General features: G+C 34.8%; 2 protein-coding genes across 2 annotated transcripts; both read right to left on the reverse strand.

Annotated features, from left to right (window-relative positions):
* Positions 1-44,384: 44,384 nt before the first annotated feature.
* LOC112018092 (protodermal factor 1) lies at positions 44,385-47,781 on the reverse strand. Its single transcript, XM_024050595.2, has 3 exons — positions 47,553-47,781; positions 46,425-46,956; positions 44,385-44,914 (listed from the first exon to the last, which is right to left on the reverse strand). The coding sequence occupies exons 1-3, from the start codon at positions 47,701-47,703 to the stop codon at positions 44,563-44,565; spliced, it is 1,035 nt and encodes a 344-aa protein (XP_023906363.2). The 5' UTR covers positions 47,704-47,781; the 3' UTR covers positions 44,385-44,562.
* Positions 47,782-54,224: 6,443 nt separating this feature from the next.
* On the reverse strand, positions 54,225-57,659 carry LOC112004192 (eukaryotic translation initiation factor 4B3). The gene is made up of 2 exons (XM_024036425.2): positions 56,445-57,659; positions 54,225-54,656 (listed from the first exon to the last, which is right to left on the reverse strand). Exons 1-2 carry the CDS (start codon positions 57,575-57,577, stop codon positions 54,581-54,583), a joined length of 1,209 nt encoding a protein of 402 aa, XP_023892193.2. The 5' UTR covers positions 57,578-57,659; the 3' UTR covers positions 54,225-54,580.
* Between the last annotated feature and the right edge of the window lie 6,046 nt (positions 57,660-63,705).

A 63,705-nucleotide genomic window follows, 5' to 3' on the forward strand; every position in this document is an offset into this window, starting at 1 on the left:
AAGGTTACGCCGAACCTTTTTCTTCTCTAGCTTACTGGATTCTGTTATAAACTATAATATCAACCAATAATCATTGGTCCCTTCCAAACTGCTTCCCTTAACACCAAAAGAACCTTCTCACAGACGTGGGTATGGTGAGAAAAGGATTTAGTCAAAAACCTTTCAAGGATGTATCAATGGAGAGGAAGAGAGTAGAGGAATTTGAAGAGTCTCTTAGGTGAAGATTGTGGATGAGACAATCTTGTTTTTCTCTAAGGCTTCTCTCTCAAAATTTTCTCTGGAAGCTCTCTATATTTCGTGGGTTTAAGGGGTATTTATACTAGGGTGAGATAGGAATGTGAAAAGTCAAGTTTTTCAAAACATGGCTGGTTGGTAGCTTGGCCTCACGACTTGACTGAGTCGCGAGTTCAAGCCACGAGCTAACGGCCTGGCCAGCCTGGGACTTTTGTCCTATAGTGCAACAGCTGGCGTAACTCTTCAGCTTCCTTGCATGCTCCACACGTGTGCCATCTTTGGCGGCTTGCCAGTCGCGAGTCATCCGCGAGTCCAACCGCAAGTCTCTACATCCTGGCACAATCTTGAGCAGTTCTTCATACTCTCTCACTCACTACCCTTACATGATTCTCACCTAAATACAAGGTTACTAATTGCTAAAATACAAGCAAATTTCACATGGAATAAAGCCAACAAGATGATTAATTAAATTCAACCTTACAACTATTTTTAAAAAAATTTAGAGAGATTAAATATAAATTTTTGGAATTTAGACTTCCAAAATATATAAACTATTTTTTTTTTTAAATGAGGGGGCCATTAGTTTAAAGGTCGTCCTTTCATTTTAGTTTAATTAAACATTAATTTATTACAAAAAGCAATTGAATCATATTTAGTGATTAATTTAATTAAAATAATCCAAGCAAAATATGCCTTTATAGTTATTGTTAGAACATAAAATATCTAATTTTTTATATGTCAACTTAAAATTCAATTTTAAAAATTGTGGTCACTCAAACTAAGGCCACATCATCCCCCATGCACTTAAGGCATATAGAGATACCATCCTATTGGCTTAAAACTAATAAACTTTATTTTAATTTAATTAAACATTAATTTATTACAAAAAGCAATTAAATTATATTAGTGATTAAATTAATCAAAACAATCCAAGCTAAATATGCCCTTATAATTATTGTTAGAAAATAAAATATCTAATTTTTTATATATCAATTTATGATACAAATTAAAATTAAACAATTTTTCCCTCCACTCAAATCGAGGCCACAATACTCTCTGTTAGGTTCTAAGGAATTAGAAACTAATGTATTAGAACTTCATTTTAAAATGTTGGCTAACTATGATCAAAACGTTTTAGTCTTGTTTAGACTTGCTCAAAGTATGTTTAAGTGTAAAGTTGGAATCGAGTGTTCTGCAAGATTTACTGTGTAAATCTACCTAGCTTGATCAATCGAAAATTAGGCTCGATCGATCGAAAGTCGTGCAAATTGTTTTTCTGCAGAATTTTCTAACTCAACCCTAGTCTATTTGACGCGCAGGGTTTTATGTTTTGTCTTAAGTATAAAAGGGAAAACCCTAGCCACGTTTTGAGGTTGCTCTTTATGCTGTGTGTGTGAATCTCTTATGAGATCTAGAGGTATTTGCCTTCACACATACTTAGGGTTTCCAATCTCAAGATTGATGTCAAGAGTTTGGTGATCAATTCAGTTGCATATTCAAGAGCTTAAAGATATACAAGCAGGAGTGCTTGTGCTTGCTGTGAATCCAAGAAAGAAGTAGTTCGTGGACTCGGAGCTGTCACATGGTTATGGTAGTAAGTTTCCTACTTGAGATAACAATAGGATGTTAGTGGTCTAAGTCACTATTGTGTAAACTTCAATTCTTTCATAGTGGATTTATTTTACCTTGAAGATAGCTAAGTTAAATCCTCCCTAAATTTTCTACCGGTTTAGTTTTCCTAGATTATCATATCGTTGTGTTCTTTATTTTCCGTACTTTACAATGATATGATTTATTTGTGTTAACCTCGATCTATTTAATTTGACTAAGTAATCACTTGGCTAATTAACTAGGTTAATCTAGTTGTGTTTTAAGGGGTCTAAAAACAAAATAGAGGTATCAAAGCATATAGCTCTTTTGTTGTAGACCCTTTGATCTAAGAGCTGATCCTTGACCCTTGTTGTCATGGATTCTTGGAAAATCTTATTGCTAATATGCCAACTTGTCTATTTGTTGTTCTTGTCTCTTGTTGCTTTTGTTAAATCTCTCCTTGAGCATTTTGGTATAATTACATGTGATGATAATTATTTGTGTTATACTGCTTTAACCACCTTAAAGGCACGTGATTCTTGTCTTTGGTATTTGGATAATGGCTGTTCTAGGCATATGACAGGAAATAAAGCTTTATTCAAGACACTCTTTGAAGGAAAGATTAGGACAGTCACGTTTAGAGATAGAAGCAAATCTGTGATTAGAGTCATTAGAACTGTGGACATTCCAGGGTTATCGGTTTTCCAAGATGTCTGGTATGTTGATGGGTTGAAGGCTAACTTACTCAGCATCAGTCAGATTTGTGATAATGGTCTGAATGTTCTCTTCACCAAGTATGAATGTGAGATACTTGATAGAATGTGTATTGGTGTGAGGACAGCTAACAACTGTTATGGTATAACACCAAGTATAAGCAACAAGTGTTTTAGTGTGAAGATCAATCAAGTTGACTTATGGCATCAACGGTTGGGACATGCAAGTTACAAGCAATTAAAGATTTCCAAGTGTGACGTAGTTATTGATTTGCCCAAGTTTGAGAAGATAGAAAAATGCATCTGTGGACCATGTCAAATGGGTAAACAAGTGAAGTCCAAACATCCGTCTGTAACTGATGTTCAAACTTCAAGGCCTCTAGAGTTGTTACACATTGATCTCATGGGTCCTACCAGAGTTCTGAGTTTAGGTGGAAAGAGGTATATTTTAGTGGTTGTGGATGATTTTACTATATATACATGGGTTGTGCTTTTGAAAGATAAAGCTGAGGCTCCTGCAAGTTGAGAAAGGAACAGTGATAGCCAAAATCAAAAGTGATCATGGAAAAGAATTTGAGAACACAAAGCTGGCTACCTTCTGTAATGATCAAGGCACACATTATGAGTTCTCTTCACCCAAGACACCACAAAAGAATGGAATAGTGGAACAGAAGAATTGGGTTGTTCAAGAGATAGCACGTGTCATGCTACACAATAAGAAGATGCCCAAATCCTTTTGGGGAGAAGCAATTAACACTGCTTTCCATTCACTCAACCAAGTGTATTTTAGACCTAATTCCAAGAAAACTCCCTATGAACTTTGGAGAGAAAAAAAGCCCATTGTCAAATATTTCAGGATTTTTGGTAGTGACTATTACATTCTGCGTGATAGAGAGAACCTAGAAAAGTTTGATGCAAGGAATAGAAAAGTATGATGCAAGGAATGACAAGGGATACTTTCTAGGATACTCTTCCACTAGTAAAGCATATAGAGTGTACAATCTGAGAACCAAAACAGTCATGGAGTCTTCCAATGTTGTGATCAATGATGAATTAAATTCAGAAATTCATTCAAAAAACACTTCTTCGGTTCAAGAAAAGATCGAGGAAGTTGATGATTCACTACCTAATGATTATGTGGGGAAGCATATTGAGGAAGAGTTGTTGTTGCTGAATGATGCGGTTTTTGTACCATCAAGTTCAGAACCATCCACACCGGTTCATGAAACTCAACAAAAACAAAGTGAGCTTAGTCCTCTATCAAAATATAAAGGTACCTCAACATCTTTGGTTAAAGGTCCATCTTCTAGAGTTAAGTTGAATCACCCTGCCACAAATATTTTGGGTAGTCTGAATGATAACATGAGATTGAGATCCAAGGCCTTGAATGTAAGTACTCACTCATGCTATCTATCCCAATTTGAACCAAAAAAGGTGGATGAAGCACTTCAAGATGCTGATTGGGTTAATTCTATGCATGAATAACTTCATCAATTCGTTTGAAATGATGTGTGAGAATTAGTTCCTAGACTAAAGGAAGTCAATGTGATTGGAACTAAGTGGATATTTAAGAACAAATCCGATGAACATGGTACTGTTATCAAAGATAAATCAAGACTTGTTGCTCAAGGTTACACACAAGTGGAAGGAATTGATTTTGATGAGACCTTTGCACTGGTAGCAAGACTGGAATCCATTAGGATACTTTTGGTCATAGCAAGTCATCTGAACTTCAAGTTGTATCAAATGGATGTTAAGAGTGCTTTCTTGAATGGTATGTTGCAAGAAGAGGTATATGTTCAACAACCAAAGGATTTTGTTAATCCTCACAAACCAGATGATGTCTACAAGTTGAAGAGAGCTCTCTATGATTTGAAACAAGCTCACAAGGTTTGGTATGATAGGTTAACTACATATCTCACTAAACATGGATTCAAAAGAGGATTTGCAGATACTACTCTCTTCATTCGAAAGGATAAGAATTATTTTGTAGTAGCTTAAATTTATGTTGATGATGAATGGTTTTAGACCCCTTAAATCAACCAGATTAACCTAGTTAATTAGCCAAGTGATTAACTTAGTCAATTTATGCAATTCTAGGTTATCATAAACATACAATCATATTAAGAATATAAAACAGCGGAAAAGTAAATAACACAATGATATGATGACCCAGGAAACCACACAGTAAAAACCTGAGAAGGATTTAACCTAGCTATCCTCAAGGTAAACCTAAATCCACTATGCGAAAGAATCAAAGTTCATACAAAAGGACTTACAAGCTCCCTGCTTGACTTCCTAATGCCACCCACCAGTAGAACTTACTGACACGACCACGTGCAAACTCCAAATCCACAGACTCCTTCTTTCTTGGATTCTCTACCAAGTACAAGCACCCACCTTGTTATTCTTTAAGCTCCAATGGCAACAACTGAGTTGATCATCAAGGTGTTGAAGTAATCTCTACCTAGAAAACCCTAAGTTTATGTGAAGGAAAGCTCCTCAAGGATCTCACAAGAGATTCACACAAACCGCAAAGTATGAGCAATAATACACTCAGAACAACTCTCAAAAACGTGGATAGGGTTTTACCTTTTATACCTAGGGTAAAATTAGAAAACCCAAAACGTTTAATGAGGTAGGGCTGAGTTGGAAAATTCTGGAGAAAAACATTCTGCCTTAGATTCGATCGATCGAGTCTAACTTTCGATCAATCGAGCCAAGCCAAAATGCACCAATGCATCTGCAGCCACTCAATTTCAACTTTACATGAATTACACAACTTTGAGCAAGTCTAAACAAGACTAAACATATTTTTTTTATCATAATTTGTCAACATTACACATTAGAGTTCTAAATACATAAATCCTAAGTCTTTAGAACCTAACAGATGATATTGTTTTTGGTGCTACTAATGACTCTCTTGCTCAATCTTTTACAGATGAAATGAAGGCAATGTTCGAGATGAGTATGGTTGGTGAACTAACTTATTTTTTGAAATTGCAAGTGAAGCAAATGGATTCTGGAATTTACATCAACCAAGAAAAGTATGCTAGAAATCTAGTCAAGAGATTTGGACTTGACAAGGCTACACGTGCTAAAACACCAATGGCTGCTAATACAAAGTTAATCAATGATCCATCAAGTGAGTCTGTTGATGTTACATTATATAGAAGCATGATTGGTTGTCTTTTGAATTTAACTACTAGTCGTCCTGATATTGCTTTCAGTGTTGGTGTTTGTTCTAGGCTTCAATATAATCCTAAGATTTCACATTTGAATGTTGTTAAAAGAATCATAAAATATGTTGGTGAAACTTGTGATTATGGATTTTTTTATAGCAAAGAGTCAAATCTGTCTCTTGCTGGATTTTGTGATTCTGATTGGGCCGGCAATGTCGATGATAGAAAAAGCACCACTAGTGGGTGTTTTTACGTAAGAGCCAATCTTGTTGCTTGGATGAGTAAAGAGAAAAATTCTGCCTCTCTGTCTACTGCAGAAGTAGAATATATTGCTGCTAAAAGTTGTTGTTCATAGCTCCTTTGGATGAAAAAACTTTTAAGTGATTATGGGATATCACAAGACACCATGGTTGTCTATTGTGATAATTCCAATGCTATCGATATCTCTAAGAATCCTATTCAACATTCTAAAACTAAGCACATAAAGATTAGATATCAATTTATTAGGGATCTGGTTGAAAGAAAGATTATGACTTTTAAGTATATTCCTACGGAACGTCAAAATGCTAACGTCGTCACCAAGCCTCTTGATAGAAATAAGTTGGAGACACTTCGTCAAGTTATTGGTGTGATTCTGTGTCCCTAGTCACCTTTGACTTTCTTGGTTCTTGTGCTTCATCACTCTACTCTTTGTGACCTTTGTTCTTTGTTGTTTTTGCTTTCTTTTCTTTTCTAAGATTTGCATTGCATAACATTCATACATTTCATTCTAGGTTGTGTTTGTTAGTTCTTTTCAAAAAAATAAAACAAAAAAAAGAAGCAAAATGTGTTTTTGCATTATTTTTCTTGGATTTGAAATCAATGTTGGCCAATTTATTTTTACATAACATGTTTATGTATCTTGTTTAGCTCGGATGAGCTTACTTATTGCACTTTACTTGTTGAAGCTTTGTAGTGCATATTGTGTGAGAAGATGTTTATAGTTTTTAATCACATGATCTTGATATTGAAGTCACATGCCTTTGATTGTCGAACTTGAACTTATTGAAAAAGTCATAAATAACCATCACACCATTATTTATTAGCCAATCATGAACACCTTAGTGCATATTGTAAGATTTTGTGCTTAAGAAAGTATAGCACATGCATAAAAAGAATATAAGGTGTAGCTTCAGTTTAAATGCTAAAATTGGTGTGTACATTATTAGGCTATAATCACTTTAAATCAAATAAAATTGGTGTGTACATTATCCCAACTATTATTAATAAGTTTTTGATCCAACAAAATTGGTATATACACTATGAGGCAAATCAAGAAACTTACATGATTGCAAGCTTGTTTTCTAGGAGATGTGAGAGTTATATGATGTCTCTTTCGAATTATATGTGATGAATTTGGTAGAAATTGTGCTTGATTTCTATTCACATATCACCTCACATGTATCTCAAGCTTTTACTAGTTTCACACACTATACAAGTTACTCTTTGCTAAACTTTGTACATGTTATTGTGTGTGATTTTGGTTTGGCCAACCAAGGTTGAAGAATTCCTTGATTTTTATGCAAAATATGTTTGAAATTTGAGAATTTAAGGATAATTGATTGCAAATTTTTTTTGGGAAATCTGAGTTTAAAACAAGTGTTTTTTGAAAAGCATTTCATCTCATACTCATGCATTTTATTTGTAATATACTATGCTTTGAGGAGTTTCTGCACAAAATTGCTTGGTTTTTCAAAAAATTGTTTTTTCCAGAATTTTGATCGATCGAACCTATTTCTTGACCGATCAAAATTGCGATTAAAATTTTGGTTTGATTCTGTCTGTTTCGATCAGTGCTCAATCGCTATTGGATCAATCAAATGCATTTTCGATTAATTGAATCTAATTTTCAATCAATCAAAAATCACATAGAGAGTATTTTAAAACTTTGAGTTTTCACGTGTTCAATCACTTTCAAACTTTTTCAAAATACTTTTCTCTCTCTCTCTCTTCAATTGGTCAAGGCTTCCAATCAAATTTTTTGTCATTTTCCCTCCAATTTTTTGCAAGGTTTTTCTCATCTAAGGCCAGTAATACCTTTTTGCTCTTCCCTTTTTATTTATTTTCATGTTTCATGCATTATTTCATACATTGTTGGGTAAATTTCGAACCTAAGGGAATTTGGGATTTCTATTGATTTAAGCCTTTTCTTTGAAAATTGATCAATGGGTTTTTGTTGTGGGACACTATAAAATTGGTCTTTCTATCTTAATTTGATCAATTTGATGATTTGGGAAAATTTTGAAATTCTAGGTCTTGTAACTACCCGAATTGGGGATTTTGTTCAACTATGCTTAATTTCATGAAATTGGCTTGTTAGATTGATTAATTTGATCATTATTTTGTGTTATCTATCCTATGTGATGATCAATTTGGCCAATTTGTTGGTTTTTTGAAAGTGGGTTTTCAAAATTTGAGGCTTTTGGTATAAACTCTATGCTCAACCCAATTTTGTGATTTTTAAGTCAAATTGAACTTATTCTCACTGCATTAGAGCATGCATCATATGTTGATATTGTTCATGCATCATAAAGAATTGTTATTTCTATATTTTTGTACTAACTTGCAGTCTGCCCTTAGCTTTTCTATTTTCTTCCTATATCTCTTCTGTCTGTCCTTGTGATCCTTAGCATCATGGTTAGGAATACTAGAGCTCATAGGACCCCCTCCTCTTCCTCTGCTCCTTCCTTTGAGAGTGATAGATTTCTGAGTGTGAAACATCAGGAGACCTATGAGAAGTTGAACCTTATTAGGAATATTTGGCTGAAAGAAAGGTAGTTCTAGATGAGCTTGATCCTGAAATTAGGAGAAACTTTAAGCGTAGGGGCTGGTTACCATTGATAGATATTTCTCATCCACCTCCAGCTACCCTGATTAGAGAGTTCTACTCGAACATCTCTATCCACTCCTATGATTCCAACACTGAGGTGAAGAGTTGGATATGGGGTGATGAGTACACCATTACTCCTTCAGTAGTAGCTGATACTCTTGGGGTGTCGCTAGTCCAGCATCCTGTCTATCCGTACGACGAGTCTCTACCCCTTGATGATATCATGTCATACATCACTGGTACTTCTATCCAATGGGATTCTGATCCTCGAATCACTTCTGCTGAGTTAACTGAGATTCATTATCTTTTCTTTCGTATTGCTTGTCATTCTTTGTGTCCTATCTTTCATTTGCACATCATCCCTATCGAGTGTTGTGAGTTTTTGTATGCCCTTGTCACAGACGCTCTTATGAGTTTTCCTCATCTTTTCATTCATTCCCTGATTGAGGTTCATAGGAGTAGTTCTACTATTTATGCTCTTTTCTTTTTGGTTTTTATTCATCAGATTCTTTTGCATTTAAGATTAGAGCAGTTTTCTGCATCTAAGCTTGTCCATATAATTGCTCCTATAGGTGCCACCTTTCTTAGGCAAAGGGCTGCTCAGATGAGAGCAAGCTCTAAACGTCCTAGGGTTGAGCCTTCCGGTGTCGCACCTCCTCCTCCCTCTTCTACAGGTGATATTTCAGCTAAGGCGTCTATAGATCCGACTGATGCTGCTGCTACTGTTCCTCCACCATCTACTTCGGATGATTCAAACATTCGTCGTATGTTGGAGACTGTTATGACCGCTCAGGCGGCTCATGGTTAGATTTTGGTGGACATGCTTGATGAACTTCGTGCTTTACAAGCAGATTTGGAGCATCTTAAACGGTCGCCTCCGCCACCTCCTTTTGATGATGAGTGAGTGCCCTTTGACAATTCGTCTCAAAAAGGAGGAGTACATATGTAGAGGAGATTTTGTTGTTAGAGGGAGTTTTTTTTTTTTTTTTTTTTGCTCAAAGTATGTTTAAGTGTAAAGTTGAATCGATGTTCTGCAAGATTTACTATTAAATCTATCTAGGCTCGATTGATCGAAAGTCGTGCAAATTTTTTCTCAGAATTTTCCAACTCAGCCCTAGCCTCATTGAGTGTAGGGTTTTATGTTTGTCTTAAGTATAAAAGGGAAAACCCTAGCCACTTTTGAGGTTGCTCTTTGTACTATGTTTGTGAATCTCTTGTAAGATCTAGAGGTGTTTGCCTTCACACATACTTAGGGTTTCCAATCTCAAGATTGATGTCAGAGTTTGATGATCAATTCAGTTGCTATTCAAGAGCTTAAAGATATACAAGCAGGAGTGCTTGTGCTTGCGTGAATCAAGAAAGAAGTAGTCCGTGGACTCGGAGCTGTCACGTGGTCGTGGTAGTAAGTTTCCTACTGAGGTAGCAATAAGGTGTTAGTGGTCTAAGTCTATTGTGTAAACTTCAATTCTTTCGTAGTGATTTAGTTTACCTTGAGGATAGCTAGGTTAAATCCTCCCCAGGTTTTTACTAGTTTGTTTTTCCTGGTTATCATATCTGTTGTTTCTTTATTTTCGCACTTTACAATGATATGATTTATTGTGTTAACTGATCTGATTTAATTTGACTAAGTAATCACTTGGCTAATTAACTAGGTTAATCTGGTGTATTTTAGGGGGTCTAAAAACAAACACTCTGCATGCACTTAAGGCATATATGGAGAGATACCATCCTACTGGCTTAAAACTAATCAACTTTATTTTAATTTAATTAAACATTAATTTATTACAAAAGCATTGATCATATATAGTGATTAAATTATTAAAATAATCCAAGCTAAATATGCCCTTATAATTATTTTTAGGAAATAAAATAATCTAATTTTTTATATATCAATTTACGATTCAATTAAACAATTTTTCCCTCCTCTCAAACCAAGACCACAACACTTGTAATGGATTAGTCTTATTGTATTATTTAGTAACATTTTTGTTAAAAGACTTATAAAATTGTCTTTATTATATTTAGGATTGTGATAATGCGGGTGACCTTTCTTTTACTACGCAAAATCAATCATTAGGGAAATCTCATTTGGAAATATGACGCTTGTGGTTTTTTTTTTTTTTCCAGTTTGAGTACTATTTAATTTATCTTGCTGCACTAAATATATTAAATGGTTTGCAACTTTGATATGGCATTCTAGACATTTTGAATGTCTTGTTTTGGGCATTACAATTATTATAGCTAGAAATTTTATTATTGTATTATATTAATTTAATAGTTTGAATATGTTTAATCATTGTGGGGTCTATATTGCGCGTGTAAACTAGATCCAATCATTTATTTAATATTGATTTTTATCTAGCTATAAACAAGCCGAGAAAACAAAATGTAGGAAAAATATTTTTGCCCAAAAAAAAAAAAGAAAAATAAAATAGGACCTATAGTTGCGCATTTAAACCATCACTAAAACATATATTCAAAAATAAAAAATAAAAAGAGTTATAGCTGAGGTTTCAAATGGCCACTAAACCTATAATAAAAATTAAAAAAACCTATAGCGGCAATTTCAAATTGCTAGGATAGTTTGCTCAGGGCTATTTTGACAATTTTTGAAACCATCGATATAGGTTCACAAAACTGCTGAGACATATTTTGGTAGTTTGAAAAAAGACGATGTAGCTCACCCCGGACTATTCTCACACTTGATGAGTAGCATACAAATGATCGTCCATCATTCACAATTCATCACTAACAGTGATGAGTAAGGGTATGGACAGGCGTGCATGCATTAACTCTAGGCAATAATTAATAATCGAGCAATGAATAGCACAAAACTATTGCCTTCATCCAATAATGCAGAATTAAGGATCGGTTATGAGCAGAAAATGTTAGAGTTAAATAGCCCATTAAGCATTGATTGTCTAGCTGCAACATAACGGTCTACTAAGTATTAACTCAGTCTAGGGCTATATAAAGCCAGAAAAAAGGGTAAAAGGGGACGAACACACACGGTAATACAAATTACAATTTTTCCAGAAACAGAATAAGCTAACTTAAGTATCGGAGGGTCTTTGGCTAGCTCCACACCGATGACCCTATCCATTGAGTGCTTTCTGTGACACAAGTTTGACAGGTCATCCATCAACTGATGAGGAACATATTGACGAGACGAATTCCTATTTCATCAACACTTATTAGCCAGCAGTTGAAATTGCCAGCGTTAAAAGCGCTGAGATAACCCAATCAAGTGTATATCGGCACTTTTTAGACCTATAACAATAGTTTAAAAACACTGGTATAAGTCAATATTTTTGTAGTGAGAGGTTTTCAACAAATATATATACATGTTTTAATAATATTTATTTTCAAATTTAATTTGCTTGGAGGAAAACGTTCTGAAATTATTGTTTGTTAAATCTATTAAAATATATTAATGAATGATTTTTTTTAGTTTTTGGTCAAAAAATGAATAGATTTTTCTTTTTCAGAACTTTAAAAAAATTATTATTATTATTATTATTATTAATTGGGCTAGTGTTTTGAGGCTTTGAACCCATGAGCCTTGAGTCTCTTCGGATCGGCTGAGTTTACCAGCTTTTGTCTTTTGGTGCCACTGTTGATCCAAATTGTTCCATTGGCTATTGATTGATTGAAGTTCAATCAATCAATAGCCAATGGAACAATTAGGTCCAGTGATTTGCAAGCTGCTCAACTTTTTTTTATTTTTTTAGCAAGATGCTCAGCTTTTGATTGGACCTCTTTGATAATATGATTTCTTGACATTAAGAACTTTGGTAATATTGTTCTAGTAATATTATTTGTATTTTTTGAAAATACGTATAAGTAAAAAAGTATGTAGAAATATATGTAATGTTGTTTAAAAACTAAAAATATGTGTTTAAACACATACCACACAGCCCTAAATGGTTTTCATTACACTTGCTATGCATCAATCAGCTTTGTCCAAACCTGGGTTTTTGTTAAGAAGTTACAAGTGCCTTAAGAGACAGGTTAATTAAGTGATAATAAATGTACATTTTTATAACGAAAAATACTTTTTTTACGTAATTGTTTGGATGACTTGTTGGAAACACCAAGATGTGTCCCCTTTTTTTTCTTTTTTTCTTTTTTCTTTTTTTTTTTTTTTTTTTTGAGAAGATCATAATGTATCGATTGAATTACAAAATTCTTGATAGAAAAATACATTTGTTTCTAATTTACTATGAATTTGTTTGTACAAGTCAATTATAATTATGTGTATTTTTATTTATATTTGTACATAGTTTGATTTAAGTTTCTGAAAAATATATAAAAATATATACTTGTGAACAAAAAAAAAATTCTTGTTTAATCTATTGTTAATTTATGCAACTCTACAAGGCTATGTAACATAGCTAGATTTTTTATGCTTTCTGCAAATATGATTAAAGTAGCTAGATTCTTTATGTTTCCTGCAAATAATATTGTTATAGCTTAACAGGCCAAAAGTAGACCAAAGGACAAGTTTCTAATTGTTTTCTATTGTTCATGAAAGGCTTTGCATAAATGAGGACATTTTTCCACATTTTAAAATGTGTATATTGTTTCGTCTAAAGATATGTTTGTGAAATAATACATATAAACGAATTTAAAGGTTATAAGTAGAAAGTACAAGGATCGTCATTATCTTACACTCCCAAATTTTTCACATTATGTAGACACCACTCGTAAAGTGTGGACATCAAGTGGAAAATACTGACACCTAATATCGACACTTTGTAAGTGATGTATAAGAATGTGGATATTGAAAGCGTGGATATTGGAAGCATGAAATAATAATTTTCCAAAGCGCAAATTAGCACAAAAGGAAAAGTAGAAAGCACAAATAAATTATCCCTTCTTTCTTTCTTTAGAAAAATTATATCCAAAGAAAACAAGATACAAACTGCAGAGACCAGTCCAACAGATTACACAGCTAAACAAGTAAAAGCCAACACAAAGAAAATTCACAATCAGCAAAAAGAGAGAAAACTGAATTTGCATTGATGTAGATCCTTAGATCCTAACTAGCTCGATCACTAGTGTCTCAGCACCATTGTGTACTCTACAATGGAATCACCAGTACTTACATTGAAAAAAATGCACTTAAGGTTAGCAAATCCTCTAGCCATCCTAAACTTTCCACGCCCACCAACCACTGCAAACTCTCTTTCAATATCTGCCACTGGATTCCTAGAAAGCACACTAATAGAGCTGCCATTGAATTCACCATTAGTGAATCCAAAATCAAGGTATGCTACAAGCATCAACTCGTCATGCCCTGCCGATACATAGACACCACGAGAATTACCAATCACCATTGAATTTGGGTCTGGACCCTCTGTCAAAGGATCATCAACAACCCAAATGGTTCCAAATGGTGTGAGTGAAGTGTTATTATTTGATGTGCCATTGGCTTGGACGACTCGGACTGCACTAGCCTTTTGCCACCAGGCCATGCAAGAAGAAGTGGAGGACTGTCTCCTTCTCTATTGTTTGGTAAAGAAGTAATAGCATTGTGTTGTATTGGCGAAGCAAGGCTATGATAACCATGCAGAGGATCAAAGCACAAAAGGAAACATAGTTTACTTGCTTGAGGTTCATGCTTTCAAGCTTCTGCGAACCTGGTCTTACATATGAGAATTTATAGGCACACCGTAAACTACCCAAGCCTATTATTGAAGAAAATTCTAATTTTAATATATAAAATTAGAAGTCTTGCAAACTGAATTAACAAAAGGAAACTGAGAATACTATCACTTTTACATACTATACAAACTTTACAAATTATAGTGACAATAAATGTAATCAATGAATTTCAACATTATAATAAATAGCAAGGGCCGTGGACATAGCTAGTCATTGACTTGGGGGCAATGATCCCCTCCAAAATTTAAATAAAAATAATAAAATAAAAATAAAATAAAACAACAACAACAACAACTAGGTATTATATTTATCAATTTAGTTCAAAAACTCCCTCCATCAAAAAAAGAAAAAAAAATAGTTCAAGAAAATTAGTTTTGGTCACCCTTCAACAAATATCATTGATCCTTATAAAGGCTATAAAAAAAATTCATAAATCTAAAATTTTAAAAAACAAAATTAACAAACCACAAAAATTAGCTCAACAACAAAATATACCAATAATAAAGCTAAAAAAAATTTAGTTTAATCAACCAATTTTATCCAAAACAAAAAACTCCAGCCCTTAAAATTTGAGTAAAAATGTAAAATAATATTTTGGTCCCTAAACTTTTCTAAAGTTTTTTTTTTGTCCCTAAACTTTAAAAAGTTTTTTTTTCGTTCCCTAAACTTTATAGAGTTTTTTCAATAGTTTAGAGACAAAAATATGGATAAAAAATTATAAAAAAAAAAACTTTTTTTAATAGTCTAGGGATGAAAAACAACATTTTGATAAAGTTTAAGAACATAAATAAAACATGTTCAATAGTTTAGGGAGAAAGATGAACTTTTCAATAGTTTAGGGAAGAAAGATGAACTTTTCAATAGTTTAGGGACAAAAAATAAACTTTTTAAAGCTTAAGGATGAAAAAAAAATTTGATAAAATTTAGGGATAAAAATAGTATTTTACCCTTAAAATTTTAAACAAAATGGTTTTGCTCATATTCAACAACAGACACACACATAAAAGATGCATCGTCGAGTTCTCTTTATATAAGTAATTACATTGTAATGTATAAATAATGATTTTTTGTATTTTTTTTGTTGACAATTTGTTAATATCATTTAAATTGATTTCAATTTTCATAATGATTTTTTTTTTTTTTTTTTATACTTCCTCCCCTTAACTTCAAAAGCTAGTTCTAGTTCTAGTTCTGTCCCTGATGATGACAAGTGTTCATCAGGGTGTTACTGACCTAATTGTTTTTTAATATACCTCAAAAAAGTTTGATTTTAAATTTATATGGGTCGTTGACCATCTTAAATAAAAATTTGAGCCCATTAAAAATAAAATTTGACATCTCCAAAACTTTGGTTCGTTGAAAGTTGAACAAAAGAATTGCAAGAAATGTTACATTCATAATATTTCACAAAATTCTCTTGACAAATCATAAGTGGCAAGTTGTTACCAGTAGACAAAAAATAATTTTCATGGTAGGTTCAAATTAGAACTAATAACAACTTGCCACCAAGACTTTATTGTAAAAATGTCATGAAAATAGCAGTTTTCAAAAATTTCCCAAACAAACAAATTAGCCTCTAAAAACTTAAATCAAATGTTTAATTTTTTTTTTTTTTTAATTGTGTTTTCAAATGGCAAATTTTAAAATCTCTATTTTTAATAATAAAAAAAATGCATATTTTCAAATAACTAGTTTGTTAGCACTTGGTTTAGTTTTAGCTAAAACTAGTTGTTAACCCATGCGATGCACGGGAATGGCTACTGGATGAGTTTCAAGGGGGGGAAAAAGCAATGTTATTTATTTATTAGTTTTTTGTGAGAAAGAATAAGAGACATAATGTAGATAGGTTGTAATATATATACAAAAAGGTACCTATTAAAATGTCTTAACCATTCAAATTGAATATATCAAAAGGTGTCTATTAAAGAAAATGTGTTTATTGATCGAAAAAAGTGTATGTTGAACGAAAATGTGCTTATTAAATGAAAATGTGTCTATTGAACAACAAGGTTCCTATTGACTGAAACTGTGCCTATTTAATGAAAATGTATCAATTGACCGAAAAGGTGCTCATTGAACAAAAATGTGCTTATTAACTGAAAATGTGTTTATTGAATGAAAAGGTTCATATTGACCAAAAATGCGCCTATTGAAAATGTGTCTATTAACTGAAAATGTGTCTATTGACCGAAAATGTGCATATTGAATGAAAATGTGCCTATTGAAGAGTCATAATCCTTTGGGTATAAATAGTGGTTCATATTCATTTGGTAACTACATCTCAACTTATTTTCTTTCATCTTTCTTAGAAACACAAGAAACCTATGGATATTCTCCGAAATTGCTATTTGTAAGTTGGGTTTTTTTTTTTTTTTTTTTTTAAAAAAATAGTGAAAGGAATCAAGCCACACTAATGGTAGCAATAATAATATTGACCAATTTCTTCATTTAGTAACTTCTCTCAGCTTTTTTTTTTTTTCTTCTTTCTTAGAAACACAAGAAACCTATGGGTGTTCTCCAAAATTGTTATTTGTAAGTCGTTTTTTTTTTTTTTTTTTTTTGGGTGGGGGGGGGGTGGGGGTGGGGGTTAAATAGTGAAAGGAATCAAGCCACACTAAGGGTAACAATAATAAAACTAAATAATTTCTTCATTTGATAACTTCTTCTCTTTCATCTTTCTTAGAAATATGAGAAACCTATGGGTCTTCTCTAAAATTGCTATTAAGTCGTTTTTTTTTTTTTTTTTGGTTAAATAGTGACAAAGTCCAGGAATCAAGCCATACTAATGGTACCAACGATAGTACTAAAAAATTTCTTTACACGCCTTACGAATGCTATTCTTCTCAGATTTTTCATTTTCTTCCCTGTGCCTTACCAATGCTTTTCTTTTCAATGACAGTTTTTTGTTTTAATATATACATCTTCTGTGAAACAGTGAGTAGATATTGAAACTTTACGAACAAAATGAAAAGGCATAACGGTTTTGTGTTTTAAATGTATACATAGCATAAGTTTGTGTAACCACATGATTCAATGAGGAGTGGTTAACAAAAAGTCAAACATTTTGCTTTTATATTATATACAAATTGTTGGATTTATGTGATATATTTTGTATATACACATATGCACTAAATAATATCTGAATACTTATTGAATATGATTAATGTAATATGGTTCAATGTCTAAGTTGAATATGTTGAATGAACTTATAGTTTATCATTTATTCTTTTGCTAAATTTCTTATAATTAAATCACTTGTGTTGGGTTCTAAGACTTTAGGTTTAAATGTATTAGAACTTCATTTTCTAATGTTGGCAAATCATGATCAAAACATTTAGTCTTGTTTTAGACTTGCTCAATGTAGGTTTATGTGTAAATTGGAATCGAGTGTACTGCAAGATTTACTGTGTAAATCTGTCTGGCTCAATCAATCGAAAATTAGACTCGATCGATCGAAACTTGTGCAGATTGTTTTTCTATAGAATTTTCCAACTCTACCCAAACCCGTTTGACGTGTAGGGTTTTATGTTTTGCCCTACGAATAAAAGGGAAAACCCTAACCACATTTTTATATTGTTGCAGTTATTGTTTATGCTGTGTATGTGAATCTCTTGTGAGACCTAGAGATGTTTGCCTTCATATATACTTAGGGTTATCAAGAATCAAGATTTATGTCAAGAGCTTGATGATCATTCAATAACTGTATTAAGAGCTTAAAGATACACAAATAGGAGTGTTTGTACTTGCTGTGGATCTGAGAAAGAAATAGTCCGTGAACTCGAAGCTATCACGTGGTTGTGGTAGNTTATCTCCAATACTATGAAGAAAAAAAAAAAGATATGAAATTTATTAGGTCTGTAGCATTATTGAATGAGGAGGTCACACAGACACATATATTTGGGTTTTAGTTAATTTAATTTGTAAAGTTTTTTCTATTTTTTAATAAGAGATTTGGATTCAAATCTTGTCTACACCAAAACCATCAAAATACAATTTTTGACCTTTTAAATTAAACTAGACTTTAACACATAAAAAGAGAACAAATAAAATATGATACTGACAATCTATCAAGTGAGAAATCTATATCATCAATTATAAGGCTTTTAATAGTAACTTGATAAAGATGATATAATTCATCACACACACAAGCATCTATACTTGTAGAATGACCACCGCACCAAAAATGTACGGTAATAATTGTGTTTATGTTCTTAGTATGCTTCACAAACTGGTTAGCCGACTTTTTTTTTCTTTCTTGAGAAGGTGGTTAGCCGACTTAATTGCATTATTATGATGATCATGAAAGGAGATTCCTTTGGCCCCAATTAAAATGAAATTTATCTTGGAAAAAAGAGACAGTTTGGTTTATTAAGCTATTCATTGAATCCATCAGAAAAAGAAGAAGATTATGTTGGTTTTACAGATATAAATTAGGCGTTGGGCGTTAAGCGTTACTAAATAATTATGGAATTTGACATTAGTTAGTTCATGATGTCATCATGAGTGTCATTTCAGATTGGGTTCAATTTTTTTTTTTTTTACCTTTTTACTTTGCCTCCAATTTTGATTGAAGTGCTCAACAAATCCAAAAAACTACTCTTATAGTCTTACATACCCTTGAAAAGTTTTTTTATTTTTTGTGAAATTAATTTAATATCCTCATAATTAATTTTTTAATTCCCCTTTTCCTTTTCTTACTATTTCCCCTTCTCTTCCCTTCCCTTCCATTCCGTCCAACCAAACATAGGGTCATTAATTGTTTATTTTCTTGTGACTAATTAAACTAATTATTTACCTTTCTAATGCAATACGCTATGTCGCTATCACAAAACGTGCTAAGAAGTAGCTTCCAGCACACATAAATCGTGTGTTGAAATCAAATTAGTTATATTAAAAAGTTTTTAAAAAAATTAAATAAAATTTTTATAATATAGAGTATTAACTAAATATTATTTAAGTAATATCAAATATAAACATGCTAATTTGAAGATGTTTACATTGCCTTAATTCTCAATCTGTTAAAATTGTACAAATATAACTATTAAGGCATTTGATGATGTTAACATTGCCTTAAGTCCCAACCTGTTAAGATCGTACAAATATAACCGTTAAAATTGTATATATTATTCAGACTATATTTAAAATTTAAATTTACGTTGGATAAAATCTAATTTATTTATATGAGTTAAACAAGTTTATATTATCTTAACACAAATAATGAACCAAATAATTTCAAATTCATTGCAAATTAAACAAGTTAACACAAAATTGACATATTTTTTAATGCAAATATGGGCGCTTAATTATCATGAAAATATAGATTGACTTATTTGATATAATCCATTTGACTATAGAAAAAAAATAAAAATAAAAATAACCTGTTTACCTCTTTTTTTACACTATATCTTAACAAGTTTGATGAAAAAATTGGCCCTTAATTATCATGACAATATAGTTGCAAATACCGTCAGCCGCCTCTTTTTTTGTTTTTAATCAGTTACCACCGTCAGCCGCCTCTTTATTTTTGTTTTCAATCGCTTAGCTGTCACGCTCATATCATAACTTTTTAAATTATGTCATTTTATATATCTACAATGAGTAATACTAGTACTACAACTCGTCATGAGTTGTGATTGGTAGAAAGGTGTCTCTATATGGATTCACAATCACCCCTTCACTAACCACAACTCGCTATATAAGCGAGTTGTAGTACAAATTGTGCCAAAAATTGTGGCACCAGCATTAGTCATCAAAAACAAACACACATTTTTTGTGTTTTTTTTTAATAAAAAAATTTAATATAAAAGTAGTTGTAATGGGCCCCGCATTAATGAAGAAGGTTAATAGCATATAGTGTATATATATATAGGAGCCTTCGAAGGGTTGCATGCAGAGCAAGTGAAGTAGTAAAGAAAGAATGGCTTCTAATCCAGGAATTCTCTCCGATTGGCCATGGAAGCATCTTGGAAGCTTTAAGGTGGTGTCTTTGTCTAATCCTTCCAAGTTACATCTCTCTCTTTGTACACACAGTCAGTCACACACACCCCCACAAAATCTTTGCTTTAAAGTTAGGGTTCTTGCCTTCTTGGTTGTCAGTGAAGCTTTCTTTATTTTGTTAGGTTTTATGACAATATTATATTTGGAGTCCTTTGTTTCTTGGATTCTTTTCTATGTATGTTGTTGTATTCTTTTTTCTCTGCCTCCTTGTAGTTGTTGGCTGTATGATGGAGTTCGGTCCATGGCTGCTACAACGTTCTCTTTGTTTCAATATATATCCTTTATTTATGATGAAAAAAAAAAGTGTTTTGGTCGTTATTTTGTTTGTGAAATGTGGCCTACTAGGGCTTAGTACCAAGGGAGTCAATACCGTATCGGAGGCTGTACCGGTTTGCCCAGCGGTACGGTATATTTCGGATACCGATCAATACTGGTGTACCATTTCGGGTTTACCACTATTTTTTATATTTTTAAATAATATATATATGTATGTGTATGTATATATATTATAATAAATATAAAAATTTACCATAAAACATTTTCTCAATTCAAAACTAATTATTTATAATTTTAGACTTTAGTATCAATTAAAAGAAAAAAAAACACACAATATAAAAAATAGAAAGCTTAAAAGTTATCATTGCATACTAAGAAAACAAATAATACTAATAAATTAATGCAAATAAGTTATCATTCTATCCTAACAAAAATTCAAAAATTACAAAACTTAAAAAAAAAAAAAAAAAAAAAACCTTTTTTCTGTACCGGCCGGTATTGCCCTAAATTGGCCGGTATGGCCGGTACATGGCCGGTACAGCCAGTATTTAAACCGGTACGAAACGTTAATGTTTCGATACCGGAATGCAACCGGTATGGTACGTACTGGTCGGTACGGCTGGTACCGGTACGGTATCGACTTCCTTGCTTAGTACTCGATTTTTTGGTTCACCTTCAAGAACGAGTTCGGATTTGGACCACTGTATAAGAAAGGAAAAATATATATACTTGGCTACCTTTAACCTCAAAAGATATACATGCATACACATACTTAAGTTTTGGGAGTATATATACATATGTATATATAGACTTGAACTAAACAAAAGCTTAATTATGCGTGCGTTAAACGCCCAGTCCATGCATTTTGTGTTTTTTTAGTAGATTTTATGGGTATTGTTTACAGACCCATAAAAGTCAGCAAAACACAGATTTTTAGGTAAATTTAAGTCCTACAGTACTATTCACACATTTAGAAATTATTTTGCTACATGATTTTCAATAATAAGTCTTCAGTTTTCAACAAATAAGTGGTATCCAAACACACCCTATTCTTCTTCTTCTTCTTCTTTTTCTTTGTTTTTGGAAAGAAACAAGTATATATGATTAACAGAATTGATAAACAATCTAAATCATAAATAATCACAATCACAGCAGTAATTAAATAGTAAAGATAAAGGGAAGAGAGATGCAAACACAAGGACAACACACGATGTGTTATCGAAGAGGAAACCAAAGCCCTCGGCATAAAACCTCTCTGCCACCTTCCAAGCGATCAATAATCTACTAGAAAATGTAGTTGGGATACATGAACAACAATAGACCCTCCAAGCCTAATCTACCCAGGTACCTAAGCCCTCCAAGCTTCTTGCTCCAACGAGGTTACGCCGAACTTTTTTCTTCTCTAATTTACCGGATTCTGCTATAAACCATAGCATCAACCAATAATTATTGGTCCCTTCCAAACTGCTTCGCTTAACACCAAAAGAACCTTCTCACAGACGTGGGTATGGTGAGAAAAGGATTTGGTCAAGAACCTTTCAAGGATGTATCAATGGAGAGGAAGAGAGTAGAGGAATTTAAAGAGTCTCTTAGGTGAAGATTGTGGATGAGGCAATCTTGTTTTTCTCTAGGGTTTCTCTCTCAAAATTTTCTCTAGAAGCTCTCTACATTTCGTGGGTTTAAGCTAGGGGTATTTATACTAAGGTGAGATAGGAATGTGAAGAGTTAGGTTTTTCAAAACAGGGCTAGTTGGCGGCTTGGCCTCGCAACTTGGCTGAGTCGCGAATTCAAGCCGCAAACTAATGGCTTGGCCAGCCTGGGACTTTTGACTTGTAGTGCAATAGCTGGCGTGACTCTTCAGCTCCCTTACATGCTCCACATGTGTGCCATCTTTGGCAGCTTGCCAGTCGCGAGTCATCCGCGAGTCCAACTGCAAGTCTCTGCATCCTGACACAATCTTGAGCAATTCTTCACACTCTCTCACTCACTACCCTTACATGATTCCCACCTAAATACAGGGTTACTAATTGCTAAAATTCAAACAAATTTGGCACAGAATAAAGCCAATAAGATAGTTGATTAAATTCAACCTTACAATCTCCCCCTTTGGCTATTCTGTGACAAAACCCTACAACAAACTCTAGACTTAACTCGTGAGTGGGGAACAGTTGAAAAATTCACTCACACCTAACTCTAGAATCTGTGAAGCTCTTGAACCATAAGACCAAAAAATCTCCTAAAACACAATTACACAATAAGTTCATTGTATACAGAAAACTTGTAATACATATGGAGTAAGCACAATGCGATCAAGTAAAATGGAATAAAGTAATAAACCATGACTTGACCAAACAAGCAATCACTGAAAGATAGTGACCCAATGCTCATTCACACTTGGAATGAACATCCGGACATTCAAGCTGATAAGCACAAAGCAAATCACTTGAATGACCAACACTCAACCAATGCATAGTACATGAAGTATATGCATCTAGGAATAAAATTCTACTAGGGCACAAGAGTGAGAGCACTTAAAGAAAATGCATAACATTTAGCTAGAAGTACAAGGCAACAAAGCATAAAGGCTGCATAAGCATGGTACAAACCATAAAAGCCTACAAATTACATAGAAACAAACCCTAAAAAATTACAAAAGCAACATGGGTACAAAACAAAACAAAGTTAAAAGAAACATAAAATAAACATAGTCCTTCTTGTTGAAATCTCCCCCTATCATTGTACTCCCCCTGCCAACATCATCTCCCCCTTTTTGTCATAGAATAGCTAGTCCTCATCATCTTTTAGCTTTCTTTGAATTTGGTCCAATTGAGTTTGGATAGATGTGAACTTCATATCTCATCGAATGTTGAGATGGTGCAAGATAGATGTAAGGCTGGACATCTTGGCACTCAATTCATGGACAGATTTCACAATGTTGTCTAGTCTCTCCTTAGATGTGGATGAGCTAAAGCGCGAACTACTATGAGAGACTGATGTTTCCGTTTTGATTCCCTTCTAACTATGACCAATGCTAGCGTTGTACGTACGCATGTTGATTGGTGCCAGTTTTGTGTAGGGTGACTCATCTATTGAAGGATGGATACCTTTGTGCTTTAGTATTCTAGAAATAAGGCAACAAAACGGAATGCATATCCGTGATTCAGTTCGAAGAACCGTTTTGCGCAAGACATGAAAGATGTGTGCACAAATGTCAATCTCAACATCAGAGATCAGATCGTGAAGAAACAAGGTACAACCAAGGTTCATGTATTTGGTGCTAGATAATGGGTACAAGTTGTGAAACATGATGATTTTAAGCACCCTCAATTTCCAAGGAAGAGAGGAAACACTGACTGAGTTCCCATTTGATGAAAATTCCAAGTCTTTTCCAAGAGCATCCCGGAGTAGTTCCTTATCTAGACATAAATCATCGTAAACCAGTGATTGTTTAAACATCAGTCGATTCATGTAAAGAATTTCAGCTAGATATGCTGAAGAGACTAAGAAACTCTTTCATCTAACCTAGCATTTAAGTTCTTCGCCTTCAACAATTGCATTTGCATAAAACTCTTTAACCAAGTTCTCATATGCTTCATCAATATCGAAGAGAAGGTAATTTCAATCTTTGTGAGCAAACCATTTAGGAATTTCAATGTCAAAAAGAGAAGATTGATCAACAACCCTTTCGAGTAACGGTGTAGCATTTTTGAAAAAAATTTCATGATTCTGAAAGGCAGCATAGGATCTGAACTTGTTGGGATCGAACACTCCAGATGATGAGTGGGTCCTTTTTGCTTTAGGTGAGAGTTCATCAACATCAATGACATGTTCTTTCCCTTTGTTGTTTCCCCCTTTTACAGTTGCTTTCTTGAATGGAGACATTTTTTGCCCTGTGTCACGTTTTATCAAAAAGAGAAAACCAAACAAGTCATCGAACAATATTAGCATTGGGAAAGTTCCAAAACATGGGTAATGAGGGAAACCCTAAAAAATTTGGATTTTAGGTTCCAAACATGAAAATGATTGTGTGCGCGCCACAAACAACACAATGTGTACTCAAGATAGAGTAAATCCATACATAACCAACAACAAAACAAAGCAATTTCACTCATGAGATCAAAGACAAGATCAAACAGGGGATATACAAAATATCAGTAAACCACATAAATCAAGAGGAAAAAGCAGAAAATGTGAACAATACTGTGTAAGAGACAGAGCCCATACCTTTTCTTAAGAATTGAATCAAAAATGATGGACAACAATGGTGATGTATGCACAAACACTGTGAGATTGAGAGAAGATCAAATGATGAAGATAATGAACAGACATAATAGATCGAGGGAAAACTGAAATGGTTTTAAAAAAAAATCTGTAAAACGCAAAACACGCGTTCTTCACGGCTGAGTCAAGTCGCCAGACAGTTGCCAGGGTAAGCTGTGAAACACTTTGAAATCAAGATTTCTGAAAAATTTTCTAAGTGTTTTTTGCAACTAAAAGGTCTACTCGCGAGACAGTCGCCAGGGGAGTTGCGAAAATCTCTGTATACCCCTCGCGATTAGACCTTCCACCCACGAACAAGTCGCCACACTGAGTCACGAAAAACATAAAAACTCAAATTTTAAAAAATTTTCTAAGTATTTTTCGTGACTGAGACCTTGACTCGCCAATGAGCCGCGAAAAATCTCGGAGTGGGCTCACAACTAGGGCATGCCACTGGACCAACCCGCGACTGAGTCGAAAAACAGGGCAACACTGTTTTTGAAATTTTTGACATTTTTGTAAAAAAAAAAAAAAAAACTTTCCAAAACAAGCTAAAACACTTAAAAATCTTTTTGTGTTTGATCAACAAAGATTAAGCTTGAGAAAAACACATTTAAACAAGTGCAATTACACAAATGAATATGACATTTATTGAACATAGACTTGTGTGTTGTGTGTTAATATAAAAAATGAGATAGTCCTTAGTCTAATATGAAGCTTCAATGATCAATTCAATCAAAGCATACACAACTAGCACTAGATAATGTGACCCATCTCAATTATAGAAATATGCATATATGACCTCTCACATAAACTTGAGTACATGTCTTTGAAGCTTTTCATTTGACTCCATATACATCATATCATCTGATCATTCTGAATCAATACATCTCACTTTGAGATCGATGCTTGAAATTTTCAATATTTCAATTTGATGAGATAGCCTTTGGCTTTTTGGGCATCATATATTTTATTTTGGTTGTTTTCCCTTTTTTCCTAGTCAAATACTAACATGTGCAACAGGCTTTTGCAGCTCAATATCTCTTTTCATTTGGAGATTTACATTTGGTGAGCTCTTTAATTAAAAGCAATAAAATAAAAGTGGGAAGATATATAGGCACAAGTCTATGCATATCTCAAGATTAACAAAACCATTCACTAATTATTCATGACAAGGTTGAAGATCTATTTACAACAATCATATAGATTTCAAGATTTCTCCCATAAAGATATGAGTGCATATGAGACAAGCTAAACTCGTAGATGCACAAAGCCATTAGTACAGAGGTACAAGGAAAAACATGCTCTGAGACAATGCTCAACAAAGTCGATCAAACTTTTTGGATTTTCTACTTTTTATGTGTTTTTAGATTTTTGACATAAAAGCAAGAAAAGATAGAAAAAAATGTAAAAACATTTTAAAACAACAAAAAAATGCTATGCAATAAACTAAAAAAGTAGTGTGTGCCCTACAACCAAGATGATACAGTATAAAAAGGTAAAGCACACAACACACATGAGATTCAAGGGATTGTACCAACGCCAATGGTCTTAGGGAGAGATTCAAACCGCGGAGCATTGAGAGGTTTGGTGCAGATGATCATTCAGTTGAAACCTCTTAGAACCCTGTTAAACACACTAAGACTAAACACATAGAGATTAGATATCAGTTTCTTAGAAATCTTGTTGAAAGAAAGATTGTGGTTCTTGAGTATATCCCTACTGAATGTCAAAATGCTGACATCTTCGCCAAACCTCTTGATAAAAGTAAGTTTGAGACACTTCATCAAGTAATTTGTGTAATTCTGTGTCCCTGATCATCTTTGGCTTTCATGGTCCTTGTACTTCATCGCTCTACTCTTTGTGACCATTGTTTTTATTGTTTTTGTTTTCTTTGCTTTTCTAGGATTTGCATTGTATAACATTCATGCATTTTATTCTAGGTCGTTTTTGTTATTTCTTTTCAAACATAATAAATAAATAAATAAATAATGGAAGAAAAATGTGTTTTGCATTATTTTTTTTGGATGTTAAATCAAGGTTAGCCATATTATCTTCACATAACATGTTTATGTACCTTATTTAGTTTTGATGAGCTTATTTATTACACTTTACTAGTTTAAGCTTTGTAGTGCATGTTGTGTGGGAAGATGTTTATATTTTTTTATCACATGATCTTGATCTTTAAATCACATACCTTTGATTGTCAGAATTGAACTTATTGAGAAAGGCATAAATAACCATCTCACAACTGTTTACTAGCCAATCATAAATACCTTAGTACATATCGTAAGATTTTGTACTCGAGAAAGTGTAGCATATACACAAAAATAACATAAGGTGTAACCTCGATTTAAATGCTAAAATTGGTGTGTACATTATTGGACTATAATTAACTCAATCAAATAAAATTGGTGTGTACATTATCTTGGCTATTTTAATAAGTTTTTTATAAATAAAATTGGTGTGTACATTATGAGGCAAATCAAGAAACTTACATAATTGTAAACTTGTTTTCTAGGAGATGTAGGAGTTATATGATGTAACTCTTTAGGTGATAGTCTCTTTCAAATTTATGTGATAAATTTTGTAGAAATTGTGATTAATAACTATTCACATATTACCTCACATGTATCTCAAGTTTTTGCTAGTTGCATACACTACACAAGTTACTCTTTGCTAAACTTTGTACATGTTATTGTATGTGATTTTGTTTTCGCCATCCAAGATTGAAACTTCCTTGAGTTTAATGCAAAATGTGTTTGAAGTTTGAGAATTTAAGGAAAATTGATTGAAAATCTTATATTTAGGAGATCTGGGTTCAATAAAAGTGCTTTTGAGAAGCATTTCATCTCATACTCATGCATTCTATTCATAAAATACTATACTTTGAGGTGTTTCTACATAACACTATTTTGTTTTTCAAAAAAAATTATTTTTCCAGATTTTCAATCAATCGAACCTGTTTTTTTACTGATCAAAATTGCGATTAAAATTTTGGTTTAAATCTGTCTGGGTTGATCGTTGCTCAATCGCTGCTAGATCGATCGAATGTAATTTTCAATCAATAAAAAATCGCATAGAGATTTTTTAAAACCTTGAGTTTTCACGTGTTCTATCACTATTCAAACTTTTCAAAAACCCTTTCTCTCTCTCTTCAATCAGTCAAGGGATTCAAAACAATTTTTTTGTCGTTTTCCCTCAAACTTTTTGCAAGATTTTTATCTTCTAAGGCCGGTAAGACTCTTTTGCCCCTCCTTTTTCTTATATTTTCATGTTTCATGCATATTTTTCATGAATTTTGGGGAAATTTTCAAACCTATAAAAAAAATTGGGGTTTTTGGAGTTTTTGATTATTTCTTTCAAAATTGATCACTTGGTTTTTGTTGTGAGGTGATTATAAAACGCACATTTGTGGTTTAATTTGATCAATTTGTTGTTTTGGGAAAATTTTAATTTTCTAGGGCTTGAAACTACCCGAATTGGGGTTTTTGTTTAATTAAGGATTAATTGATGAAATTGGCTTGTTTGATTAATTGATTTGGTCATTATAATCTGTTATCTAACTTGTGTAATGATCAATTGATCAATTTGTTGAGATTTGTGAAAATGGGTTTTCAAAATTTGGGATTTTTGATATAAACTCTATACTCAAGCCAATTTTGTGATTTTAAAGTACAATTGAACTTATTCTCACTGCATTAGAGCATGCATCATGTGTTGATATTGTTCATGCATCATATAGGTTGTGATTTTCTGTATTATTTCTGTTCTAATTTGCAGTCTGCCCTTGGGTTTTTCTTGTTTTTGTCTTTTGTCTCTTTTCTGTCTTTCCTTTCTGCTTTTTAGCATCATGGTTAGGAAGACTAGAGCTCATATGACCTCCACCTCTACTTATTCTCCTTCCTTTGATAGTGAAAGGTTCCTTAGTGAGAAAAACCAAGAAACTTATGAGAAATTGAACATTCATAGGAATGTACAGGCTGAGAGGAAGGTCGTTTTAGATGAGTTAGATGGTGAGATTTGGAGAAACTTTGAGCGTAGGGGTTGGCTTCCTTTGTTGGACATTTCACATCGTCCTCCGGCTACCTTGATCAGAGAGTTCTACTCAAACCTCTCGGTCCACTCCTATGATTCAAACACTCAGGTGAAGAGTTGGATACGGGGTGAAAAGTACACAATTACTCCTTCGGTAGTGGCTGATGCTTTTAGGATGCCACTAGTACGGAATCCTGTTTATCCTTACAATGAGTCTCCTCCCCTAGATGACATTATGTCATTTATTACTAGTACTTCTATCCAGTGAAGTTCTAATCCTCGGATCACCTTTCACAAGTTGACCAAGATTCATTATCTCTTTTTCCGGATTTCTTGCTATTCCATTTGGCCTATCTCTCACCTGCACACTATTCCTTTGGAGAGATGTGCATTTTTGTATGCCCTTGTCACAGATACTCCTATAAGCTTTCCTCATCTTTTCATTCATTCTTTAATTTGAGGTTCATAGGAGTAGTTCTACTACTCATGCTTTTTTCTTTCTTGTTTTCGTTCATAAGATTTTGTTACATTTAGGATTATAGCAATTTCTAGTGTCTGAGCTCGTTCATATCATAGCTCCTATAGGTGCCACCTTTCTTAGGCAGAGGGCTGCACAAATGCGAGCTAGCTCTAAATGCCCTAAAGTCGATTCTTCCTCTTCTGGTGCGCCTCCTCCTCCTCGTCCTCCTCCTCCTCCTCCTTTTACTTCAGGAGGTCCGACTGTCGATGCTTATGTTGATCCGACCGTTGCTGCTGCTCTTCCACCTTCTGCTTTGGATGTTGCTAGCATTCGTCGTGATTTAGACATTTTCATGACCGTTCAGGCGGCTCATGGTCAGTTGTTGGTGGACGTACTTACTAAGCTTCGGGCTTTGAGAGCAGATTTGCTGAGTTTTAGACGGTCACCTCCGCCACCTCCTTTTGATGATAAGTGATTGCCCTTTAGCAATTCATCACAAAAAGGGGGAGTACATATGGATAGGAGATTTTGTTGATAGGGGGAGATTTTTGTTGTTTTGGAGCTGTGGAGCTTTAGATTGTATCTAGGTGCTTCATCATGTATTTATATTTTTTGGCTTATGATGCATTTTGTTTTATTTGAGTTGTCTATGATAGGGGGAGATACTGTGATGTGTTTATTTTTGTTTCTTGTTTCACAGTGTGCTACATTGATTATTGATTTATATTTATGAGGTTATTCATGATATATGTCCTGTAGTTTATGTTATGTGAAATCAAGGATTTATTTTGCTTTACTTGTATTTTTCACACATGCGTTTACGTGTTTGTTAAGTGTTACAGGAACATACAGGTTGATTCAGTCGTGCTGTTGTCTACACTTGCAACTGATAGATAGTAGTTAAGTTGAATTTGTTTTTGATGGGCAATGTTTTTGTAATGGGCTATTTTTGTAACTTTGAGCATTTTATCTAGTTTTTATTTTGTCACAGATTGCCAAAGGGGGAGTTTGTTGGGTTCTAAGTCTTTAGGTTTAAATGTATTAGAACTTCATTTTGTAATGTTGGCAAACCATGATCAAAACATTTAGTCTTGTTTTAGACTTGCTCAAAGTAGGTTTATGTGTAAAGTTGGAATCGAGTGTACTGCAGGATTTACTGTGTAAATTTGCCTGGCTCGATCGATCGAAACTCGTGCAGATTGTTTTTCTGTAGAATTTTCAACTCAATCCAAGCGTGTTTGACGTGTAGGGTTTTATGTTTTGCCCTAAGTATAAAAGGGAAAATCCTAGCCACGTTTTTATGTTGTTGTAGTTGTTGTTTATGCTGTGTATGTGAATCTCTTGTGAGATCTAGAAGTGTTTGCTTTCACATATACTTAGGGTTATCAAGAATTAAGATTTATGCCAAGAGCTTGATGATCATTCAGTTGCTGCATTAAGAGCATAAAGATACATAAGCAAGAGTGCTTGTACTTGCTATGGATCTTTATACTTACTATGGATCTGAGAAAGAAGTAATCCGTGGACTCGGAGCTGTCACGTGGTCGTGGTAGTAAGTTTCCTACTCAAGGTAGCAATAGGATGTTAGTGGTCTAAGTCGCTATTGTGTAAACTTCAATTCTTTCATAGTGGATCTATTTTACCTTGAGGATAGTTAGGTTAAATCCTCTCCAGGTTTTTTACCGATTTGGTTTTCTTGGGTTATCAAATCGTTGTGTTATTTATTTTCCGCACTTTTTAATGATATGATATATTTGTGTTAACCTAGATCTGATAATTTGACTAAGTTATCACTTGGCTAATTAACTAGGTTAATCTGGTTGTGTTTTAAGGGATCTAAAAATATATAACTTGTATTGTAAAATTTATCTTCTAAGAAAAATTGTATTGAGTTGAATAATCTTCTTTCAGATCCAAGATTATAATAAAAGATCTCATCTTTTCATCCTAATGATCATGAGAAAATGAAAAAAGCATATTTACACTTGTCAACCTCTTGGTCATGATTTCCCTAAAAAATAAATTAGTGGAGCATTGCAACGATTTAATCCTGATTAGTTTAAAGAATGTAAAAATTTGTTGGAATAGATCATAAAAATAGATGATGCATTTTGTTTATATTGTTACTTATTTAGATAATATGTTGTGATAATTGAATGGGAGATCAGTAATATAATGATTGCTTGGTTTTTTATAGGTTTTTTTCTATAAAAGTTATTCCTCATATGGTTCACTAACAAATACACTAGCATCCTTTAACAAAATCCTAATAAATAGAGGGCCCTCCTATTAACTTGTTAATGGACTGTTTTAAGAAAGTTATGATACTACTTTTATGGAAAATATAAAAAAACCGTCAAAAAATTCAATTGCGTTTTTCCCATCCGATAAAAAGTTTCTAAAAATATTTTCTAAACCAATGCTCTTAGAACATCTATTAACTTTTCCTATAAATAAATATCTAAATTATTGTATTTTAATTATGGATACAGTAGTTTGTAAGATTTATGTAGTAAAACTTGTATTATTCTAACATCACTTTATTAATAATATAAAATATTGCTAAATATCCAATCATGCGATAGGACCAATTTTGTAACTGAGGCAATTGGACTGACTCAATGTTTTTTTTTTTTAATATAATTTGATAGTTGAAAAAACAAAATGTGATTTAAATTTTGAACGTCTCTATGAGAAACATCAAGAAATGTCATTTAAAACTCAAGTTCTTTGTTGGAGTGACCCACTCTAGTGATAATTTTGTAACCTAAACCTTAATATAAAATACTAATTAGGCACCTCCATTGTAGTAATAGGCAGTGCCGACTCAATGGGTGAGCGAAATAGGCAACCGCCTAAGGCCCCCAATGAAAAAAGGCTCCTAAATTTTTTCCAATAGAGATATTCTTGTACCAATAGAAGTATTAATTGAGCCCTAAATATTCACCAATAAATAAAAAGTAGTTGTTTTTTATCAAACAAAAACCAGTTAAAGAAAAATATTTTCATTGGATGGGTCAATCATTTAATCTCTCACGCATAAATGTTAAAAAAACTCATTAATCTTACACTAGTAAATAAATTTATACTCACATTCTATTTAGAAATATCAAATATATAACTTTAATACAATTTTCAATCATAATTTTTTAGTATTTGGTTACTTCATTCAATAAATAGTGTTTATTTTAGTTGTATAGTCATGGGTTCATTTTAATTTGTAATTTTTTTCTAAAGAATAGATTTTAAATGAATAAAAAAAACTCAAAAGTTAAATAAATATTCTACTAATATTCAAAGTATAAGAATAGACCTCACCTAAAATTGTCGCCTTAGGCCCCACAATACCTTGAGCCGACCTTGGTAATAGGACAAATTTTAGAGTCTCATAGCTAGAATTAATAAATCGTAATTAGATGTTTAGAACGTGCACATAAACCCTTGGAAGGACCTTCTTTTTTATATAGCAACCCTTGGAAGTAGGGGTGTTCGCAGTGCAGTGCGGTGCGGTTTTCTTACATTTTTAGCACCACACTTTGCAATGCGGTTTAACTAAAACCATAACTGCACCGCACCTTATTTTTGCGGTCACATGTGCAGTGCGATGCGGTGTGGTGCGGTTTAGAGTTTAGCGAAAACCATAACTGCACCACACCTCATTTTTGTGGTCACATGTGCATTGCTATATATAAGATGCAGTTTGAATAGTATGAAGTCAGTATATTTTTCAAATTTTGGGATTTTCCTACCCAGCCCAAAACTGTTTTTTTTCCTTTGTTTTTGGCCAAGTTTTAAACTATTGAGCTAGTTTTTTCTTTATTTTTGGTGGCTTTCCTAGTCAACACTTGATAGGATAATCAAACTATTTTTTTTTTAAATTAGGGTTATTAAACTATTAATAATATATTTAATATTAAAAATAAATAAATATATTAATATATAGAGAGGTTGCGGTGCAGTATAGTTTGTGCGGTTTTCTTATTATAAAACCGCAAACCACACTGCACCATGCGGTGTGGTGCGGTGCGGTGCATTATTACTTGCGGTGCGGTGCGATTATGCCATTTTGCTGACGGTTTTGATGTGGTTTTTGCAGTTTGTACGATTTATGCGGTTTGGTGAACACCTACTTGGAAGGACTTTGATAATACGATTTAGTTTTTAGATAATATTAAAAACTAAGTATCAAAGTTATTTGAAAATTACCTAAAGGTATTGATCAACATTTTATGAGCCCAGTATCAAAGTTATTTGAAAATTACCTAAAGATATTGATCAACATTCTAATGTATACTTACCGAAAAAAGTGCCCGCGCGCACAAAAAACAAAAAAACAAAAAAACAAACAAACTTATTGGCCATATTTAGGGCAAGAATAGACAAGCCAAAAAAGACTTTAAAATGGACTTATATTTCGGATAGAGCAATTAGTAATATTTTACATCATTCTCATGATGCAATCATGGAATGAGGAAAAGGAGAAAAGTGTGACTGACGCTGATGATTGATTGCACCCCAGCAAATTGTGATGTTTACAATTGGACTCAAAAGTTGACTAACACAAACTTGGCTTATTTAATTTACAAAATGTCCACTGCTTTCTTGCTAAAGCTGATCATCCTCTTCGCTATCACTATTTTCACTATTTTAATTTAACATAAACAGGGTGATCTTTTGGGTGTCCAATGGCCATAATTTTTAAATTAATTTCTTGCCTGGTCAGGTTTTAGCGTTTGTTGAGGGGATAATATCTTGAAAGCCTCTGATTTAATAATTTATATATCTATATATATATATATTAATTGTCAAAGTTTAGAAAAAAATCCAATTAAATTTTAATTAGATTCTTAATTTTGCGTCACGTGTCCTATTTAATTTTTAAGTTTGTACCAAGTAAATTATTGAGTATAAAAATCGAAGAGTTCAAAACCAATTAAATTCTAAATTGGATTTCAATTAAAGTCCAATTTTCCGTCACGTCTCTATCTAAGTTTTTAATTTTTGTGAGAAGTAAATTATTGGATGCAAAAATCAAAAAGTCTCAAACCAATTAAATATTAAATTATATATATATATATATATATAATGAGAAACCATTACTTATTTTAGAAATATATGGTTTTTAAAAAAAAAAAGTAAATCAAAAAGTCTCAAACCAACTAAATATTAAATTTTATATATATATATATATATATATATAATGAGAAACCATTACTTATTTTAGAAATATATGGTTTTTTAAAAAAAAAAGTGTAAGTTAATTCCTTGTATAACTTGAACCGTATAATTGTAATTATTTTTAATTGTATTCATGCATATACACGGGCCGGGCTACACACTAGTTAATATAATAAATAGGGATATAACTTAATTATATTAAGCCAAATTATATTATATTAACTAACCACTCACTCTTCTAATTATTATTTGGTGTGCAACTTCACTTACACATGTATTATAGTTAATGACATTCAATAAAAATAAAAAATAAAATTACAAGGGTAAATGTTCTATGTTACCCCAAATATGTGTAAGCTCCAAATTTCTAATCCTATCACCAATCATTGTATAATTCAAAATCTTTTTATTAGGCTAAGAATGCATACAAGAACCTCATAAAGATACAATCTTAAAGAATACACTCGAGCTATCACATCAAAGAGGTTCTCTATAGTCTATAAATAATTGCTAATTGTGATTTTAGCCACACACCAAAAAAAAAAAATGCTAACTGTGATTTAAGTGGGATTTGTTAGAATTGTATGCGAAAAAGGACCCATCAATACAACGACACCCAACGTAATTATTTTCTTCTTGCCTTATTGTGCAAATTGAATGTACTTCAAATAAATTAGTCAAGCATAATAATTAATAAAATTCAGCAACCATTCAAATAAGCCAAATAAATTAGCAAGATCAATAAGGGATTTTGACTTATTGGTTTTTTCTTTTCTTTTCTTCTTTAAATGAGGAGGGCATTATCGTGGTTAATTTAGGGTCAACGGCCTCTTTGTTTGTAACCTTATTGGTAATTTGGTACGCTTGTTATTTCCATGGTCAAAAGAAGAAAGGCTGGTGGTGATGTTGTGATGGGGTTTCGAAAGGATTGTTTGAAATATGCGTGTGTATTTTAAAAATAAGAAAAAAGTTAACTGAACAGTGAATTAACAAATGTTTTAAAAATATTCGTTAACATGACTCTAAATTAAAAAATAATGCTATAGTTATAAATTATTATATACTATTTTTACAAAATGTTAACGTGACTAACTTCTTATTAGTTTTCATTTGGACCTACTATTAATATCACTCTTTTATTTACCAATAGTTACTCACTACATCAACAGATTGTAAAAAAAAAAAAATTAAAATAGTTTTTTTTTTTTTTTGACAACCAAGATAGGAATTTCATTAAATCACTTAAGTATTACGAGTAAAACCAGCCAACGTAAACAGAGATTAACATATTGGCCTGGCATGGGTATGCATGTGATGGCCTTCCAAACTTACAAAACTATGCGTATCTTAATGCTGAAACTCAACATAATTCCAAACTTAAGGTGTTAAGAACTGACAATGGTTCTGAGTATCTTAATGCTGAATTTCAGTCTTTTTGTTCTGCTCAAGGTATTATTCATCAAACTTCCTGTCCTCATACTCCTGAGCAGAATGGAGTTTCAGAAAGGAAGCATAGACATGTTGTTGAAACAGGTCTTACTCTCCTTTATCAGTCCCATCTTCCTCTTAATTTCTGGTCTTATGCTTTCACTACAGCCACCTATCTTATAAATAGACTACCTTCATCCGTATTAAGCTTTCAATCACCTTGGGAAAGACTGTACTCTACCACTCCTTCTGTTTATGCTCTCAAATCTTTTGGATGTGCTTGCTATCCTTTTCTTAGACCTTATAATAAGAACAAGCTCCAACCTAGGTCTATCCCATGTATCTTTCTAGGTTACCCTCCTATGTCAAAAGGGTACATTTGTCTTGATCCTACTTCTAACAGAATCTATATTGCTTGCCATGTTCAATTCAATGAGAATCTCTTTCCTTTTGCAGCCAATCCCAACCTTACTAATTCTGCTATTCCTTTTTCCACATCTCTATCTAATTGGTTGTCTCCTCCTATTCCTAATCCTTCTGTTTCAGCACCCACTACTTCTCCTGATACTTCTCATGCTTATGTCTCTTCCAATTCTGACTTAATCCCCTCTCTACTTCCCTCACTTCTTTCTGCTACTTGTCCTATTCCTGTTGTCCCTACTCCTATAGATATTCCTTCCTCAATGTCTGCCATTTCTTTACCTACTTCTATGACCTCAGAACCTGTCCAACCCTCTTCTTCACTCTCCCTTCCTACTCCTTCTAATCTGGTTTCTTCCTTCACTAGTACTCATCCTATGGTCACAAGGTCTAAGCATGGAATATACAAGCCTAAGGTCATGCAGGTACAATGTGACTATACTGAGGCAGAACCTCCTTCCTTTGCCATTGCTTCCAAGCATCATCAGTGGATTGCTGCTATGGATGCTGAGTTTCAATCCTTACAGAAACAACAGACTTGGTCTTTAGTTCCTCTTCCTCCACATAAGAATGTTGTTACTTGCAAGTGGGTTTATAAACTCAAAAGGCACAGTGATGGATCTGTTGCCAGGTATAAAGCCAGACTTGTGGCTAGGGGCTATCTTCAGCAATATGGGCTAGATTATGATGAGACATTCAGTCCAGTTGTTAAGCCTACCACTGTTAGGCTCCTTCTTGCTTTAGCTGTGCAATTTGGTTGGAAATTGAGACAATTGGATGTTTCCAATGCGTTTCTACATGGCATTCTTAAGGAGGAAGTGTTTATGGCTCAACCTCAAGGTTATATTGATCCTGCCTTTCCTCAACACGTGTGCCTTCTTCACAAAGCTCTCTATGGTCTCAAACAAGCTCCTAGAGCTTGGTTTGAGAAATTTACTTCTCAGCTACTTCATGTGGGCTTCTGTGCTTCAGCTGCTGACAGTAACTTGTTCATCCTGAGGCATAACTCTTTTATTGTGTATCTGTTGCTCTATGTTGATGATATCATCATCACTGGAAATTGCTCCTCCTTTGTTTCTTCCATCATCTCTCTTTTGGGTAAAGAATTCGACCTTAAAGATCTGGGCTTACTTCATTACTTCCTTGGTTTACAGATTGATTATACCTCCACTGGCTTGTTTGTACATCAGTCCAAATATGCCTCTGATCTTCTTAAGAAATTTGGCATGACTGAGTGCAAACCTTGTAATACTCCATGTGCTCCCAATCATCATCTTCTCCCTAATGACAGCCCCCTATTAACTGACCCTAAATCCTATAGGAGTCTTGTTGGTGCTTTACAATATCTCACTTTCACCAGACCAGGCCTATCCTTTGCTGTCCAACAAGCTTGCCAACACATGAGCACTCCCACTGACAATCATCTTCAAGCAGCTAAACGTATCCTCAGATATCTCCAAGGCTCTCTCCATTTTGGGATTGCATTTACTCCAGGCCCAATCTCCTTATCTGCTTATAGTGATGCAGATTGGGCAGGGGATCCTGTGGATCGACGTTCTATCACTGGTATGGTAGTATTTTTTGGCAATTCTCCCATCACCTGGTCTGCTAAGAAGCAATGCACTGTGTCTAGATCTTCCACCGAGGCTGAATATCGTGCCTTAGCTTCCACCACTGCTGAGCTATATTGGCTTCGCATGCTCCTCAGAGACTTTGGCATTTTTCTTCCTCAACCTCCTCTTCTTTGGTGTGACAATGTCAATGCTTTAGCCATTGCCTCCAACCCTGTATTTCATGCTCGCACAAAGCACATAGAGGTTGACTACCATTTTGTACGTGAGAAGGTCCTCAGACATGACTTACTTCTTAAATTCATTTCAACCCATGATCAACTCGCTGATCTATTTACCAAGGGTATTTCCTCTCCACGGTTTAATTGGCTTACCTCCAAACTCATGTGGAAATTCCCCTTTCGTTTGAGGGGGGATGATAGTGCAAGCTCAGAATTGAAGATTGAAGAAGAAGGAGCAACTGTTCCAACGGCTAGTTCTCAAACCAAAACGGTGTCGTGTGGAAAAGTGATCAGACATAAAACACACCAAACGCATAACGGCGTCGTTTCTCATTAAACTCAACGGTGCCGTTTTGGTTTATATTAGCTATTGAAGGATTGAAGGAATCAAGCACGTGTGAGAGGTTGTTATGGAACGTGCCAGACGGTTACAAGATTCTGTTGCTCTTCTCTCTTCTTCAACCTCTGAAATATCTATATATACTTGTATCTATTCATTTGTAGTGTAAGAAAGTGTATTGAATTTTTCTCCATAATAAGAATCGTTGAGCTCTTTAGTTCATTGTTGTTTTAGTCTCTGTTTTCCATTTCTGGTTTTGGTTAACACAGTAACAGTGAGATTGAGAGTAGTTTTTCACAACGAAATAAGCACTACCACTAGTGTACGAAACAACCACTGCCACAGGTGTACCGATTCTATTCCTTAGCATAGCCTTGGTAGTCTTGTAGCAGAGTCATTGCCCCTCTGAGAGTGTCCCTGGGGTGGGCTTGTTTACTGTCAAATATGTACCTGTTTCGTGCATTCCAGATGGCCCAAGAGACTACAGCCCACACTTCATTTCTTTCTTCGTCAACACTGGCGCCAGTTCTTTCACCAAACCGTAGAAGTCCTCTGCGTATGAGTTTCTTTTCTGCAATTTCCCTTCCACCATTGCCCATACATTTCTAGCCATGGGGCATCCCCAAAGTGCATGAGCTACCGTCTCATCGTGTTGCTGACAGATTGCACATGCCGAGTCCAGTGGGATCTTCCTTCTCCATAGATTCAATCGGGTTGGGATTATGTAAGAGCACGCTCGCCAGACAAACGTTTTGACTTTGGGAGGTACGTGTAACTGCCAAATACAGTTCCACAGCCTTTTATCCCTCTGCGCCGAGGAGTGCTCCACCTGATCGTCTTGCCTCATGCGAATGGCAACTCGATAGGCCGATTTCACCGAGAATACGCCCTTTTTATTTTCCTTCCATAATAGCTTATCTCGGTCAGGTGTTGTACCCAGATTGCATTGTTGAATCTCTGCCACCGTGTTAGGCATGAATGTATGGAGAAGTAGCTGTTGATGCCACTGCCCTGTATCTGGGTTGAACAAATCACACACCCTCATGTTTTTCTCTGCCTCAGGCCTGAATTGTGGGGGATGTGGGAGCCACCTGTGGTCGTCAACCTTGATGCTCTTCCCATCTCCCACCTTCCACACCGTGGCTGTCCGTAACAATTCTCTAGCTTCAAGCAGACTTCTCCACACAAACGAGGGGTTGTACCCCAATTCAGCCTCCATGAAAGTGCAATTAGGGAAATATCGTGCTTTATATACTCTGAAAAATAGAGAGTGGCTTCCATGGATCAATCGCCATGCTTGTTTTGCTAGCATGGCAAGGTTGAAAGCATGGATGTCTCTAAAACCCATTCCCCCTCTATCCTTTGGATTACACAGTTTATTCCATTTAATCCAATAGATTTTCTTCTCATTTCGTGTTTGGCCCCACCAATATTTTGCTACTGCTGAATTAATATCATCACAAATTTTTTTTTGGGATTTTAAACATGCTCATGAAGTAAGTTGGGATTGCTTGTGCCACCATTTTGATTAGTACCTCTCTCCCCGCCTTTGAGATATTTTTTTCTTTCCATCCCATTACTCTTTTTGTGACCCGCTCCTGTACCTCCCTAAAAGTGCTTACTTTGGACTTACCCCCCACCATTGGTAATCCAAGATACCTCTCACAATTGGTCATGATTTGTGCTTCTAACATGTCTCGGATTTCTTCCTTCATCTGAGGCCTTGTGTTTGGGCTGAAGAAGAGCGTGGTTTTTTGTCTATTGATGGCTTGGCCCGATGCTTTCTCATATGACCCCAATATATCAAGCAGGTTTCAGCATTCTACAGTTGTTGCCACACAAAATAGTAGGCTATCATCCGCAAATAGTAGGTGTGAGAGCTTGACTTCGCCATTGCATGACACCACCCCTTTCAAAAGTTGGTTATCCATGGCTCTACGGATGAGTAAGGAGAGACCCTCAGCACAAAATAGGAATAAGTATGGAGACAAAGGGTCCCCTTGCTTGATGCCACAGGATGGTGTGATGAAACCTCTAGCTTCTCCATTGATTAGAGTTGAATAGGATGCCGTATGCACAGTTTCCATGGCTAGATTGACCCATTGCTCTAGTAGGCCAATTTTTAGCATTATCCTTTGGAGGAACACCCACTCTACCCTGTCATATGCTTTACTGATGTCAAGTTTTACTGCCATGTGTCCCTTTCTTCCATTTCTCTTGTTTCTCATACGATGGAGCATCTCAAAAGCCATTGTAGTATTATCTGTTATAATTCTACCAGGCACAAAAGCACTTTGTGAGTCAGAAATGATATTGGGTAAAAAGGGCTTTACCCGGTTGGCAAGAACCTTAGAGATAATTCGTGATACAACATTTCCCAGGCTAATTGGTCTGAAGTCTGTGATATTTTCTGGGTCATGTTTTTTTGGGATAAGAACAATATGTGTGTAATTCATTTTTCTTAGGTATCTTCCAAAGTGCAAAACAAATAATACAGCAATAGTGACATCATGTCCAACAATATGCCAAAATTTTTGAAAAAAGAAAGGCGACATACCATCAGGTCTTGGAGATTTCGATGGGTGCATTTGGAAAAGGGCAGTTTTCACCTCTTCCTCCGTATAAGGGCGGGTCAATGAGTGTGCCATACCCTCCGTCACGCTCCGATCCACAGATTCTATTACATATTCCATATCCAGTGAGGAGGAAGATGTGAATAACTATTTGTAGAACTCTTCTGCTATGCTGGCAATTTTGTCCTCATCAGTGTGCCACTCTCCTTCCCCATCATACAAACCCACAATGGTGTTCTTCCTTCTTTGTTGACTCGCCCTTTGGTGGAAGAATTTTGTATTTTTATCCCCTGCTAGTAGCCATATGGATCTCGACCTTTGTCTCCAAAAAACCTCCTCATGATGCAAGAGCTCATTTATCTCCTTCTTCAACCCATGTATCCTCTCCACATTTTGCCCATAGCCTGCTTCCATCAATGTGGTGAGCTCTCCTTGTTTTTCTTTGAGGCGATTTCTAGTGTTTCCAAAGGTGGCACGACTCCAAGCTATGAGATCCATTCTGCATTTTCTTATTTTCTCAAATAGGCAATACATAAGGCTACCTTGAGGTTGTGTTTGGTTCCATGACTCCTAAATGATTCTTTCACAATCGGAATGAGCCACCCATTTCTCTTCAAACCGCTGGATTTTGTGGCGTCTTCTCCGAGGTTGAGTGGGTGGTGCCATGTCCAACATAATAGGATCATGATTAGAGTAGGATACTGAAAGGTGACTCACTTTAGCTCAAGGGAATATCTCACACCATTCAGATGTTGCAACTGCCCTATCTAACCTTTCTTCAACAAAAACTTCTCCATGCCGACCATTCCTCCATGGAAAACGATATCCACTAAAACCCATATCAGCCAAGCCACAATGGAGGAGAGTGTGACGGAACTCAACCATTGGAGCCATTGGTCTTATATTGCCACTGCTCTTTTCGTCTGAGGCCAGCAATTCGTTGAAATCACTTAAACATACCCAAGGAAGAGAACCTCAGGCATGTAGGTGTCTCATGAGTCTCCAGGTGTCAGTTTTGCGTTCTTCCTCCGGGTGTTCGTATATACCTATTAGTCTCCATATAGGTGAATTCTGTGCGTGTACAGTCACATCAATATGGTTTGGTGAGTATGTTTGTGTGTCCACAGTCACCCCCTCCCTCCAAAGTAGTGCCAATCCACCCCTACATCTGTCACATGAAACAGCCAGCATGCCATTAAAACCCAATTCCGTCTTAATCGGTTTCATCTCTCTGTCATTCAATTTTGTTTACATGAGGAACAAAATTGTGAGAGCTTTTTTCCTCACCAGTTTGGAGAGGACTTCAACTGCACGACGGTTCCCAAGCCCTCGGCAGTTCCAGCTTAAAACGATCATTATGATCGGCGGGGCTGAACCTCAGCCTCTACCGTTGATATTCCTGTTTGTATTTTCCTTTCTTCCACCTAAATTGCTTTGCATCATCATACCCATGGTTGCTGCTTTCATTCTGTCTCTTTGTGCCCACTTTCAAAAGACTAGAGTATGGTGACTCGGGTTGTGTTTTGGTTGGAGAAGGTTTTGTTTTGGCTGAGGAAAGGGTGGTTTTTTTCTGCGTGTGTTTTGTTTTTGGTACTTTAAGTTGGTCACGCGAGGGTGGTGTGCGTAGGGTTTGTGGTTCATTTTGTTGTGCGCCATATGTAATTGGGACGGAGAATAAATTGTTTTCTTGATTCTTGGTGCTGTTTAATGTGGGCTTTAATTTTGGTTGGTCTAAAATTGGAATGTTTAGGTTGTCCAGGTATGGTTGTGTTAATGTGGCGTTATAGGGTTGGGTATTTATGGTGTTTGAATTCAGTGGGTTTGTAACTTAAGCATTTGTTGTGTACAGCTGTGGTGACGTGGTGGCAACGTGGATGTGATTGGGGCATTAAGTAACCTAAATGAGGTTGCGAATAATCCGGGTTGGCCTTAGTTGTTTCAGTTAACGGGTTGGCTTTTGTTGTATCGTGTATCGGCGAAATATCGGTATTGTGTTTGACAGGCGATATATCAGTATCGGGTTTGCTAGGCATAACGGTTCAGCCGGCGAAGGATGGGCGTTGTTTTGTGGTTTGGTCCATGTGGTTTGTTGGGTTCGGGTTGCATTGTACTGACTTCTTTCTACCTCCACCGATCTCCCCCTTATCCCCGCCTTGAGCCATTCTCCATAGGGTCGTCCACCTTCCTCGGCTTCCACAGGTGACGGACAGTCCTTATGATCATGGCCTATCCGACCACAATTGAAGCACCAACCCACTAAACGTTCATACCTGAACGCCACTCGTGACGTCTCTCCTTCCGAGCTAATCACAGGGTCTCCCCGCCCGAGTGGTTTATCAAGTGGGACCTCTACACATATCCGCAAGAACCTAGCTTGGTCTGAGTTGAAAGCTTTATAGTCGACTTCCACCAATTCACCAATACTCCTACCAATATCCCTTCCTGCTTCTTCATTAATTAGATAAAACGGCAAACCCCAAACTTGAATCCAAAATGGTAGCTTCGAGAAAGTGACTGAGCTGACAGACATCCCTTTTTCCCATCTTCGCAAAGCCAAGAGATGGTTATCAAAGCACCAAGGTCCGTTATTCCAAACCCATTGCAGTTGGCTTTCCATCGAGAATTTGAACTGTAAAATCCCCTCACCCACTTCAATTATCTTCATATCCTCACCCAGTTTCCACATACTCCGTAGCAAGTTTTTTGCAGCTCGTAAATTTATTTGCTTTGATGTGAGAAATCTCCCAATGAGACTTAGGGAGAATTCCTCTAAAATTTTGTCCCTCTTCACTGGTCGGATTGACATAGCCTCGTCTTCTTCCGTAGTGAGCTTCATGTTCTGTATACGTTCCAGCACCTCAGACTCCATAGTAGAGTCTAGTGTCTGCCTCTTTACTGTCTAAACAGGTTACAACTCCTACTGGACCCACTCTTGGACTTCCCTCGTGATAGGAAAGAAAGATGGAAAAAAGAGCTCACAGTATGTGAGAAGTAAGGCTCACCTGGCGTGAGAAAGTAGTACTCTTTCCAAGTAAAATTAAATATGAAGATAGAAATTGTGTTATATTTTGAAGGGAAATATGTTGGACAGACAAGATTTTTCGAGAGTTTGGATTAAAAAGAAAAGAGTTGGATCACCTGGAGGATCTTTAATCACCATCTTAAATTAAAAATATACAAACAAATATTATTATAGATTTATTAAGATAAAATCTCTTTAAAAATTGTACCATATAGACACAAAGTGGGGATCCACCATGGCTTTCTATCACGAAGCATTTACTATTTCCCCATCTCAAACATGATATATAGCTTTCTAAAACCTTATTCCTCTATTAATTAATAAAAACTATGAGAAAAAATAAATAAATAAATAAATAAAAACCCTTGACTACTCAGAATATCAAGAATTTACCAGTTCAAGAAGCACTATTACAGAAAGAAAAATAATAATAATATAAAACATATACACCCACAAATAATATAACCACATAAACCCAAGCTGAAGCTGTCCACATATAAATTCTATAATGCCAAGAAATGAATCACTTGCAAGGGGTGAACTTGCACGAGACTTGGCCATAACCAGAATTGGCTCTCCTGAACCGCAGTGCAGTGAGGAGGACATTTCGATTGGAGCCCATCAATGCCCAATTCATGCGTTGGGTCACACCAATTGCATTGTATGGAAATTGAAGGCTATTATAAGAGTTGAGAAAAGCAGTGGTCCCTTCCCTTAGAAGAGTCCTATAAGGGTCTCCTCTTCCTTGTAGGCCTTGCCACAATGTCATGTCTGTCCCATATCTTCTAGCTGCAAGCAAACCAAAAGCAACTGCTACCTTTGTGTCTGGGTTCACTGCCCTCCAGAAACACTTGTACTCAGGCATTGTCCAATTGCTGGGATATCACATAAATCAATTATGGGTCATGATCATACAATAGATTTAAGCCCTATTTTTACCTCTAACAAGAAAATGAGAAGAATAATTTGAGTCTATGTTCTTTGTGAAAGAATTAGATGATGACACTAAATTACAAGACTCTTGACATATTTAAGCATTATTTAGAGGTAACGGAATTTTCATTTTATAAAAGTAGATCTCTGTCTAAGACCAATTTTACATTCCCTCATGTAAATTGGAGTAAACCTTCAGTACCATCACATTAAAGTTGCATGAAACCTAAAAGTAACATTACTAGTAACTAGCAAGTAATAGGTTCATAAAATGGAAATGTTCAATTCAATCCGAAAGTGAATAAATTTATGGCCAGGAGCAATGCCCTAGCCAACTAACAACAAACAATTGTCCTTAATTGCTAGAAGAAAATTCATGTGACAAGTTCCTCGTGATGCTCTAAAGTGATGTTACTATGTTACTTTTTTTTTGCCGAAGATGTTACCATGTTACTAATTCACAAGTCCTCAATCCAAAAAAAAAAAAAAGAAGAAGTCACAAGTCCAATTATTTGCTTTGTGGGTTGTAGCTTCTAATGGGAGTTGCGGGATTTAGATATTTCAATCTCTTTATCACATGATTTTTACCAAAGGTAATGTTGTCCTGTGCTCACATGTACATGGTAAACACTCGTAGTTATACTCTTTGAAGCCCGGGGCATATGTAAGTTGTCATGCACACACAGAATCGGTATCTCATTTATTAGTTAGATGCAGTATCTCCCTCATATTGAATGGGCTCCACCACTTGTGAGATCCACATAATGTAAGAGAGATGTTGCATATAGCTGTACATATGATACATTTTTGTGCAACTAGATTTTACCCTTAAACCTTGATCAGCTTTCTTACAAAAATAAGGCCAATTTATGGTTTAAAAAAAAAAATTTATTTTTCTTAAATCTATATATGAGTGTACATGATATCCCAAGTGTAAAATTAGTTTTTATATATGTTATAAAAAAAATGCTAACAGATGTTCTTATGACAGTGATTAACAATATATTTTTAAAAAATTTTGATTAAAAAAAAATACACACACAATTAATGTATTTACAGTTTTTTTCATATTTAAAAGTGGTGTCAAAATTTTTCTAAAATAAATTGTTAACCATTGCCCTAAGGACACTCGTTAATATGACCCATGTTATAAAGTAATACCACATATAATTTGCATTTGTCAAAATTATATCTAAAAGGATATTTGTCCATTTTTACATGACAAAATGAAAATGACAAAGTGTCATGTTGGGCTGTACAAGCATGACGTAATAATATACTACTAATTAATGCAAGTATGTTGTAATATACTACTAGTAAAAATAAGTTTTGTCAAAAGTCTTGTAATTCAATGATAATTCACCCACAAAAACAACTAATTAAGGTTTAAATTCTTCTCCCTTATGTATTGCCAAAGATAAAAATGTAAAAGCCTTAGTGTGGTCAACTTACTCATGTAGGCATGCTGAAGCTTCTGAGAAAGGTATTGTTGGCATTGGAGGCAGTGGGGGCAAAGGAGGCATCGGAGGGAGTGGTGGCAATGGAGGCAATGATGGCAATGGAGGCATTGGAGGGAGTGGTGACAATGGAGGCAATGATGGCAATGGAGGCATTGGTGGCAGTCCGGTCATTGGGGGAAGCTTGAAAGGCGGAGGAGACACCACTGGTGTTACCGGTGCAGGTACAGGGTTAGTTGACCTTGGGCAAAATGACATAGGCTGAGCAGGCTGAGTAAGCAAAGGATCCACTGTATATATTTCCATGCCAAACATCCTAAACATGAGTCTAAGATTTTGGGCAGGTCCAGCAGCTGCACCACAACCTGTTGAACCCTGTCCACTGCCAGAAACTTGTGCATAACAACCACTCAAGTCCGGGGAACCATCAAACTTCATTACATAGGTTCCAAACCAATTTGTAGTCTCTTCCCTTGACATTGTCACTTGTCCATTACTATTGGCACAGGCAACTGTAACTTTAATTCCTGCATTTAACAAACTGTATTATTTAGTTCAAATTACAATCTTATGTTAGATGGACTCCTAGAAGTTATATTCCCCTTCTTTAATAACTACAACATAAAAGTAACACAACCACTTAAAAACAAAAACAAAAGCAAATATATATATATATATATATATATATATTATTAGGGGTTAAACTTTTAAAGTGTACTTGGAAGTCAACAAGAAATTATTCATAATGTCAAATTTAAGTACATTCCTTAAGTGTGTTGTATCAAAAGGACTTTAGAGAATACCATTTATATTGTATTGTCAATGCAACCATACCTAACTTTTATTTAAGTAAATCATGAACTATTTCTCAATTGGGAAATCTTAAACAATTGAGGACTTAGGTATGGCTCATAAGAAGTGTCCAAGCCCCAATCACCAAATGGCATTAAATGACAAGCATGCCCTCTAATACCATCCAAGATTGGTGACTTGGTTTAACTGAGTAAGGGTATAATATATGGAACTGCCAAAAAAATAAGAGATTTTATGCTACAATATTGTACAGGAGAGAATATCTCAAACATAAAAGAAGAATGTAGTAGGCAGGGGCTATGGATCTCACCATAAATGGGATAATCAAAGAGGGACCTTTGGCCATCTTTGCACTGGTCACAGAAGACGATGCCAGTGACCGTGGCATCTGACTGAGCTCCATCAATGGCTGCAGCAAGAATGAGGAAACCTATGAAAAAGAGCTTCTCTAGCAAATCCATGAAGGTTTAGAAACTGTGGAAGGAGACCATGAAGCAAGAAAGAGATAAGAAGAGAAGGTATGGTGTTATCAGAATGTGACCAATACTAAAGACTAAAGAGTACTAGTATGAGATACTTATATAGTTATATTCAACTCTCAACTGCCTACATTTAATGACGCGTGGAAATATGAAATGAAAACTACTGAAACTGGAGGAACTGTAAGTAGTACGGAACTTCATTTAAGATTGGCATTTGGGGGTAAATAGACTTGCCTTGAAGATGTTGCATGCCAGAGAAATTGGTCTGCTATTTTAAATTTTTACCCGCCAAACACTTTGATGTATATTAACTTCTTGTTATGACTTAGTCATGAAGATCATGTTGGTTTTATGTTATCGATACATGATGGGAGCTTTCAGATTATAAGGGGAAGAGACTAAAAATTCTTTAGGTTTTAAATGCAGTGATTGAATATTTGGCACCTTGTAAGGCAAATGGTTGGGAATAAGGAGGAAGTCTTGTAGAGCGAAAAAAAAGAGAGAATTTATTTTTTAGTTTTTAATTTTTTTTACAAGTGGGAGACGGTGGATTAACCGAAAGGTTAAATCTATGAGTTTAAGTCCAATTATATTAGATTAATTTCTCAATTTCTTTACCTTTCATCCATGCGGTAGTGGTACTTCCACCCATAAGTGCATAACTCACACATATATGAGCAACAATTTTCCTCTCTAGTACAAATTATTATCTCTCTATAGACTTACAAACCTCTCTCTTTTTGGGCCACAAACAAATCTTATAAATTATCCCTTTATCATGGGTTCTTTTTATTAATCACATATCAAACTTGCACGCGCTCATTCATGGAAACTCCGTAGGTACACCTCCAATATCCTATTACATGGAATCTCAAGTTGCATCATTCAATATCCTATTACAACAGTGCAATTGCAGCAGTTGGAACCACTGCTATAGCCTATATAGGTCTACATGTGCAAATTTAGGGTTTATATAGGTCTGTAGATGCAATTTTAGGGCTTTTAGTGGCAATTCAAAACCTCTGCGATAGGTCTTGTATTTTGTAGTCATTCTTCATTGATATAGCACCATTGTCAATACTAAACGGTTGGGTCTTTTTCCGAGATCATGACCTTGATAACTTTGTTATCATGTCCTTTCTCAAACCGTGATACCACTTGCTAGAGAAACAACACCTTAAAGAGACTCTAATTAAGATTTTAATACCACATATAAAAACATCATTTAATTCAAAAGTTTAAACTTGTTGGAGTATCTACACTCACTCTTATATATCCAATAGATTCAAACTCTAATTCTCTTTCACGGGATAGTTGGGCAATACCATTCAACTACCAAAAACTCTTAAAAAGATATTATAGGCATAGCTCTGTATACTTGCAAATTGATGAACTTAATTGTACTTACGTTTTCCTGGCAGGACCTTTTACCCTCTTTAGTAATGTGAACTTCATTGATGGGGCTTGCTTGTATAGCTGTATTCAACCCATTGCCTTGTATTAATGTTGGATTTTCTTGTGCAAGTCGGAAAGATGGGTCACAATGCCAATTAGTAGCAATGTAGCATGCCTTTGTGAAAACTATTGTTTCTTTCTGTTTCCACCTTGCATTAAATGTCTATGACCCGCAAGGTATTGAGAACAAGAAATACGATTTAACTTTAACCAGTCCAATATTAATATCTTAATCAATATCTCAATTCCTTTCCGATCACGAACCGACAATGGGTTTGAAAGCGATCGACAAATTTATGATCAAGGAGTGGACCACACATGGCCCTACAGATATAATTGTTAAAAAAACTCCAATGAATGCCAGCTTCTAATACCCCAAGTATATTTGTTTTCTGTCCTTGAAATTCTTTGGGGTGATCTAAAAACATAGCATAAAGTGCATCTAATATGCTAGTATTAAATATTATTTTTACTCTTTACAAAGAAAATAAAGTCAAACTATACATAAATGTCAGGAAAACACATACCACATCATTGACTCTATGCTTATTAAAATTAGGAAAAGCTAACAGATATCCTAAGACATTTATTAGTTTATGAAATATTTATAGAAACTTGAAAAAGAAAAGAGAAATGTTAACGGATGACCTTAGAACAATGATTAACAATCTATTTAAAGAAAGTTTTTATGGAAAAAAAAATTAATATTTTGACAGATTTTCTATTTTTCATAAAAATAGTGTTAAAACTTTTCTAAAAAGACTAAAATGAATTGTTAACCATTGCTCTAAGGGCACTCGTTAGCATGACCCAGAAAAAAAAGTAACCGACTTTTTTTATGTCTTCTTACATTTCCCATAAAAATTGTATTAAAAGTTTCTTAAAATGGTTATTAACAAATACCCTAAAAGCATCCATTAAGATAACTCAAATAATTTTAGGGAAAAGTTAAAGGATGTCTTAAAGACATTAGTTTAAGAAACATTTTTAGAAACATTTATGGAAAAAGAAAAAAATAATTGATTTTTAATAGATTTTTATATTTCACATAAAAGTGGTATTTAAACTTTCCTAAAATAGTCTATTAACAAATGTCCTAAGACATCTTATTACTACTTATTAACATTTATCCCCGACACATTTGTGAACAAAACTCATCTATGCTAAGAAAGCATAAATATTATTAGAGTTTGAGGCAGCATCCACAGCCTTTAATTCCATCAATTCTTGTAAAACTAGTTCTTGACACATAGGCATGCCCATCAAGTCAACAAAAAGATGTGTCTTGTGAGAGTGAAAATGGCAAGGTTTGTGAAGTGTGTCGCACCTAACTCCTTCAAGGCAGTGCTCATTTTCATAAGTTCAAGACGTGGGCAGCCCTATAGCCGTAATACTTGACACTTTAGCGGTAGCGGTATTAGTTGGCCATCAAAGTTGTAGTAAGCATTGATGAAAAGCCTAGCTAGCTAGAGAGATCAAGGATGTGCTCATGTGCTACAATCCATTCCCCAAAACCTTTCTCTTTTCAACTGCATTGCAGATGCTCAGATATAATGAGACTCATAAACTTCATTTTGGGTCCTTATAGGTTGGACCATTCTCGTGTCCTTGTGAACATAAATAGGTATCCAAGATAAATTCTAAATAAATAAATAAATAATAAATAATAAGAAAAAAGAGCCATGTTTTATGCACATTTTTTTCAAAACGTTAAGGTAGTAAGTTGTAATTGATCTAACATCACTTTCACGTATATTCACCGCAAATACAAATTTAAACACACCAATCACAACTTGCCGACAAATTATGAAATTGTGTATTTATAAGTGTTGTTAGACTTTCCATTTAAATTCTCTATCATATAAAGTAGGAGATTCATTAATGGAATGGAACCATGAAACAACTCAATAATTTATTTATTTTGGTGAAAAATATTTTTTACAATTTCCTATGACAAGTATACAGAAAATATATCCTATTGTTTAATTAATATAAGCCCAATAGAGCCAAAAAATAAAAATAAATAAATAAATAATAATAAATTGAAGGTTAGATACTTAATAGGTCACCAGACTCACCACAAATGAACTCGACACCACAAAAAAAGCTCTCCCAAATCCCAACGATAATTTATCCCTTTACGGACCGACAGATGACCATCATTGACCAATGTTAATGGCCATCAAACATATGTAGGGGAATGGGATCCAACCACAAAATTATGTCTTCTAATTGTTGTCATTTGTGATATGCCTATAATTTATGTTCTTTTATTATTTTAAAGATTGTTTTTTGTTATTAAAAGAGTTTTTATAAATATATATATATATATATATATTTATACAGAATCTTGTTATTAAGAGTTAAGTAAATGGGACAAGGGAAGGATAAATTTGGTATTTTTAGTTTATGGCAAAACATTCTTTAGGAGGTGCAAGGATATAGAGTCCATATTGATTGCTCAATTTGATCAACTTGCAGTTGTTGAGCACGTGATCAAGTTGAAAATTAATGTTCTAATGGTTAAACTAGTATTGTAGTGGGGTGAATATTGAGCAAATATTGGGTCTTATTATAATAAGGTTAGTACTGAGCTCAACTTAACTATCAACCCAAATGATGGAGATAAATTCAATATTGGCTAGCCCATTTTCTAAAAAACGCAAAACCATGGATCCTTGGTTAGACCCAATACCCTTCTAGGTCACACAGTAAGGTCATGTTCGAGGCGTGTCCGAGCTACCAATGTAAATCCCAGAGAAGCTAAACTTCTTCGAGGTAGCTTTTTAAAAGTCCCGATGATTCCACAATAGTCCCCGCATCAATATAGGTCACTTGCTTGGCACCACCGCATTTAATGCAAAAGGACAAGCCTCAATAGTTTTTTTTTTTTTTTTTTTTTAAAAAGCTCTAAAAGTCTCTATTCATTATGAAAAACCTACAAAAGAAAAGCTCGATAAGATCAGAAGTTATCCAGGTGGATGCCAAAACAATAAGGAAGACCTCAGAGGTCTACTTTCATGATGAAAACTCAAGAAAGAAGAGTCTAATAAAGCCAGAAGTTATTCAAGTGGAATATGACAAAATACGAAGATGACTCATATAAAAGGAGGAGAAGAAAGAGAAGAAACGGACACTAAATAGAAGAAGAGAGAAAACAGTAAGGAAAACACTAAAAAGAGATTTATGTAACATATCACACTTGAATTAATAAAAAGATTCTAGTAGTTTAAGTGTTCTTGTCCAAATTCCCCATTATGGACCAATATCAACCCATAACATAAATTAATTGTAACATGTGTTTTGCTTAGTATCTTAAACCATAGAATTATGAGACACATACCTACGAGTATTGATCAACATACAAATTATGGGACACATACCTACAAGTATTGATCAACATACAAATGGTCAAGGTTGTGATCGAGTTGAAGATTCATAGATCTGAATGAATCATGACGTCTGAATGGCCAAACTAGTCCAAATCAAATAGTTTGTTCAAAACAAATCACTCTAAAACTAAGTTTGATTTTATTTCAAATAAAGAAACAATTTCTTTGGCTGGTTATTATTTTGGAAGAGAAGCAAATTTATGGTACTAGCTAGTACCTACTCAAGGAGAAGGAATATCGTACATATTTAAACCTTATAGTTTTAGATAAATTTCATTTGAACATACTTGTGTCGTGTGCTTCAAACAACATTAGAAGGATAGCAACAAAAGGTTTAAATGGTTGCATTTTTTATAAAAAAAAAAAAAAAAATTGAGGTTCAAATGAAACTAGTCGAGAGCTTAAGGTTTAAGTGAAATCTACCCAAAACTCTAAGAATTGAAATATAATTTATCCAAAATATTATTAAATTTAGAGATATATTTTCCTTGAAGAAAACCAAATGCTTCTCTTTTATGAGTTTTTTTTTTTTTTTTTTTCTTTTTCCTTTGTGAGGTACCACCCATAAAAACTCCATACACCTATTCACTTTTCACAGGTGGGGCTGATTCAATGAGAGGGGGATTCTATTCAGGATCTCCTGCAACACCATAATGAGTGAGAGAGCATGTAATTATATCAACTACAACTTCGGCTCAATTTCCATGTCTTTAATGTCAAGTTGAATGACTAAATGCAAACCACCCCCTCCGTAACTCAGCTTTCACACTGGTGGTGGTCCCAATTATTCTTGAAAACCTTTTTCTTTTTAGCTGAAGATTCTTGAAAACCACCCCGTTAACTTCCATTGGAATCTCTAATAATGCCTCTACGGCGATTCATGGGGGTTTCACATGAACCACAATCAGTGTACAGTATATACCAGCCAAAAGCTGGCTTGGTCCACCTAACAGCAATGGTGGTTCAATCAGATTTCTGATAATTACCGCAAACCATGTAAAAGAATCTCAACACTTTTTTTTTTATATCGCGTAATTCAATATTTCAGTTTTAACATTTTTAGTAAAAGGACTTCGTTTAAGTTCAGTGCACTGAATTCGGTCAAATTATGATCTCCATCTCAACAGATTCAATGCCACTGGACACTAAACCCCACTTAAAAGTGACTATTAAACTATAAAACTTCTAACACACTCTTCTCCCTATAAACATAGGCCAATTACCATGTCCTTTTAACTTTGAGCTGGATCATTTGTGAAAGGCTGGTTTGTAAAGTTGAGAGTTCTTATGGGCCAAATATGCCTTCCATTCCAATTAAAATTGATCCATCTTAGGACAGCCTAATCCAAGTTCAACATCCAAACCACCACTGTGGCCCATGGGACAATTGAAAGCATTGCTAAGCGTCGCCATAAAAACGCTACCAGCGACGAGATGCTCCTAAAATTCAAAATCCCTTCTTTCCCACTGAAAGATCATCCATAATAGATTATAGTTAACAAACTACTCCCTAAGAAGAGGAACCGGTTATGACCAATTCAAATTCTCAATTCTCATAGCATAAAAATAGGAAAAAATCTTCTAAACAGTGTAACAAACAAAATAAAATGCTCATAAACAGTAGTAACACTTAAAAGGGATAACATCCATACGTAACACACGTATAATCTCTTAATTTATTTAGTCACTGTCTCAAAACAACCAAACCGAAATCCACACACGTGATTAACAGACGAGAACAAAATTTAATTGTAAATAATAATGTGAATAACATAGACGGATCTGAGTTGCAACACCTACTACAAACAAAGCCGCTTAGGCCAAACTAATGTCAGTACTTTAAAAGCCTACCAAAATTGTCTCCATACTGTTCAACAGTAACATTCACGGAAGAACACCCAAAAACAGGATATAAATTAACCTAAGAAAAAATAAAGCATCTCATTAACCAAAAGCTTCTCACAATTTCAGTGTCTCTGTCAAACTTCAGCATCGCATGTAAGATCACCTCAATTTTCTTCACCAACACCATTTTCAACATTCTCACCATTCTCAACATTCAAACCATTCTCAATTTTCTCAGCACTGCACCCAAAAGAAAACAAATTAATAATAAAGTAAAGGTAGTCATTAGGTTGCAGCAAATATGTAATGAAAGCAATATGGAGCAAGCTCAATAAATTCTTTTCTTCTGAAACCCCAGAATAGATATTCCCTAGTTTTCTAGTTACATGCATTTAAAGTGGTAATATCTCTCGCACTTGACATATGTATTACAAGGGAAGGGGGGGAGGGAAATGGCTATGCATAATATATTGCATATTTGCATAGATATCACAAGCAAGGTTGTCCAATGCCTGCCCTACTTTTTCCTGCTACATCAACATCAGAAACAATTACAACACTCCGCAATTTTCATTATTAAAAAAACCAACCAAAAATAGAAGTCATCAACTTCTTATAATCATGAATCTTGTAAGGTTCTCCAAAGATACTTTCAATTTAGAGCTGAAATTTAAATACTTCCAATCCGTATGCATGTGAGTATAAATGTAAGGATCAACATAAAGAGGTGTATCAAAGAGCCTAAAACACAGGTTGTTAGCTGAAAAGTAGAACATCCATCTTTCATGCAGCAATGGTGTAACAGTTCACAAGAAGACACAATAGGCAATAGCTCAAAAGGCAGAACACATATGTTGAAAACAATGACAATTGTTTCACATTATGACCGGCCCATACAGCTTACAATTTTCACCCTCGACAATACAAAGATTTAGACCATTCATGTCTCCATACCTCATCATGTTACCAACATGGGTCAAATGTCTCAAGAAGCAGTAAAAGAAGAATTAGAAACTGTCCCAGAACAGGAATGCTTCAAAAACAACCTTAACCATTTTCATGGACCATTAATTAAATGCAATGCATTCATAAGCGAGCAGACGTAAATATGTAATAAGAATCCAAAACCAGAGTTAGCATCAAAAACCATTAAACTAAAAAAGGTGCAGAATTTCTGACTATTGACACTTGAAAGCAATCAGCAGCACCAAAGTGACAGCAGGCATAGTCAAAACACAAACATGTCTAATACAACAGACAGCATGTCAATCTTCAAGATAATCAATTCATCAACATGGAGTGTTGTACTTTTCGCATACAATAGCATCTTATCCCTCAAACTTTGGTTCACCAAAACCCTAGAGGCTCTCCTCATGGTTGCCAGAGCTCTTATCCTCAAAACCAATACACTGCTTCAAGTAAGTCACTAAATGTTCTAAAAAAAATGGGAACCAAGGTGGGGGTGGAATAAAGCCAGAACAATATTAGAATGCATGAACCAACTCTCTTTAATAATTCACATAACCCCCTTCTACAAACAATTAAGTACGTTATAGAGTATGATTTAGGATAGAACATAATGGCAGGAAAGAATACATGTAACCACCCTGATAAGTCTATTGACATCTATGGCTGACACCAAAGTTTTAGGACTAAGTCTTGGTTGTAGTTGTTACAAACTTACAAACACAGGTTTTGAACCCACAACCTTAACCTCCACCCATTCTTATGGGAGAAGGAAGCACCACTTGAGCCAAAGCTCATCGGCCTCTCCTCTCTCTCTCTCTCTCTCTCTCTCTCTCTCTAAAGAACTACTAGAGCAAATGAAACTAATACTTTCCCACGCCAACTGAGCTGGAAAACAATACTTCTACCAATCAAACAGTAAACAAGCAGAACCCAAAAAGCCATTTCATTCACATAATTCAAAACAATTAAATAAAAACCAATATGCATCAGAAACCAAACAAAAGTAACAATCTTTCACAATTCATTGAAATAAACCAATAATAGCACAATTCAACAAACCTCTGGGGACGACTCTCCACCGGTGAATCCGGCTTCCTCCAAGTCCTCTCAGTCCGATCCTCAGCCCGACCATTCCCGAGCCCGAACGACCTCCTCCTCTCCAACTTCTCCGGCGCAGTCTCCTTAATCTTCACAGCCTCCAGCTGCTCATCAATCTTCTTCCAATCCTGCCCTTTCTCCGCCAGCACATCCTCCCTCGGCCTCGCCGCCCCAAACGGATTCACAGAACGCGGCGCAGCCGCCACCGGCACAAAAACCTTCGACTCCGTCTCCTCTCCCTCCTGCTTCTCAATATTCACAACAGGCAAAGTCCTCCGCTGCAAATTCAGCCTCGGCCTATCGCCACCAGCAGCCACACTCTCCTCCTTCTTGTTCCTCCCCCAATTCTCCGACGAATCCGCGCCGCCATTCGAAGCAAACCCCACCACCTTCCTCTCCGAGCTAAACCTCCGCCCCTCCGTCGGCGCAAACGCCTTGCTCGACCCCCAATTGTCCGAATCATCCGCCCGCGACTGCGAATTGAAGAAACCCCCTCTCTCTCCTCTCTCTCCCCCTCTCTCTCCTCTCTCCCTCCGATCGAAACCGTTGCTTCCGAAAGAAGTTTTCTTCGCGGCGCCCCAATCGTCGGTCTCATCAGCCCGAGACGGCGCCAACGGCTCCCGATTCGACTCCCGATTCCTCCTCCCCTCATCGGAAACCCTAGAAGACCCCCAGCGAGAACTCGAGTCCCCGTTGCTCAAGCCATAAGATCTGAACCCGCCGCCGAGCCGGGTTCGATCGCGCTCGATTTCTTCCTCGGTCCGCTGGCGCGGTCCAGTAGGGAGAGCCAAAAGCTCCTCAGTCGTTAAACCCTGCGGCTGCTGCTGAGACTGCTTTTGCTGAGCTTGGCCCGGCTTGTAAGTACTGAACTCGGCCAAAGACAGAGTCTGACCCTTCTTCTTCTTCGACTTGGCCGGAGCCGAAGCCGCCGCCGCCGAAAGCGAAGGAAAATCCGCGAGCGGCTCGGCGTGAATCGCGGAATTCTGCTGCTGCTGCTGCTGTTGCTGCTGTTGGAGAAGCTCTTCCTCTTCGTGTTGCTCGGCGTCTAGAGCCCACGCGCCTGGTTTGGCCCATGGAGACACTGTTGCCGCCATTGTTGCGTGATTTTGCGTGTTTGTTCGAAGGATTTAAGTTTGCGTTTTGGTTTTGGTTTGTTGATAGCGAAGGAAAAAAGGAAAGGGGTTTGGGGGGTTTTATATGTAGTGGGAGTGGATCGTACGGTGGAGAGTCAATGTGGGGAGATTTTGATTTGGATGATGGAATGGACGGTTGTGATGTGGGCTTTTATGTCTGCGTAATCTTTCAGAGAAAGGAAAAGGTAGATTCTTGTTAAGATTTTTTTTAGTTTATTTTTAGTTGTATGGGGTCGAATAAGAACATTCGGTTTGATTTTTGTTCTGAACAACAATGATCAAATCTTTTTATTATTCTTTTGGGGAAAAAAAAATTTATTACGCAAAGTGATAAAGAAAAAAAAATGATCCGGTATGTTCTTATAGCAGTCATTATCTATTTATTTTATGAAAATTTTTATGAAAAATTGAAAAAAATTAGCCAAAATGTTGATCACTTTTTTATTTTTTTATAAAAAATTTTCTAAAATAGTTTACTAATATATAACCTAAGAGAACATATTAATAAAATTTAAGAAAAAATAATAGGCCCATGTATACCACTTATAGTCTACTACAATAGAGTTGTAGCCAAAAATTGTAGAATAAATTGTGGTCCTAAAAGCACTAAAAATAAATGTCTATTTTTTCGCCCTTTTTTATATTTTTATTTTTGTGTTGTGAGAGTTCCAATCTAGTACTATCTCAAATACTATTTGGGTAAGATATAAAAAATTGAATAGACTTTTTTTTTTGTGTGTATTTTAAAGACTGAAATTCATTTTCTTTCCCCTTTTAAGATTTAAGATTGAGCCCCAAAAAAAAAAAAAAAAGTTGTAATCCTCTCCTTTTCAATTTTTTTGTTAGGTTTAAAAATAGTTATCCACATTCTCAAGCGTGGAAGTTTTACAACCCTTAATTTTTCTTATTATATTAACATTTAAAATATATATATATATATATATTTTGGTTAAACTTGGTTGGTTGTAACTCTAATATAAAACAAGAGGCACTTTAAGGGGAGAAGAATAAGGAGTAGAGTAGAATTGACTAAAAATAAGTAAATTTTGGATTAAATCTACTCTATTCTACTCTACTCCGTCTCCCCCCTCCCTTAATTCAAATGAACCATAAGAATTAATAATTGTGTCATTTCTAATTAAAACTTTTAAAAATAATAATAAGTGCTCTAGATAGAGTTAAATCCACAATTTTTTTTTTAGTTTAGGAAGCTCTTGATTTTCAATCTTTAAGATGAATGCATATTATAAATTCAATCAATGAGTTGTCCAAAAAAAGAAGTTTACTCAACGCACTTATACTATATTGTTATGAATTGCTTATCTTTTTTTTTTTCTATTAATGTAAAAAAATATAAGCATTATATTCATTAACATGCGTTGCATTAGATTTGATGTGTGTAACCAAGAAATTTGGTACATCCTTTATCCAAGCACTCATGTCTTCTCTTCTACATGTTGATATATTTTGCCAAGCATCGGATAACTTTGTTACATCTCTTACCTATATGTTGCCCTACCCACCTCCTAAATTGTCTAAGGCTATGCTTTGCTTCATCAAGAATGTGTCCCACTCTAGATAGATTTGGTTTGTTGGATGGATGCTTACACAATTGTTGGAGAATTACATCCCAAACACCAACATTCCCAATAAAGCTTATTCCTCAAGCTAATGTAATTGCTTCTTTTTTTTTCTTTTTTGGTCCGATTAGCTGATGTTATAAAGCATTCAATAAGGAAGTATTTAATGCAACATGCTGCAATCACTTTTTATGCTTTTAAAACACACATGCATTGTCACTTTCTCTCAATCCCATAAAATATGAGGTTATTTTAGTATATTTAATACAACTTTAATGGGTACCATCTTTTGGATTCAGATCCTCTAAATTTTCTAAAGTACTCTACCAAATAGATTTTCTTAAATCCTAACCACTCTTTAATGATTTAATCGTTAAGATCCTGCTATGTCAGCATTTTACTAACAATAATCTTAATTGTTTTGTTTGCAACATTATTTTATTATTTTAAGAATATTGTTAGTGGAATACTGACGTGGCAAAATCTTGACCATTAAATTATTAAAGAGTAGTTAAGATTTAAAGAAATCTACTAACATAGTACCCTAAGAAATTTAAAAGATTTGAATCTCCATCTTTTTAATGAAAAAAAAAAAAGGTATTTTATTCATTCACTTGCATGGTATTTTATTCATTCACTTGCATCACATCATGTTGGAAGCGTGTAAACCATGCAGGTTCAGTACATCCGTCATCCAATCACTCAAAAAGGTCACATCTTCTATATGTGGGGTAGATATTACCCAAAAAGTCGGCAAATTTCTTGGCCCTCTTACCTACATGATGCACTATCACCTCCTAAATTGTCTATGGTTGCTCCTTTGCTTCATCAAGAATGTCCCTTCTTAGATATATTCGGTTCTTTGGACAAGCACACAGTTGTTAGAGAAATTGCCTTCTAGAATCACATCCCAAACAACATTCCTGACAAGTGACAAGTTATTATTGCTCCCGCTACTGGAATTGCTTCAATTTCCTCTGCATCATAAGCCATGCTTTCTTACTTTGCTCAAAGCACCTATTATTAATTTATTAGCAACCCTTTTTCATCCCTTATAACCACACCCATACTAAATAGATATTACCACATATCTAATTTATATTATTCATCTTAAACTACTAAGAGCACTTGCAATGGTGCTAAAAAGTTATTTGGAGTTGCAGCAATGGAGCTATAGCCAAAAAATTTGGCTTCTTAGCTACAGTGCACAACTAAAGATAGCTGTGCACTATAGCTCAATGGTAAAATATATATATATATATATATATATTATTTTATTTTGTGTTCACACTACTGGTTAGAATATTTGTGGTGTTTTTTTTAGTGGGATGTATTATTTTATTGTATGCTCAATGGTAAAATATATATATATATATATATATATTATTTTATTTTGTGTTCACACTACTGGTTAGAATATTTGTGGTGTTTTTTTTAGTGGGATGTATTATTTTATTGTAGTAAATATATTATTTTATTATGATGTTTATATTATTTTATTGTATTGAAAACTAAAATAAATCCACTACTGTAATATGTGAGTAAGTAAAATAGATAAAGTAACTTTTTGTAGTGTCAAATAACTAAAAATATAGTTTCACTGTTGTGAATGCTCTTGACATAACTAGCTAATAAGACAATGAGAACGTAAGGCATTGCTATTTGGAGAGTTCAAAATGGCAAAGAGAAAACCTTTATCCCCTTTCTTATTCTCTCCGAAATCCAAAAAGAGGGTAAATGATCCCTTTTTTTAATAACTTTTTAATATAAAATAGGAATGAACTAAATTTAGAACTAGCAATCTATAAGCTTCAAAAACCACTTTGTTTTAAGAAACTTTTGACTACCACCTTTCCAAAATTTAATGTTGAAATTATGTAGCTAATCAAGAGAGAATTGAGATGGTGTAAAACTTGTCATGATTAATTTTACACGTAGTCAGAAATATATTCCTTGAGATTTCACAAATTAATGGAGTCCATTTTTTTATCAAGAATATATGCTGAGGTCACCTTAAAGGAGAGGACAAGGGCCACAAAAGACCGTTTAGGCCCTTAAGGGACTAAAACATTGCTTAACCGTTAATTTGGTAATGAAATTTGTCCGCTTTGTCATGTTTAGCTCTGAACGTGAACTTCTTCTCCACAAAAAAAAAACAAAAACAAAAAATAAACAAAAACAAAAACAAAAACAAAAACAAAAAACAAAAAACAAAAACAAAAACAAAAACAAAAAACAAAACAAAACAAAGAACAAAAACAAAAACTGTGAACAATTTTACAGTCAAAGTATGCACCAGTGCGTCTACCACCAACAAATCAAAAAATGGGTCAAGTTGAATTTTTGCCAAAATTTGAAATTCGAGAAGAGAAAAGTCCTGCAACCTAGTCCATGAGAATGTATATCATGCATCGCATATGCATTATCTCTATTTTAGGTAGCGTTTGAATCCAACTTATTCACGGCTGCGTTTTCTTCTTGCACATTTTGCCTTTTTTCTTTCTTGGTTAGCCGGGCTTTTTGACTCTCTGTTAGTGTACACTGCACACCAATGTACTATTCAGCAACTTTTTATTAAAAATAAGTCTCATAATACTATTCACACATTTAAAGATTATTTTGCTACAGTATTTTCAGTTTCCAGTAAAATAAGTTGTATCCAAGTAGACCCTTAGTATGTAGATCCAACATAAAATCATGTGATCCATATGTTGTAAAAGTAACGCCGCAGCTTTAAAGTTCAAACCACAACGTGATGTATAATCCTAACAAGCTCATCCAGTTGGTTTTGCCAATTCAATTGGCATGTATTCGATCCTTTAACTATGTTACTATTAATAAATCGATCGCAGTACTTTATGCTGAAAATTGATCAAGTAAAAAAACACTAAATTAAACAGACTCAAAAGTGTAAAAAGAATCAGCGAGATAAACCCTCAACTGAACCATCAATATGTACAGCAAAAAATCATGAACTGTTTATTATAGATGATGAAACCTGCCATGAGCTCATGTTAGGTATCTCCACTTCTGCTGAATGTTGATACAGCTCCAACCCCCATTGGAGTGAAAAAAAAAAAACAGTGCATCACCCATAGAATCAGGCGCTCCATGGACGTTGTCCCCTGGCTTCTCATGAACAAGGGAAGATATGTTGCAACCAACTATTGATATCCCAAGGTCTGTATAGAGAAAATGAGGAGCTCATCATTCTGCACAAGCAATATCTTAACAAGTTGCAGGTTACTTCTGCGCTGTGGCCTGTGGATAATTTCTCTTGCAAGAAAAACTCATTGTTCAAGACCTTCTGAATTACGTATGGTGATCAAATGTTCATCTTCAAAACTCTTCACTGAATCCCCACTAACATACCACGTTACAGTCCCTGCAGTTAATAGCAAAAGTACCATCATAAACTAAAGGCTTGATGATGATGGGAATATGTACAAAATTCCCAAACTTGTGAGATGCAAAAATAGAGAAAAATATACACCAAAGAAAAAAATAATAATCACACACAAGACAATAGTTTCGTGGTTCGGCAATTTGCCTACGTCCACGAAGTTACAGAAATTTCACTATTCTCAGGGAAAAATATAGTGCAGCAGTACAGTTTTTCTCTCTCAAAAACGACATCGAAAAAAACCCTAATTTCCAAAAAGACATTTTTTATATCCCTGCGCACAAGATTCACAATGGGCTACAAAAAGGGGCCAAAAAAAAAAAAATTTACAGCTTGAGCCTATCAGCCCCAGCCTCCGCTCCATGAACTAAATTTCAGAAAATCTTCCATTAAAAACTGTAACAACGATATTTCGGGTCGGGTCATAATCCGGATCAAATGCAACTGAGCTCCACAAAACCCAACAAATGAGGCAAAAAAACCCCCCACTTTGTAAAAAATTATGAGTTCTTAGTCTATCTTTAAGATTGTATGGAAGACAGCTCTAGAAGCGTTTCATTTAGAAAACAGGCACAACAGTTTTTTAAGGTATTAAGGATCCAACAAATGAACCAGAAAAAAAGGTAATAATAAAAATTATTACAGAAAATCAGCACACCATCAGTTGCTCCATCCAGGATAAATTCTATTATTAAAACTGGTGTAAAAATTATCAAGATTAGGTAGGTAGATAATTGGCCACAAAAGGAGATAGTCTGTTATATTATTCTACCTATAATAATAACATTTGCAGTTCTGAGATAACATTCATCACCCAGACAGGCATGGGGAACCCCACAACCAATCAGCTTAATCCACAATTACCAGTTCCAAAGAAAGAGGACAAGTAGATGAGGGTACTACCCCATTGTAGTCAAATAAGTATTTACCTATATATATCTTGAAGATTACCCATAACTCTAAAAAATAATTCAGTCCTGCTCCTTGACAAACAAGTACATTTAAGAAGGCACAACAGGACCCACCATCCACACAAACTATAGGTGCAGTCATACCCGAAAAATAAATTTTATAAAAAAATTAAAATAAATAAAAAATAAAAAAGA

This window comes from Quercus suber, unplaced genomic scaffold (genome assembly GCF_002906115.3).
Source record: "Quercus suber isolate HL8 unplaced genomic scaffold, Cork oak 2.0 scaffold_272, whole genome shotgun sequence".
NCBI lineage: Eukaryota > Viridiplantae > Streptophyta > Magnoliopsida > Fagales > Fagaceae > Quercus > Quercus suber.

What these genes read in the sequence shown, in the direction of transcription:
- LOC112018092 (XM_024050595.2), bottom strand. Translation starts at nt 47,703, where the DNA reads ATGGATTTGCTAGAGAAGCTCTTTTTCATAGGTTTCCTCATTCTTGCT. An exon ending in CTTTGATTATCCCATTTATG is followed by an intron (nt 46,957 to 47,552) that starts GTGAGATCCATA and finishes TGTTAAATGCAG; the next exon opens with GAATTAAAGTTACAGTTGCC. An exon ending in GCTTCAGCATGCCTACATGA is followed by an intron (nt 44,915 to 46,424) that starts GTAAGTTGACCA and finishes GTGATATCCCAG; the next exon opens with CAATTGGACAATGCCTGAGT.
- LOC112004192 (XM_024036425.2), bottom strand. Translation starts at nt 57,577, where the DNA reads ATGGCGGCAACAGTGTCTCCATGGGCCAAACCAGGCGCGTGGGCTCTA. An exon ending in GTGGAGAGTCGTCCCCAGAG is followed by an intron (nt 54,657 to 56,444) that starts GTTTGTTGAATT and finishes TTTTGGGTGCAG; the next exon opens with TGCTGAGAAAATTGAGAATG.